At 47.0% G+C, this 72,089-nt stretch overlaps 2 protein-coding genes across 3 annotated transcripts; both read left to right on the forward strand.

Annotated features, from left to right (window-relative positions):
- The first annotated feature begins 3,962 nt into the window (after window positions 1–3,962).
- SRM (spermidine synthase) lies at window positions 3,963–27,097 on the forward strand. The gene is made up of 8 exons (XM_040326341.1): window positions 3,963–4,158; window positions 11,085–11,205; window positions 13,943–14,035; window positions 15,460–15,613; window positions 18,972–19,055; window positions 20,461–20,606; window positions 22,239–22,361; window positions 26,074–27,097. Exons 1-8 carry the CDS (start codon window positions 4,025–4,027, stop codon window positions 26,089–26,091), a joined length of 873 nt encoding a protein of 290 aa, XP_040182275.1. The 5' UTR covers window positions 3,963–4,024; the 3' UTR covers window positions 26,092–27,097.
- Window positions 27,098–36,264: 9,167 nt separating this feature from the next.
- Window positions 36,265–56,023, forward strand: LOC120916118 (somatostatin-2). 2 transcript variants are annotated; one of them, XM_040326936.1, is made up of 2 exons: window positions 36,265–36,551; window positions 55,672–56,023. In XM_040326936.1, the coding sequence occupies exons 1-2, from the start codon at window positions 36,450–36,452 to the stop codon at window positions 55,879–55,881; spliced, it is 312 nt and encodes a 103-aa protein (XP_040182870.1). In that variant the 5' UTR covers window positions 36,265–36,449; the 3' UTR covers window positions 55,882–56,023. The 2 variants fall into 2 exon arrangements, with proteins under 2 accessions (XP_040182870.1, XP_040182869.1); XM_040326935.1 differs by having other exon boundaries at window positions 36,290–36,575.
- The last annotated feature ends 16,066 nt before the right edge of the window (window positions 56,024–72,089 follow it).

Raw genomic sequence — 72,089 nt, forward strand, 5'->3', positions numbered from 1 at the left:
AGCGCCAGAGCCGCAAACCTGGACCAGGCTCTGATATGGGGGCTTCGTTCTCAGGTTTTTTTTTTTTCAATTTTGTGTGGGCTTACTACAGCTTTTAATTCCGCTTTAGAAACCTAGCAATAAATGGTCCAGAATTTTTTTTTTATTTTTTTATTCCCTTATTTGTTCCTTCTCAATACCAAACGGCCATTATGAATGGAACTAGAATAACATAACCAAGTGTTTGCTGGTGGGTAAAGAAGCAGGAACATGACTGTCAAGGGAGTCGGTAAAATGGCATCACACACAAATAACCATTGATCGTTTATTAGCAAGCTCCTTCAGGCTGTGTTTACATCATTTGGGTTGATGTACCATTAAGCTGCACAGATTTGTACCGATCTAATTATTACAGTGCATTCCTAAACTACTCCAACCCCCTTCACTTTTTTCAATGTTATGTTGCAGTTGTTTAAAGTGGTTGTACTGTAAAGTCACAATTTTTTTTTTTTTTTTTTTTTAATTTACCTTTTGTGTATTCTATGTATGTAGGTAAAAAAAACTTTCCATGAGCAGCAGCAGCCCCCCCCCCCCGCCCCATCAATACTTGCCTGAGCCCCATCTTGATCCAGCGATGTGCGTAAGAGCCTCGGCTCTCCAGGTACTCTCCTTTCTCATTGGCTGTCAATCACAGCCAGTGAGCCAATAAGAGGAGAAGGGGCAGGGTCGAGCCACTGCTTTGTGTGAATGGACAAGCAGACCAGTGACTCTGGAACGAGCCTGCTTAAGTGCCCCATTGCAAGCTGCTTGTTCTGGAAGCGGGAGGGAGAGACCGGGTGATGCAAGAAGAAGAGGAGGATTCAGACTGCTCTGTGCAAAACAACTGCAGTGAGCTGGTGAATATAACGAATCAAGAGACAAAAAAAGGGGGGGGGCACTCACATTAGCCACATCTGTAAATTAAGTAGACAAAAAAGGGAACAGTTGCTCAAAAAAAGCAAATGATGGTCGGACTTTGAAGGCAAGGCGGAAGTATATAAAAAAGTATAAAGTTATTACAAAAATATATATTTAACAAACAACAATGGAGATAATAAAGAAAACATATAAATTGATTAATAAATATGGCCAATATCCTCTGTACACCGTCTATGCGTTTCGCCGTTGGGCTTCCTCATGACGAGCAGATGAGATTTAACAATGTAAAGATATATTTCATAATCTATAGCACCATAGTGGATATAGCCATGGAGGTTAATTTGATGGACTGGATCTTTTGTATACAACTCTGCCAACTCTGTGATCTGCCATGGCTGAACTTTTCTTCTTCCACTCAATTTTATTTATCAAATCTGGTGATCCTGCTAGGATGTCCACTGGTTTCCCTGTCTAACCAGAGGACGGTCTTCTGTCCACTCAGCCTTCAGCATACGGTATTGGCTGTTCCATTGAGTGAGCTTCTGTTTATAGCAAAACCAAATCTTAAAGTGGTTGTAAACCTCAGACATGAAAAGGGAACAAAGTGTATTTCTCTATAGCCGTGGTCATCAACCCTGTCCTCAGGGCCCACTAACAGGCCAGGTTTGCAAGATAACTAAAATACATCACAGGTGATATCATTTGCTTCTCAGTGATTGCAGCATTCTAGTCTGCAATCTCCCCAAGGTAATACATACAATCTGGCCTGTTAATGGGTCCTGAGGACAGGGTTTATGACCACTGCTCTATAGTGTGTACTTGTCTCATCTAGGAGCACTAAGTGTCATTGCTGTCTGCTTTGTTCCTCTGCTATCCGTATGAATCGCTTCTGACAGGTTTTTCTGACACCAAGAGAAAAATGGTGACAGGGCGGGGAGCTTCAGCATACAGTTTACGGTTAACAGCCTCAGCTCTGTGTGCTATGTATCAGCTGAGTATCTTTATCTCTCCACCCTTTTTTTTTTTAATGCACCTCCAGACAAGTTTTATAAATTCTGGACTGGATGTAGAGAAGACTGAAGATAAACGGCTACAACTTATGTAGGAAGATTTGTTTCATCTCTGTATCACCTGAGGCCACTCACTTCCTCTGGATTAACTGGATTTTTGCCTTCCTCTAGCCAGGTCATGTAATCTGTCTCACCCACAATGGCCACCCTCCAGCAGGACTTATTTTAGGGAGTAGTTTGACCTCTAGTGTCTGTCAGAGAATATTCATCATGTGTCATATGGAGAAAACTAGGACTTTGTCCTACCAAAAATGGCCACCCCCCAGCAAGACTTTTTTCAGGCAGTATTTTTTAGCTCTAGTGTCTACCAGAGTGTATCCATCATGTGCTTCATCAGGGCTCTCCAACCTTTGTAAAGTAAAAGGCCAGTTTACTGTCCTTCGGATTTAAAGGGGCGGCTGGGCTCTGGCCAGTAGAAGTAGAAAATTCCCCAGCATTAGTGGGCGTGAACAGTTGCTCAGCCTTTGCGGTCAGTAGGAGTGAAAAAAAAAGTGCATGTGGTTAGTAGGAGGAGGGATAATGCCCCATTTTTGGGAGAAATAGTGCCAGTGTCAGTAGAAGAAATGGTGTCAGTAGAAGAAATAGTGCTCCATCCTCATGGGATCTGTACATGTGAAAGGGCCCTTAATCTGACACTTGGGCTCTATTCCCCCACACACTGATTTGGGGGCACTGTTTCTTACTGGCAACAGCAGTGGGGCATAACTTCTGACACCAATGATGGGGCCATAGGCGTGCACAGGGGGTATGCCTGGGTACACCCTAATCGCCCAGTGTGCCAGGGCCAATGATAAGGCAGTATAGCCTACCCTCCTGTAGAGGGCCTATGCCCTATTAGTTTAAAAGAGGGGCCCAGGCACCTGCTGGGCAGGAATATCAGCCATACTGCCTTATTGCAGATATTGATCCCCCCCCCCCCCCCAATTGCCGTGCTACCAGCTTCCCCTCCTCTCTCCGGCTGCACTGTGGGAGATTAGTGCTATCATCTGCACCTTTAACCTGTCCTTAGTCCCCTTTTCAGTTTTAAATGTAAGACATCAGGAGTCTGTTTAGAACCCTGATATTTCACCAAAGCCTCCCAAAAAGGCAGTTAGAAAATGTAAAAAATAAATAATCTAAAATGAGGGGGGGGGGAGGACTTGTTCACATGTGCTTTGCACTTGTTGCTGCCTAGCTACTGCCTGTTTTGGGGTGCACACACATATGGGGGGGGGGTCACCGTCCGTTCCCACTGACAGCGATGACGGGGGTCACCGTCCGTTCCCACTGACAGCGATGACGGGGGTCACCGTCCGTTCCCACTGACAGCGATGACGGGGGTCACCGTCCGGTACTATGCAACTAAATATCACACCTGAGGATTCGTTTACTCTCACTGATGCCAGGCATTGGATATTTTCCACTCCCATTTGCCACTTTCCAGCCCCCTTTAAAGTCTGAGGGACAATAAACTGGCCCTTTGGGAAGTTTGGAGACCCCTGGGTTATATGGAGATAACCAGGACTTTGTCTTACCCAAAATGGTCCCAGTAGGACTTCTTTCACGCAGTAGTTTGACCTCTAATGCTTGCTATGCTGGGAATGCTAGGGTTTTGTCCTACCCAAAATGGCCGCCAGGCGGAGCCTAGGTGTTGATTGCCTGTCACAGGAAAGGGATTCTTACTTTCTTAGTGAGGAATCGGATCAGATTGTGAAGGATGACAGTGACATGTGGTGACGGGGCGGACCGAGGAATGGCGTATATATATTATATACAGAGCTGAATATTACGTCTCACAATTCTGTTTGGCCCAGTACAGTGATTACGAAACCGGTGCTGGCAAATCTCTTTGAAGGGCGGATTAGCAGCAGTTATTACTGCACGGCTCTCAGGCTGCCCCCCCCCTTTTTTTTTGTCTGCCCTTATTAAAAATGGCGGCCGCAGTACCAGAGAGCCTGCGGCTCCCCACGTGGCGAGGCACCCTACGCTGCTAGACGTCCGGCCCCGCCCCTCCCGCCGTCTGATTGGCTGCCCCGGGCACATGTTAGTGTGCGGTGCGCTGCTGCGGGCAGAAGAGAATGGAGGTGCCGGTGCGGGATGGCTGGTTTCGGGAGACGTGCAGCCTGTGGCCCGGGCAGGCCATGTCCCTGCAGGTGGAGGAGGTGCTGCACCACAGCAAGAGCCCCTTCCAGGAGATCCTGGTGTTCAAGAGGTGAGGGGCCCAGCACCACACTGCTCATCCCTATATACCTGTATATGTGTGTGGCTGCTGTCACTGTGTGTTCAGGGGGTGGGGCCTGTCCTGTATGGGGGTGCATATTATATATATATATATATATATATATATAATGTGTGTGTGTGTGTGTGTGTATATATATATATATATATATATATATATATATATATATATATATATATATATATATATATATATATATATATATATATTATGTTTCTCACACACCTAGCATAAGGTCACGTCTACACATACCAGGAACATATACAAAATCGCACTACGCTTTTAGTGGCTACGTGGGGGTGCTGTTCATTCTTAATAGTACCCCCCCAAAAATCGTCATCAGCGCATTCCTAACTGCAACGCTACAGCAGCACTATGTGGGTCGGTGCAGCGCGATCCTACAGGTAGCCATTGAAATGAATGCGACTTCCATACATCCTAACCAGGGGTTGACAAATTTGCTTGGAATCTAGGAGCCAGCTAAAAAAGTTAGGAGCCAGAAAACGCACCCCGTCCCGACGAGCTCGCGCGCAGAAGCGAACACATACGTGAGCAGCGCCCGCATATGTAAACTGTGTTCAAACCACACGTGAGGTATCGCCGCGATCGGTAGAGCGAGAGCAATAATTCTAGCACTAGACCTCCTCTGTAACGCAAAACATGCAACCTGTAGATTTTTTTTAAACGTCGCCTATGAAGATTTTAAAGGGTAAAAGTTTGTCGGCATTCCACGAGCGGACGCAATTTTGAAGCGTGACATGTTGGGTATGAATTTACCCGGCGTAACATTATCTTTCATAATATTAAAAAAAAAATGGGGTAAACTTTACTGTCCTTTTTTTAATTAAAAAAAAGTGTTTTTTTTTCCCAAAAAAGTGCGCTTGTAAGACCACTGCGCAAATACGGCGTGACAAAGTATTGCAACGATCGCCATTTTATTCTCTAGGGTGTTAGGATAAAAAATATATATAATGTTTGGGGGTTCTAATTAGAGGGAAGAAGGTGGCAGTGAAAATAGTGAAAAATGACATCATGATTGCTTTTTTAACTTGTAATGCTTAACTTGTAATACCAACGGCCACCACCAGATGGCGCCAGCTCACATCTGGTGGTAATAACTTGTAATACCAACGGCTCACCACCAGATGGCGCCAGCTCACACAAAAACAATATTTTTTTTTTTTTTTTGCCTACCTTCCAAGCCAAGTCGCCAGGACACTATTTCTAGTTGCCCTGGCGACCGGGATTTGTCGAGCCCTGTGCTAAGACCATCACCTGGTATAAAGGAGAACCCCCCCCCCCAGAATAGTCCAGTACCTGCACCCCCCTGCGGTCACATGCAACTTCCCTACACGTGACGCATGCATACATGTGAACCCAGGCTAAGACCATCACCTGGTAAAAAGGAATTAAAGTATAGGTTGTAACGGTCACCACCGTTTACGATTTCCATTCCGTCAACCACGACAGCTTATCCGACACTCCAACCATCCAACAGACACGATCCATTCCCCCAGAATTAAGACGAGACACAAGCTCTGTTCTTTCTGGTTTCGAATGAATGAATGAACACTTTAATGGTTCCTTAGCTTTCTTATATACAGTACAACATGTTAGTTAATCAAAGGAACAAAGAACTCTCCACCCCACATCCAGACAGACATTCAGGGCTAGATTCATGTAGCATTTACGGCGGCGTATCTCCAGATACGCCGCCGTAATTTCAAATGTGCGCCGGCGTATCGTTACACCGATTCTCAAAGGCAGATACGCTAAAAAAATAGGCTTCCTCTGCCGACGTAACTTGAATACGGCGGCGTAGAATTGTGTGCAATATTACGTTGGCCGCTAGGTGGCGCTTCCGTTGTTTTCGGCGTAGAGTATGCAAATTACCTAGATACGCCGATTCACAAACGTACGTACGGCCGGCGCAATTTATTTACGTCGTTTACGTTGGGCTTTTTCGGCGTAAGGTTGCTCCTGCTATTAGGAGGCGCAGCCAATGTTAAGTATGGACGTCGTTCCCGCTTCGAAATTTGAATTTTTTTACGTCGTTTGGGTAAGTCCTTCGCGAATAGGGCTGGACGTAATTTACGTTCACGTCGAAACCAATACGTCGTTGTGCCGTACTTGGGAGCAATGCACACTGGGATAGGTACACGGACGGCGCATGCAAAACGTCAATCAGGTCATTATAGATTTACATAAAACACGCCCCCTCATCCACATTTGAATTACACGCGCTTACGCCGGCCCCATTTACGCTATGCCGCCGCAACTTACGGAGCAAGTGCTTTGTGAATACTGCACTAGCTCCTGTAAGTTGCGTCAGCGTAGCGTAAATACAATACGCTGCGGCGCCGTAATTATGCGCGCCCCTACCTGAATCTAGCCCTCTGTCTCCGCATTTAGAGGGGGTAATCACTACAGTTAACAAGTCACACTCCACATCTAATCATCAACAGGCTCTTCACACAAACCGTGTCATTAGCATCACACAATGGAATGTCTTTCAGGAGCCGGGCTCAATTAACACCTAAAAGTTAGACATCTGACCTTCACAGACTTAATTAGTACAATGGACATAGAATGTAATCACAGCAAGATACTTTAACATCCCATAATAGCCAGCCAGTCTGACTCTCGGCTTCAATCCACATCACCACAGTAGCAGACTTAGCATCTCAACAGTCTATGTTAAAGCGGTAGTTCACCCTGTTTGACAACTTGTGACCACTAGCACTGTTTTTAAAGAACATAGACCCGGCGAATTTTTTTTTTTTTTTTTATGCGCTCCTTACCTGTTTCCTGGTCGATCGTCCCACCTGTCAATCATGTCCTCCCGCGGGGAATGGGCGTGTCAGTCCATTCTCCCCCGTCCTGCCACTCACATTTCTGTAACTCCTCTGTCGACGCGCTCAGCTGTAATCGCGCGACATCTCCTCGTAATCGCGGAAATCTCCTAATACAACGGGGCGTGAACTTCAGACGCCAGCCGTTGTTATAGCAACCATGCAGTGTTGACGCCGACGCTCGCCGTCAACACTGCACATCCCGGAAGAAGACCCTGTCGGCTTCAGTATGCCCACAGGCAAGATGGAAACGTCCATCGCAGCAAAATCAAACTGATCTTTTTCCGAAAAAGAGCGCATCGGACGGCTGGACGTGTGGGACACCCTGTTAGGGAAGGAGGAAAGGTAAGTGCTGCACATTATTTAAAAAAAAAAAAAAACCCACATCCCGCCGAACTACCGCTTTAAGCATTGAAGGTCTCTTATTGACCTGTTGGGGGTCAGCATGAAATCACCTGTAATATGTCCAGATCTCCTACATTACATGAATTATCATTTCTCAGTCACCCTATGCCCAAAAGGGGCATAGGATGACCCAAGAGTCATTAGCGATGCTGGCACAGCAGTACCCCCCATCCTTCAAAGGTCTCTGGGTGTCACGGGCCATTCCGTTACATAGGTATTGGAATTTCCTTTCAAATTTGGCTGTTGGTGAATGTAACGAATTTATCCTAAAATAACGAATGCCACATCTAAACAAATGGAATGTAAGGAATTTTATTATTATTTGTTCTGTTTGTTAGATGCGGCTTTGGTTCTTTCGGGTGATTCGTAACTTTGGATGAATTTGTATTTGTTACGTTCGCTAACAGACAAATTTGAAAGAAAATTCCAATACCTATAATTTAATAGTTATTATTCGTTGGCTATTCTTTCCGATTTTTCTTTCTTTTTAGCTTTACGAATTGCAATCGGAACAAACGACCCAAAAAACAAACAAATGAAAAACAATTTTTTTTTTCCGGCAGTGCGCATGTTTATCTATTAACTCCCTGCCCATATGAAGTACGGACAGACCACTGTCCTGAGTTTGCAGGAGCTTTACATTACACCCCTTAATTGATCTATCATGGGTGTAATGCAGGGGTTGAGAAATTTGCTTGTAATCTAGGAGCCAGCTAAAAAAGTTAGGAGCCAGAAAACGCGCCCCGTCCCGACGAGCTTGCGCGCAGAAGCGAACACATACGTGAGCAGCGACCGCATATGTAAACGGTGTTCAAACCACACGTGAGGTATTGCTGGGATTGGTAGAGCGAGAGCAATAATTCTAGCCCTAGACCTCCTCTGTAACTCAAAACATGCAACCTGTAGATTTTTTTAAACGTTGCTTATGGAGATTTTAAAGGGTAAAAGTTTGTCGGCATTCCACGAGCGGACGCAATTTTGAAGCGTGACATGTTGGGTATCATTTTACTCGGCGTAAAATTATCTTTCATAATATTAAAAAAATGGGGATAACTTTACTGTTTTTTTTAATTAAAAAGTGTAATTTTTTCCCAAAAAAGTGCGCTTGTAAGACCGCTGCGCAAATACGTTGTGACAAAGTATTGCAACGATCGCCATTTTATTCTCTAGGGTGTTAGGATAAAAAATATATATAATGTTTGGGGGTTCTAATTAGAGGGAAGAAGATGGCAGTGAAAAATGACATTAGAATTGCTGTTTAACTTGTAATGCTTAACTTGTAATACCAACGGCCGCCGCCAGATGGCGCCAGCTCACACATCTGGTGGTAATAACTTGTAATACCAACGGCTCACCACCAGATTTTTTTTTTTTGCCCTCCTTCCAAGCCAAGTTGCCAGGACCCTATTTCTAGTCGCCATGGCGACCTGGCGCCAGGGATTTGTCGAGCCCTGGTAATGCTCTGCAGGCTACTTAGAAAAAATGCTGTGTGTGTTTTTTTTCTTTTTTACTTTTTTTTTTCAAAAGATGAACTTATCCTTATCCAAACTACGGCCCTCCGGTTGTTCATGAACTTCCATTCCCATCATGCCTAGTCATGTCTGTGACTGTCAGAGTTTTACAATGTCTCATGGGATGTGTAGTTCCGCATCAGCTGGAGGGCCGTAGTTTGGAGATCCCTGCTTTTTAAGCCATAGGTGATCAACCTGTGGCCTTCCAGCTGCTGCAGAACTACAAGTCCCATGAGGCATTGCAAGCCACTGACAGTTACAAGCCCAAATCCCAAAGACGGAGGCATTATAGGGCTTGTAGTTCCATAACAGCTTGAGGGCCACAGGTTGAGCACCTTCCCTTTATAGACACTCCTAAACCTTGTGGACGGCCTTCCCAGAAGAGTTGAAGCTGTTATAGCTGCAAAAGGTGGGCCAACTCAATATTAAACCCTACGAACTAAGACTGGGATGCCATTAAAGTTCACGTGGGTGTAAAGGCAGGCGTCCCAATACTTTTGGTAATCTAGTTTATATGCATGCCGGCTAGGGTGCCAATGGGGGAAAAAAAACACACCAGATTCTGCACAGAAACCAGCCCCGCATATGTCAACCCAGCCTTGTGGAGATGGTGAGAATTTTTTATGTGGTCCAGCCTAGGTGACAACCAATGGCTCCCTCTGTAGATGTAGTGCAATGAGTATATAAGCATTCTAGAGCAAGAAGTGTTACTGACGGGATCACTAGGTACAAATAAAGGGGGGGGGGGTGGAAAGCAAAGCCACTACATTTAACCACTTAAGGACCGGACCAATATGCTGCTACATGACCCAAGGGGTTTTTACAATTCGGCACTGCGTCGCTTTAACAGACAATTGCGCGGTCGTGCGACGTGGCTCCCAAACAAAATTGGCGTCCTTTTTTCCCCACAAATAGAGCTTTCTTTTGGTGGTATTTGATCACCTCTGCGGTTTTTATTTTTTGCGCTATAAACAAATAGAGCGACAATTTTGAAAAAAATTCAATATTTTTAACTTTTTGCTATAATAAATATCCCCCAAAAACATATATTAAAAAAAAAATTTCCTCAGTTTAGGCCGATACGTATTCTTCTACCTATTTTTGGTATATAAAAAAACGCAATAAGCGTTTATCGATTGGTTTGCGCAAAATTTATAGCGTTTACAAAATAGGGGATAGTTTTATTGCATTTTTATAAAAAAATTTTTTTTTTGTACTACTGACTGCGACATTATGGCGGACACTTCGGACAATTTTGACACATTTTTGGGACCATTGTCATTTTCACAGCAAAAAATGCATTTAAATTGCATTGTTTATTGTGAAAATGACAGTTGCCGTTTGGGAGTTAACCACAGGGGGCGCTGTAGGAGTTAGTGTTCACCTAGTGTGTGGTTACAACAACTGTAGGGGGGTGTGGCTGTAGGACTGACGTCATCGATCGAGTCTCCCTATATAAGGGATCACTCGATCGATGCAGCCGCCACGGGGAAGCCGTGTTTACACACGGCTCTCCCCGTTCTTCATCTCCGCGGAGCGATCGCGACGGAGCTGCTATAAACGAATAGCCGCGCCGTCGTCCCGGATCGCTCCCTGAGGGGATCCGACCGCCGCATGTAGCGGGGGGGGGGGTCCCGACCCGCGAAAAGGCAGGGACGTACAGGTACGCCAATGTGCCTGTACGTGCCATTCTGCCGACGTGTGTGTATATATACATGCGGCGGTCGGGAAGGGGTTAAGGATTGGAAAGCTGCGATTGAATAGGTTTTTGGGTTTCGATGCGCGTTCATTGGGACTGATAGTGATGTTTTGGATGGTCCCTGGGAGGATAGAGTCCTGCGTTCCCAGCTCTGACATAGTTGTTGTACAGTACACTGTCTCTGTATTCAGCTTGTGCTGGAAGACGCAGCAGGGTATGGAAGGGCCAGAGCAGTGACCTGGTCGGCTCTGGAATCTCGCTTTGGGGTGGACTGTTCCTTTAAATGATGCGATCTGTGTTTGCACCTGTCCTTCTCATAATGGGGGATCTGTTTTCATTCAAGGACTGGGCTCTGTCCTAAGCTGTGATCTTGCACATTGAATGACGGTCTATGGCATGTGCACTGAGTGTATGTAATCTGACTCTCCGCAGTAAGACTTACGGGAATGTGCTGGTTCTGGACGGATTAATTCAATGCACGGAGAGAGACGAGTTTTCCTACCAAGAGATGATCGCCAACCTCCCTCTCTGCAGTCACCCGAATCCACGCAAGGTACAGTACTGCTATCCTGCGCTAGCAACCCCCTTCTGCCTTCACTGGGGCATTAACAAACCTTTCTGTACCATTATACCAACCGTGCAGGTAACTGGCAAGGAGAAGCAGATGGTACTTTCCGTGCCAATTTCTATTTCAGCGTGACGTAGGAACTGGTGTGGGTTCTGCACATAATGAAGGGAATGCAGCAGTTTTCAATGTAGAAAACTGCCACAGATCCCTGACGCGGTGTACAGGGTGTCCCCTGTCTGCTAGTAAACTGGCAGGCGGCTTAAAGCGGAGCTCCACCCTAAGGCTCCATTCACACCTAGGCAGACAAATTTGCGGCGTTTTTTCGGTACAAATAGCGGCGTTTTGTACCGCGATTTGCGGCGACAAAACGCCGCAAATTTGTCTGCCTAGGCGTGCCCCAGATTGACCCCCTCTATGGAGATGATTCCCATCTCCTAGCTGAACGCCGAAAGCCGCCTGAAAAAAAGGTCCGGGACCTTTTTTCAGGCGGCAGGCGTTCGGTGTGGAGATGTGAACCATCTCCATAGAGGGACATGTGTTTTCATCCCTCTGGCGGCAGCGGCGTAGCACTACAGGCGTTAAAACGCCTAGATGTGAATGGGGGCTAAAGTGGAACTCCCGCTGATCGGAACCCTCCTCCCCCTCCCTCCAGTGTCACAATTGACACCTTTTCAGGGGGTAGGGGCTGTCCAAAGACAGGTATTTGCACCCACTTCCGGCCTTCCTAAAGTGAAACTCACGCTGATCGGAACCCTCCCCCCTCCGGTGTCACTTTTGACATCTTTCAGGGGGGGAGGGGGGTGCAGATACCTGTCTAAACACAGGCATTTGCACCCACTTCCGGCCACACAGTTTCGGGAAAACTGTGGGCATGACGTCACCTACCGCCCTCCCCCCGTTGTGTTCTGGGAACACTCGGCTCCCAGAGCACAGCGGGAGCCAATCAGCGGCGCAGTGCAACTCGCGCATGCGCCGTAGGGAACCGGGTAATGAAGCCGTAGTGCTTCACTTCCTGGTTCCCTCACTGAGGATGGCGGAGGAGCAGCAGAGGGACGAGAGATCGCTCATCCTCTGCTGCGGACGGCGCTGGACTCCAGGACAGGTAAGTGTCCTAATATTAAGGCTTCATTTCCACTGGTGTTTTTACAGCCACTGTTAGCCTTTTTTACAGCTTAAAAACGCCTGTCCATGTTTATTTTGTAAAAAAAAAAATTTTTTGTTTGTGAGCTGCAGCTTTAAAAATGCCGCGGTAGCGTTTTTGAGCGGTTTCGTGCGTTTTTGAGCGTTTTTTAACATCTGGCGTTTTTACAGCTCTACTCTGGAGCTTCAGAACGCCCTGGTCCTGCGTTTTTTTACAGCTCAAAAACGCCTATGCCATTTGCAGCTCAAAAACGCCTATGTGGGCATGATGCCATAGAATAACATGGACAGGCGTTTTTAAGCTGTAAAAAACGCTCAGAAAAGTGGCTGTAAAAACGTCAGTGGAAATGAAGCCTAAAAGTCAGCAGCTGCAGTATTTGTAGCTGCTGGCTTTTAAAAAAAAAAAAAAATCATGGCACATCCACTTTAAACTTTTTTTCTATAGCGGACTTTGTACAGATACCTCCCGTTATTGGCTGTAGAATGTATGCAATGGTTCCCCATTATTTGTGCCTCTGCAGTTTCCCTATTCCAACAAGAAATGCACTATGGCCAGCTTTATATTAACCACTACCCGACGGCCGTACGACTTTATAGGGCCGCGGGGTGGTTGTGAATCTCTAACAGGCCGTAAAAACACGGCCTGCGCGTGCATCCAGCGGTGCGCGCTCGCCGCATCGCTGAGATGCCGATGCGAGTGCCTGCCGGCCGCGATGTCCGCCAGGCACTCGGGATCGGCGGCTACAGGGACAAGACGTGGAGCTCTGTGTGTAAACACAGAGATCCATGTCCTGTCAGGGGAGAGAGGAGACCGATCTGTGTCTCTTGTACATAGGGACATAGATCGGTCACCTCCCCTAGTCACCCCCCTTCCCCCACAGTTAGAACACAATTCAGGGTACACATTTAACCCCTTCCTCACCCCCTAGTGTTAACCCCTTCAATGCCAGTCACATTTATACAGTAATTAGTGCATATTTATAGCACTGATCGCTGTATAAATGTGAATGGCGTCAAAAGTGTCCGATGTGTCCGCCATAATGTCGCAGTCACGAAAAAAATGCTGATCGCCGCCATTAGTAGTAAAAAAATAATAATAAAAAATAATAATTCTGTCCCCTATTTTGTAAGCGCAATAACTTTTGCGCAAACCAGATGCTTCTTGCAATTTTTTTTTACCAAAAATATGTAGAATACGTATCGCCTAGACTGAGAAAAAAAATGTTTTTTTAAAAAAATTGGGCTATTACAGCAACAAGTAAAAAATATTGTGTTTTTTTTTAAAAAAATTGTCGCTCTATTTTTGTTTATAGCGCAAAAAATAAAAACCGCAGAGGCGATCAAATACCACCAAAATAAAGCTCTATTTGTGGGGAAAAAAGGACGCCAATTTTGTTTGGGAGCAACGTCGCACAACCGCGCAATTGTCAGTTAAAGTGACGCAGTGCCACAAGCTGAAATTTCACCTGGTCAGGAAGGGGTATATGTGTCCAGTAAGGAAGTGGTTAAATCTGCCTAGGTGGTGGGGGGGGGGGGATTTAATTGCCCTTTCTCATCACTGATTGTCTCTACTCTGTGACAGGTCCTCATCATCGGAGGAGGGGACGGCGGAGTCCTGCGTGAGGTGGTGAAACATCCGTGTGTGGAAACGGTCGTACAGTGCGAGATTGACGAGGTAGCGTGGAATGTAGAGCGTGAAGAGATGTTGGCGTTTTCACAATGCTTAGTGGGCTTTAATGCCGGGAGGTGGGGCAGCTTCTTGATCACCGTGATTGTCTCTCGCAGCAGTCAAATTGGGAGCCTGTTAACATCTGAGCCTATAAATTGTGTGTGTGTGAGAGATTTATAATATTTATATTACCGTATTTATCTCCCTATTACGCGCTCCGGCGTATAGCGCGCACCCCTAATGTAGCCCTGAAATTCCTGAAAAAAAAAAATGTTTTATACTTGGTTTTGGTGTCTTGCAAGGGCATCTATCGGCTGCCTGGTCCGGTTCGGCGTCCTTCTGCGTCCATCGTGGTGTCCTCCCGTGCTGTCTGAGTCGAATTCCCGCGCTGTGTTTGAACCACTCCGCCGACATATACCGAGCGCAGTACACTTGGGTATAGTCGGGCAGGCTCGGCTCCTCTCGCGTAAAGGATGTACAGGACGTGACCGCTAGAGGAGCCGAGCCTGCCCGAGTGTACTGCGCTCGGTATATGTCGGCGCAGTGGTTCAAACACAGCACGTGTATCGCACACCCACGATTTTGCCCTGATTTTAAGGGCAAAAAAGTGCGCGGTATACGCCGATAAATACGGTATATATTTGCACAGAGCAGCACCGGCACTCCTGACTCCTTTCTCGTGCCCCCCCATGGAAAGCCACTTTTTTGGCACTCGTGTGGGCTCTATCCTGAGCCACCCTTTCTGCATCTATTGACACGGGATAGAGCAGCTCGGCTCTGCCCTCTGCTTCCTCATCCCATAATTTGGTTGACAGCCTGAGACGGCCGCAACTTTTATAGCAGGACTGCACAGGCTAGGGCAGGCGTCGGCAATCTCGGCCCTCCAGCTGTTTTTAAACTACAAGTCCCATTAGACATTGCAAGACCCTGACAATCACAGGCATGACTCCTAGAGGCAGAGGCATGATGGGATTTGTAGTTTCACCACAGATGGAGGGCCGAGATTGCCGACGCCTGCCCTAGCCTGTGCTTACTCACTGTGAGGGAGGTGATTTGGCTAGGGAAAGGCAAAGACCTGTGTCCCTGCTTTGCAGGAACAGATTCAATACCTTCCCTTCTGACAGAACGGCAATCTGTCTTGTTTACATAGCCAGATTGCCATTCTGCTTGTGTACTCTATAATCGGCGGACGCCGAGTTTGCGCTACCCGCCGCCAGGCTCCCACTGAGTGTGATTGGAGTGGGTCGCTGGTGGCGCACCCCAGACCAGAAAGTCAGATCACGTGCTAGGTATGTGATCTGGCACAGAGTGGCTCCCGGCAACCCAATCCCCCCTGCAATGTGTACGGTGGGTGGGCAGCCTGTAGGTGTGTGAAGAGAACTTTCCATTGGAGTAACTGCTCCCCCCCCCCCCCTTTTTTATTTTTGCAGGAAGTCATTAATGTCTCCAAGAAGTTCCTCCCAGGGATGGCGGTGGGGTACTCCAGTCCAAAGCTCAAGCTACACGTGGGTGATGGCTTCCAGTTCATGAAACAGAATCAAGATGCTTTTGATGTCATCATCACAGACTCCTCCGACCCTGTAGGTAAGACGCTGAAAGTCCAACTGAAATCTCATTTTCAATCCAATCTATACATGCATGTGCATCAAACAAAAGCTGATCAATGTCTTGCCACAACCCAAGTAGAAAAGCCTGTCCCCTGCCAGCACGCCGCAGAGCAGCTCTTTGTAAAACCGGTGCCGTCTTCATAGGTCTGTCTACCGTCTGACGCATCCCCTGCGCAGTTGGTGCCAGAGCTCTCCAACGAATGGTCAGACCTGAATAGAGACCACTGCTTTTCCTTCTCTGCTTCATTTGGGGCGTCGCATAGTGAAACTTCATTCGTGTCTCTGCACAGCAGTACATACACTGACCGGCCACTTTATTAGGTACACCTGTTCAATCGTTTAACACAAATTACTGATCGGCTAATTGCATGGTGGCAAATGCATTTAGGCATCTAGATGTGGTGAAGACTACTCGCTGAAGTTCAAACTGAGCATCAGAATGGGGAAGAAAGGGGATTTAAGTGACTTTGAACGCGGTATGTTTGTTGGCAGGCTGGTCTATTTCAAAAACTGCTGATCTACTGGGATTTTCACACAACCATCTCTTGGGTTTATAGAGAATGATCCGAAAAAGAGAAAATATCCAGTGGGTGGCGGTTGTATGGCGGAAAATGCCTTTGTGTTAGCAAAATGGGCAGATTGGTTCCAGATGTGGAATGGCAACAGTAACTCCAAGGTATAAAGGTATAGCGCAGTCACACCAGACCTTTATTTTCTTTTTAATACTTTAACCACTTGTCCACCGGGCCTATTTTGGCACTTCTCTCCATGTAAAAATCTAAATTTTTATGCTAGAAAACTAATCGGAACCCCCAAACATTTATATATATATATATAAATGTTTGGGGGTTCTGATTAGCTTTCTAGCAAAAAAAATTTGATTTTTACATGAAGGAGAGAAGTGCCAAAATAGGCCCGGTGGACAAGTGGTTAAAGTATGAAAAAGAAAATAAAGGGATGGAGGTGTTAGCGGGGTCACACCAGATCTATTAGTACACAAAAAGACAAAAGGGGGTAGCCCTGGGACTTTGAATGAGGTGAGAGAGGTTCAGCCAATGTTCACAACCAACATTGAGACAAAATCAATTTATTATCTTCAAAGTGTTATGTAACGAAGTGGCAACAACAATGAGTGCGAGTTACCTGGCATAATAGCCAATGTACACAGCACAAGTGAAAGTAAATAAATAAAGATTTATTACAATTGTTGTAAAACTTGAAAGTTGCCGGGCCAGTGGATGCACATATACATGTAAACAGAAGTGTGTAGACATAATACAGACATCAATAATAACCAGCATGTACAGGCATAAAACAAGCATCGGTAAAGCCCTACTAGTTTCGCGAGACCCTGCTCGCTTCTTCAGGGGCAGATGCATGAATGTTGTCTCCATGGGCTGAAATGAATTGCCAACGCTGGATATCAGGATAGCGGCCGTGTAGTGCATCCAGCTCGGGAGCTGAGGAGACAGAGCAAACAAAAGCCACGGGAGCGGCCTTTCCTGATGCTGTGACCCCGGCGGCAATCCGCGGATTGCCGCCGCGGTCAAAGCATCAGGAAAGGCCGTGGCTTTGGCCTAGCTCCGGAGTCGTGGCACTGCTAGCGGCCATGTTAAAGCGGGGGTTCACCCTATATAAAAAAAAAAATAATAATTTTTTCCCTCTAGCATTAAATCCGGCATAGTAGCGCGAGCTACACTATGCCGGTCTTAATTTTTTTTTCCCCGTACTCACTGTTATAGCGTACATAGAAGATTCCGGGGAATGGGCGTTCCTATGGACAGGGAAGGTGATTGACGGCCGGCCGTGGCACGTCACGCTTCTCCGGAAATAGCCGAAATAGGCTTGGCTCTTCACGGCGCCTGCGCATAGCCTGTGCGCAGGCGCCGTGAAGAGCCGAGACCTACTCCGGCTGTCTTCGGGGAGCGTGACGTGCCAGAGCCGGCCGTCAATCACCCTCCCTCTTGCTAGGAACGCCCATTCCCCGCGGCAGACGGAATCGTCTATGTACGATATAGCCGTGAGTACGGGGATAAAAAAATTAAGACCGGCATAGTGTAGCTCGCGCTACTATGCCGGATTTTAAGCTGCATTGTTGTTAAGGAGGGTGAACCACCGCTTTAAATATCGGCCTAATTTGGATAAAAATTGGCCGATGCCGATTTCTCAAACGACCAAATATCGGCCGATATATCGGTCGACCTCGCGGTTATTACAAGCAGCAGGAGGGTTCTCCTGTTCCAACGGGCGGCCCGGGCAACCACCCGCCAGGACCTGAACAAAGCCGATGCTTCATTCAGGTCTCAGATCTAGTAACCCAGATTGCATGACATCACTTCCGGATTACTGACACCCTAAAGGCGCCAGTTTTAAAAATTAGAACGTATTCAAAAATTCAGATCCTTGAAGGTGTTTATATTTAAAAAAGTTTCAAGTGCAAACGAGAGATTTGAGATCTTGGAGCCCTGATCCCTTCATAAAGAGTACCTGTCACCGCCTATTATGTTTACATTCCTTGTGACGGCAATAACGGTGGTAAAAGGACAGTGTAAAAATAAATTTTAAATGCAAAAATATTGGCAGAGATCATCATCAGCCTGAGAGGTGGCAGAAATATCGGTACCAATGAAATATCTGGCGATTCCCTATAATAAGCCCATTAATGCTGCACTTGGCTGGCGCCCCCTTGTGTTCTTTTTTGTGCTCTTTAAAGATTTGTTCAGGTCTCAGGTGGAGCTGCCTACTGAAGTACAACACCCTTCCTATGGGATTTTTATGAACTCCCTATGCTACACAAGCATATCTTCACAACTATTTAGGGAGGTAGAGGGTAACATATGTGGATAGTGCATTAGCATTGGTTTGCTCCACAATATCATTTATTTTATGCAGGAAAAAAATTGTTATGCTTTGACCCTGTATTTGAGATTGGGCATAAGCGCAGACTTTCCGTGAGGCTCTGCCAGATCTATGGGAAGGGATGCCCACTGTGTGCGCTCCACCCTCCCCCCGCATGCACTGGATCTCCACTGTAGTTGGCTGCACTGAGAGCTGGCAGAGCCCTTGTGGAGGGTGTGTATGTTCTCACAAATCATACATCCCATGTTGTGCCCCAGGGCCTCTGCCAGAGATGTATGCAGGGCGACGTCATTCTGTTCCACTTTAATAAAGGAAACTGGTTCTCTTTTTAAATACACCTGTAAATGTTCTTTACGTTTTTATGTAATTCTAATGTGAGTGTAAAGCGGTTTGGGAAGGACTGTTCTTGTACCTCCTCTATTTCCCGCACTGACCGTTTCCTTCCATCCATAGTGTCCTGTTTTCATTATTGGCAGGTCCTGCCGAGAGTCTCTTCAAAGAGTCTTATTACCAACTGATGAAGACGGCGCTGAGAGACGGCGGGATCCTCTGCTGTCAAGGTAACGGTCGCCACATTTTGGGGAGATGTTATTTTGCATTCACTTTTAATTGTAGCTGTGAGGCTCTCTATACATTTTAATGGGGGGGAGGGGGGGATCCTCTCTTTTAAACTTTTTTGCTTCCATAGATTGTCATACGGTGGCAGCGGTGCAGCCTTTTTTTTTTACTCAGTTTAGGCCGATACGTATTCTTCTACCTATTTTTGGTAAAAAAAAAAAAACAATAAGCGTTTATCGGTTGGTTTGCGCAAAATTTATTGCGTTTACAAAATAGGGGATAGTTTTGCTGCATTTTTATAAAAAAATTTTTTTTTTACTACGAATGGCGGCTATCAACGTGTGTGGTTTTTTTTTTTTGTGACTGCGACATTATGGCGGACACTTTGGACAATTTTTGACACATTTTTGGGACCATTGTCATTTTCACAGCAAAAAATGCATTTAAATTGCATTGTTTATTGTGAAAATGACAGTTGCAGTTTGGGAGTTAACCACAGGGGGCGCTGAAGGGGTTATGTTTCACCTAGTGTGTGTTTACAACTGTAGGGGGGTGTGGCTGTAGGAGTGACGTCATCGATTGTGTCTCCCTATAAAGGGGATGACCCGATCGATGCAGCCGCCACAGTGAAGCACGGGGAAGCCGTATTTACATGCGGCTCTCCCCGTTCTTCAGTTCCGGTGACCGATCGCGGGAAACCCCAGCGGCGATCGGGTTCGTGGGTCTCGCGGTCCCGGAGCTTCAGACCGGTTCGCGGGCCCGCGACCTTGTAGATGTAAACGACGTGCCGGTACGTCGATCTGCCCAGCCGTGCCATTCTGCCGACGTATATCGTTGTGCGGCGGTCGTTAAGTGGTTAAAGTGTTGGTTTACCATTACCACAAAGCTGCCTAGGAGGGGCACCTGTAGATAAAAAAAAGATCCGAGAATGAATAATGCCCTTGGTGTTGGCCATTTCCATACCTTATGAAGCCTGATTAGAAAACTCCCAGGACATTGGTGAAGCCTAATCATCACGGCTTTCCTCCACCATCACCACTCTGAGGTACTTCGTCAGGGGGCTTGGATCGGAGAAGGACCTCTCTTCTGTGGAGGTGAGCAGTGACGACTAGGCCTCACTTGGCAACGTCAGGCCTAAAATGTGCATTTGCAGGCATAAAGTGTTCCTTAATTTATTGTCCCGCTGTACAGAGATTTTCTGAAGTCACTCAAACGGCAAACTGATTTACTGTATATGTAACATAGGATAATGGTTGCCTCATGGGGTCTGTTGCTGGGATTTCCCGAACCAAGACCTTGGCCATTGCTGTGTTTGAGCTGCTGCCCAGCGACATCACCGGACAAATGTAAACCCAGTAGGGGGCGATCTATACCCCCTCCACTCATCCTTATTTCTCCTTCTTCTAGGTGAATGTCAGTGGCTGCACCTGGACCTCATTAAGGACATGCACAAGTTCTGCAAATCTCTCTTCCCGATAGTAGAATATGCTTACTGCACCATCCCAACCTACCCCAGCGGCCAGATCGGCTTCATGCTGTGCAGCAAAAACCCCGTAAGTGTCCGTTTCCTGTCCGCCAACTCCGTCATGCAAATGTGTGTTCCTACCTCTCTGCCTTTTTTAAGGTTCCTTAGAAAAAAATAATTCTCTGGTAACATGGCATTCACCCACCCCATGCATGTTCTTCAAGGTTTCCTTCTCATTGTTGAAATGGACATGCATTTTAATGTATATGTAAACTTGGTAGAGCTGTAGATTAAAAAAAAAAAAAAAATCCCCCTCATTTCCTGTCCCATAGACTAACAGGAAGTGAGAGGAATTCCTTGGGGACCCCCAGGTCACCAGAACTAGTGTCGTCATTTTTTCCCCGCTAGAAACAAAGACCGACAATCTTTAAAAAATAAACCAATTTTTTTACTTTCTGCTATAAAATGTATCCAATTTAAATCTAATTTTCTTAATTTAGGCCAATTTGAATTCTGCTACATATTTTTTTTTTTTGGTTCAAAAAAGTGCGGGGGTTTATTTTTAATTTTTTTTTTTATTAATTTTTTTTTTTTTTTTTTTAAATCTTTTGTGGAACCAGTGACGTTTTAGTACTAAAAATATGCAGTGTTGCTGTACTAACACTGGCAGGGACAGGTTAAAGCGGAGGTTCACCCTAAAAAACATCTATATACCATTACATCAGCATACTTCCGACATCTACAGTATGCTTTTTTATTTATTTATTTTTTCTTCGTACATACCGTTTTATTGACCCCCCCCCTCCCCGGCTTCAGGGTTCAGGCTCCCGCGGGAGTGGGCGTTCCTATTCAGAGGTTAGATGATTGACGTCTGGTGAAAAACTTCCCCTGGAGCAGAAGGGGCGTCACAAGTTTTCCGTAAGTAGCCGAACTATATGGCGCCTGCGCAGTCAGCTCTACACGGTATAGAGCCGACTCGCAGGTTGGCTACTTACGGAAAACTGGTGACGCGTCTTATGCGTCAGGGAAAGTTTTTCACCAGACGTCAATCATCTAACCTCTGAATAGGAACGCCCACTCCCGCGGGAGCCTGAAGCCGGGGGGGGGGGGGGATACCAATAAAACGGTATGTACGGCAAAAAAAAAACAGAATTCTGTAGATGTTGGAAGTATGCTGGATGTAATGGTATATAATTGTTTTAGGGTGAACCTCCACTTTTAGTGTCCTAGGAGGTGCTTGCTAATGGTGTGGGGGATGGACTGACTGGATGTACACAGATCTGTGTTCCTGCTTGGCAGGAACACAGGATCTATCTTTATCCCTGTCAGAAAGGCAATCAGCCTTGTTTACATAGGCAGATTACTGTTCTGCCTCTGGGGAACGCGATCGGCGAGTCACAGGAGACATTGTGTCTGCTGGACCCACTGATTGGCTGTCTATTGCATGAAATAATGTACAGGTATGTTTCACGCAACAAAGCTGACCTGCTGCAGTATATTTACTGTGGCTGGGCGGCAAATGATCGCTAAAATCTCGTGATAAACTCCAATTCATTTTTTACACTTGCCTGATCTGAGAAATGAAATTGCTAGGAAGTGGCTGCAGATGATCATCGGCAATGAATCGTAATGAAGGATAAATGAAAAGGGGGTGTGCTCCTTGTTTTAAGGTGCACAGATCAAACTATGCAAGAAATTCATGTCTGGTGTCTCGTTACAGAATACAAGTTTCCGGGAGCCGGTCCGGCAATTGTCTCAGGAGCAAGTTGATGAAATGAACCTGCGATACTATAACTCCAGTATTCATCGAGCGTCCTTCGTTCTCCCAGAGTTTGCACGAAAAGTAAGGCGCTCCATTTTTGTATTTTCCTGTTGAGAAATCGCATTGTGACGCACACAGATGTGAAGTGTGCAGATTGGGATGGAATTGCATTTGTAGCTTGCTGAGATGTGGTGATAGATATGAGATGTTTTTACTGTCCTCAATCTCTTCGTCCTCATCCTTGTAGCAGTCAGGAAAGGCCAGAGGCATCTTAATGGCACGTTCAGCCATGTGGTTACCTAGAACCCCCCCAGAGCCTGCATTGGTGGCACCTATAGTTCAGAGTCCCTTAAAGAGAATCAGTCAACTTTATCCCTTGGGGACATGGTGACGTTGTCTGTGAAAGGGGTCCCCTGACACACTGATACCTTGTCTATGCTGCTCCATTGCAGCCGCCACCAAATCCCTGCTGTCGCATGCTTAAAGCCGTTGTGACGTTGCCATCCTTGTGTGACAGTGCTTTAGTCTAGTGATTGGCTGCTAGACCTGAACACATGGGAGGGGGTGACATGCACCTCTATACCAAGAAGCACGGGGTATTTTCGCCAGACTAGGGAGCAGAGGGGGAACATTAACAGTAAATTTGATTAGTAAATGGAGGAATTTGACAGAGTTGTTTTAAAAAAAAAAAAAAAGAGTTTATTCCTTAACATGTTTATTTTAACCACTTGCCTATTGAGCACTTTTAGGGCTCTTTCACACTAGCGGACTGTTCGTCCGCTCATTACAAGTCTGTTAACGGACTTGTAATGAATCCCTATGGGAACGCGTCCGTTAGTGGATGGAGCATCCGCTAGCGTCCGCGTCAGTCGGGATCCGCTTTTCCGAACGGAAGAGGATCCCCGCTGAGCTTTGGCGGACACACGGAGCGGACCCAGAAACGGTCCGCTCCGTGTGAAAGAGCCCTTACTCCCTTCCTGCCCAGGCCAATTTTCAGCTCTTATTGCTCACACCTTGAATGACAATCGTGCGGTTTGTACCCATATTACATTTTTTTTTTTTTTTTTATGTTTTGCAAAACACAATTCTTTTGGGGGGGCGATCCTTTTTTCTTCATTTAAAATTTTGCAAACGAGTAACTTTTCTGCACTGATGAGGCTGCACGGGTGGGACCAATGTCCCACCCGTGAACATTGGCCCAGATTCAAGAAGCTATTGCGCCCGCGCAACCGCTGTTTTGCTCCCGCGTAGCAATAGCTGTTTTGCTCCCGCGTAGCGAATGCCCCTGATTCAGGAACATCGCTACGCGGACTGCAGCCTAGGATATGACAGACATAAGCCTCCTTATGCCTTCATATCTCAGGCTGCATTCTTGCGTTGTCCGCTAGGGGGCGCGGCCATTGTGATCGGCGTATAGTATGCAAATTGCATACTACCACCGATTCACAAAAGTTGCGCGGGCCCTGCGCACGCAAGGTACGGAGTTTCCGTACGGCGACTTTAGCGCAAGGTTGCTCCTGCTGTAGCAGGGGCAGCCAATGCTAAAGTATAGCCGCCCTTCCCGCTGGTGAAATTTAAATTTCACGTCGTTTACGTAAGTGATTCGTGAATGGCGCTGGACGCCATTCACGTTCACTTAGAAGCAAATGACGTCCTTGCGACGTCATTTGCCGCAATGCACGTCGGGAAAGTTTCCCGACGGAGCATGCGCTGTTCGCTCGGCGCAGGAGCGTGCCTAATTTAAATGATTCCCGCCCCCGGTGGGATCATTTACATTAGGCAGCCTTACGCCCGGCTATTTAGCATAGCGCCCGCGCAATTTACGGAGCTACTGCTCCGTGAATCGCGGGCATATCAAAATATTTGCGTGGGCGCAGAGCAAAAATCGTTGCCCTTTGCCCACGCAAATATTGCACGGATCTACCTGAATCTGGGCCATTGTGTGTTTTTTTTTTTATTTTATTTTTTCAAAATTGTCTGCCTTCAAACTAGTGGTAATTAAATACCAAAAAGCTCCATTTGTTTAAAATTGAGTCTGGGTACAGTGTTGCATGACTGCGGCATTGTCATTCCAAGTGTGACAACGCTAAAAGCTAAAAATTGTCATGGGCAGGAAGTGGGTGAAAGTGCCGCTAGGCATGTGGTTAAAGTATAAATTCACCTTTTCGTAGAAAAAATAATGTACGTTTTTTGCAGGGGGGGAAAAAGTGTATTTTCCTGCAGGAGCCTGGAAAGCATTCCACCTACGTTCAGTGGATCAGAAGGGGCAATATCGGGTTTCTGCAGACAAGCCCTGCAGCTTTCAGCCTGTAGTAAGTTACGGGATGGTCGGCACTCTGGATGACATCCAAAAAAATAAATGGTATTCCTTTTATTAAAGACATATACAATGCTGCAAAAACAGTCTACGCGTTTTGAAAGTTGGTCCTTGGTCATGACTAATGTCCAAAACTCATAGGCTGTTTTTTACAGCATTGTACTTTTTTTTTTTTTTTTTTTTTTTTTTTTTTATTATTGAAAAGATATTAATTAAGTCCTGAGTGCTGAGCATTCCTTGCCTTACTCTGGTATGTTGAAGCAGGTGTCGGCAGCCTTGAAGTGTGAGCATCGGGGGGAGCTGTTGTTGTATGGGGCGGTTGTAACATCTACATGCCTGTTTTCCCCAGCTTTCAGCATGTACCTCCAAACGGGCTGTAGGGCTTGTGAATGGCATGAACTACAAAATGCGTCATCGGCGACCTTGCAGTTCATTCAGAACTACAAGCAGTCTTCTGCGGGTGGCTGACTGTACCTTTTAGTTCATTCATTAACAAACTAAATGAATGGCATGCCATGTGGGTGATGCCCGACAAAGCTGTGCTGTTTTTAAATTGTGAGTGTGAGAAGATCCCCTGCCCACTGTCATACTGAAGGGGGGGGGGGGGGATTGGGAGGGAGAGGCAGCAGGAGCTTAAACATGTTCCACCCTTAATGCAGTGAACTTATCCTTTAAAGACAAGCTGGCCCAGTGTAAGTTTGAAAAAATGTATCAAACCTGCTGGAGGTTCAGCTTTAATTCGGTCTCCATGTTTGTTTTTGTTTTTTTAGGTTTATTTGGACCAAGCTGGTCCAAACGAATGGTTGCGCTCACTACTAGATGTGCCCGCTGTATGTTGCCTCAACTACATACATACAGTATATAGTGCTGTGTTCCAGCAATCCCGCCCCCAGGGGGGGGGGGGGGGGGATTGAGGCTGAGTGCTAATCGGCCATTCACAGGTAGCTTTATGCTTGATGAAAAAATAGTCCCCTCCTGATTGGCAGAGGCAGGCGGATGAAGTCACTATCTCAGACTCTGCCATTCATAGGAAGCTTTGTATTTATTCATAGAATGCAAAGCCCTCTGTGAATGGCTGAGCAGCACTCAGACGCTTATTTTGTTTCAGGGCCCTGCGCTGCCATAACGGGGTGTAGCTGTGGTAATCTAGTTTTAAACGGTGGCACTTCTAGTAGTGAAGGTAATAGGCCAAAGCTGGTGCGATCAAACTAACAACAAACTGTTTAAACTTCACTAAAACATGGAGATACGTTTTAAACAAAATTTACCTTTTCACTTTTGTAATTTTGTTTGAAATTTGCAGAGATGGGAAACTTTTTTTTTTTTTGCAGTTTTTCCCTCCAGAGAAGGATCTGTCATCGCTTATCTTGCCGCGCGTTTTCTTGGCGAGACCTCCCTGTCACAGGAAATCGGCGGACTGGAAGGCGCGTCTGTATGGCTGCTGATAACCGTTGTCCTTTTTTTTTTCTCCGTCAGGCACTCAGCGATGTGTGATGTTCCCAGCAAGGCTGGCGCTTGTCTCTTCAGAGGCTCCGGACCTTTTAATGGGAGAGAAGGCCAGGCGTCCCGTGAGGATGGGGGAGAGAGCTGGACCTTCCCTCTCCAGGATGATCGTTCTGTACCAGTGCTGGCAACTGTGACCGGTGAACACGTCTCTCTTCTCAGGCCTACAATCTATGGGTACAACACATTACATTCAATGCACGCAACTTATATGCTTCTGTTAACCCTTTCTGCCGCAGGAAACTGACAAGTCAACTGCATCCAGAACTGTTAAAGCCGTGTTTCCCCCCCCCCCAACCTGTCTCCGAGGCCTGTGTAACGTTTTACAAATGGACTTTTCCACGGGTGAAGTTTTTAGGGTCTTGAATATTTGAATGATGGGTTCTGGAAATGGGACCGATCTACTTCACGCTGTTATTTCCATTGCAGGTGGAAACGCCTGCTGGTCTTTTATAGTGTTTGGGAACTCTTTGCATGCTGCTAATCTCCCTAGCCACCTGTTGAGTCCCCTTGTAGGGTGTGACTCTCGCCAGTAGAGGGCGGTATGGCTGAGAGCTCCATCCTTGCTGCTAGAGTCCCCAAAGATTATAAGAAGTTGGCACATACCTCAAAAAAAAAACTTTTTCTTAAAATTGCTTCAGGTGGAGTGACCCCCGTACACAGAAGCCATCGGATTTCCTTGTTCAAAACACCAGTCATTGCCAGCATCATCTGTATCCTGTATATGTTACATATATCTATATATTTAATACCAGGTCACTGACCCACAAGCTGCTAATCCCCCACCTTTTTGTTGCTGGTATTTTGGGTAAGACAGGTGGGTCTGCGTAGTCATCCCCCCCCCCCCCACCACCACCAACAATGGTTCTTACCTAGTTGCTTTGCCATGTGAAGGCCAGTTGACTGGAGTTTAGGGATATAGGGGGTGGTAGACGTTTGGGCTAAAATGCTGTAATCACTGGATATTATCTGTCAATAAACGAAACATTAAAGCCGTGTCTTGTCTTTATCCATCTCTTTCAACCCTGAGATGTCACTGCATTCAAATGTTCTTGCTTAAAAGGCAACTCCACTTTCATAGGGGGGGGATATAGTATATACAATTGCAACACAGGCCATATTGTAATTGAATGTTATTAAAAATTACCTTTCCTTTTGCAGCCGCTGTAATTTTCTGTGAAGTGCAATCTGGACACATTCTGTACACCATTTACAGAAAGCTCCCCAGCTATGTGGGGTGTTTTTTTTTTTTTTTTTTTCTTCTTAACCCCTGGACCATATTGCTGGTCAAAGACCAGAGCATTTTTTGCAATTCGGCACTGGGTCGCTTTAACTGACAATTGCGCGGTCGTGGCTCACAAACAAAATTGGCGTCCTTTTTTTCCCCCCCACAAATAGAGCTTTCTTTTGGTAGTATTTGTATCTGTGTCACGCAGACTGCTGGACTATACCCAGCAACCGTCCGAAGAAGCAATTTAAAATTGAGACAACGTTATCACACCAATAAAATGCTCAGCATCATGTAGACAACATATTTAGCAATGCTTCACAGGTGCATCGTGATTCATCCAGCGTCACAGTAGGTGAGTCTCGGCCAGCCCTGATAGGCCCTTAGGCTGCATATTTACGCAGGACGCTAGGTGGCCGTATTCAGAAAGTACTTGCGCCCTAATTTACGGCGATGTAACGTATCTGAGATATGTTACGCCCGCCGCTAGATACACCAATGTATCTGAATCCGGGCCTTGAAGTCCAATGCTAATGGCCGGATACCGGTTACTTAATTGTGTAAAGTGAGTAGTAAAAAGAGCTGCCCACAGGCTCTCGCCACTCCCAATCTACTCAGGTCTGTGTGTAGTCCATTCAGCCTGTTTCACTAATGTGGAGTAAATAGGTCAGCTACTGGATCCCGTCCGTATGTTTGTGGTAATCCCAAGGAATCACAATCGCCTGTGATGACTGACTCGGTACCGCGCGCAGTGCTGGATAGCCTGTCCCACCTGGACTTTCAGTGGTAGCGTGTCATGTCACAGCTCAGGCTCCGCCCTCACCGCTGCAGCCTACGTTGACACGTTCCGCACGTCATCACATGCTTCGTCAGAAGTTGTCCAGGTCACCTATAACAAGAATACCCTGAACTCGTAGGAGCTCAAAGATCGGGCTAGTATTTTGGTGAATACTCGGTGAGCAGTGGACAAGCTGAACAGCAGGGCCACAAACTAGGGTTGCCACCTGTCCAGGATTGACCAGCACAGTCCAGGTTTTGAATCATGTGTCTGGATTTCAGACCACCTGAAAACCTGGACACATTATTCAGAATGGACTGCAGTTCCCCAAGTAACTGAGTACCACAACTACCAATTACATCATCGGTGTACGCACGGGCCCCACCCCCACACAGGAGAGGAGAGATGACTCAATCTGCTGCTCCTCCTTCCACCCTTACCCCTCTGTCTGCCCACCAACACTCCAATCCCCTGTGTTCTGTGCCTCAGGAAAGGCATGGGCAGGCAAGAAATTTGAAGCCCAGCAGCCGCCAGATACATTGTGGATGAAAGGTGTCGATGTCTGAGCCTCCATCCTCGGGTCAGCTCACCGTCCAATGTCTGTGAGTACATTAAGGTAAAGGGGACTCAGATGTAAGGGGTGCCCTGTGGACTATAAGGGGGGCTTTTGGAACCTTGATTTAAGGGGGAATGCTGGGAAATCTAAAGTAAGTGGGAACTTTGGTGTAAAGGTAAATTTTGATGTAAGAGGGTTACTGCTCACAGCATTCGCCCTTAAAAAAAATTGCCGCGTGGCTAAAGTGTTCGGGTTTGGGATGAAGAAAAGGTGGCAACCCTACTACAAACTGAAAGTGGTGGTCTTCCACCACAATATGCGAGAGCCACGGGTGAGGCTTGAAGATTGGGATATGAATATTAGCATCCTTGATATCCTATGATGCCAGGAAATCTCCCTGCTGACCACACCAATGCCATCCAGAAACTTGGCGAGTCTCCATAAACATTTCACTGCCTGGAAACTAAACAATCACTCCTTGCGATAGTAGATGATCAAAAGTTCATAAAAGAACAGTCTTTTTTGCAGATTCAAAGGAAACATTTAAAAAGTTAAAAACATGGAGGGCAAAGGCTCCTAAATTCTAGCTTGTAACCTTGAGTAAGGATGAGCTGCGGCGTGTTCGCACACTCCACGTGCAGAGCCCACCAGGAAGTCGTCACGGCACTGCGCTAATCACAGGCAGGGAGACATTTCCCGAACTCTGCAGCCGCGCATCGGGACAATGTCTCCCTGCCTGTGATTAGCGCCGTGCCGACTTCCTGGCGGGCTCTGCACGTGGAGTGTGCGAAGACGCCGGAGCTCATCCCTAACCTTGAGCCAGTATGTTGCAAACCCACCCAGTATGTAATGTCCCCCCTCCCAAACATCTGCAAACTTCCCCCTACCCAAGCGTCTGAGGGCACCCCAACATTGTGAGGTGGACTTGTTTTATGGCTTAGAGGACTTGGCAGTCCTTGCAGAACTAGGAGCTCCTGGTTGGTTAAAGAAATGCTTTTTGAAAGTGGGCGTGGCAAGTTTTTGCGCATAGTTGCCTTTTGGATGTAGTCATTTAGCTAGATTCACGTAGGGTTACGCCGGCGTATCAGTAGATACGCCGTCGTAACTCTGAATCTACGCTGTCATACATTTAAGCCTATTCTGGAAACCAGATACGCTTAAATTAGGCTAAGATACGAGCGGCGTGAGTCTCCTACGCCGTCGTATCTTGGGGTGCATATTTACGGTGGCCGATAGGTGGCGCTTCCGTTGAGTTTGGCGTAGAACATGCAAATGACTAGATACGCTGATTCACGAACGTACGTGCGCCTGTCGCAGTAAAGATACACCGGTTCCGTAAGAGGTACGCCGGCGTAAAGATATAGCTGCCCCCTAGGTGGCCTAGCCAATGTTAAGTATGGCCATCGTTCTCGCGTCGAAATTTGAAAACTTTACGTTGTTTGAGTAAGTCGTCCGCGTATGGGGCTGGACGTAATTTACGTTCACTTCGAAACCAATACGTCCTTGCGGCGTACTTTGGAGCAATGCACACTGAGATATGTACACGGACGGCGCATGCGCCGTTCGTAAAAAACGTTAATCACGTCGGGTCACCAATCATTTACATAAAACACGCCCCCCTCATCCTCATTTGAATTAGGCGCGCTTACGCCGGCCCCATTTACGCTACGCCGCCGTAACTTAGGAGGCAAGTGCTTTGTGAATACAGCACTTGCCTCTCTGACTTAAGGCGGCGTAGCGTAAATACGATACGCTTCGCCGCCTGAAAGATGCGCCCATCTACCTGAATCCAGCTAATTCAGCGCTGGAGTGAAAAAATAAAAATGAGGCGCGGGATTGAGGCAATCGTTAGATTAATCTAAATTAGACATGTGCACTGCCGAAAAATTCGTTTTCGTTTCATTCGATTTTTCTTTGCTTTTTTCGAAAATTCTGGAAATTCAAAAAATTTGTTTGTTTTTTTCGTTTTTGTTTCATTCTTTTATTTTTTTGGGAAACTTGAAAAAAAAAATTGTTTTATTCGTTTTTTTTTTTGCTTTTTTTCGGAAATTCGACAAATTCTTTTTTTTTTTTTTTCATTTTTTGTTTCATTCTTTTTTTTTTTTTTTTTTGCTTTTAGTTTTATTTAATTTTTTTGCTTTTTTCGGAAATTCGGAATTCCGAATTTCCAAATGTTCGAATTCCCGAAAAAGCAAAAAACAAAAAAAAAAGAATTTTTCGAATTTCCGGAATTTCCGAAAAAAGCAAAAAACTAATCTTCGGAAATTCTGATGACGTTGGACTGCCTAGGACTGGCGAGGCGGTTTTGTGGGATCGATGATGCAGTGTAGCGGACGCCTGTGGGAATGAGGAGATACTTTTTTCTCCAGACCTAGAAAAATATAAGGGTTTAACCCTTACAGTGTGGCAGGAGTGGGGTGGATAGGATGGGTAGGAAAGTAATACAAGGGTAATGTCTTACCTTAACCTAGAGTTAGGCTTTAACCATAGTATTTACCGTATTTATCGCGGTATAACGCGCTCCCGCGTATACCGCGCACCCCTAAAGATGCCCCGAATCCTGAAGGACGCCGGAGGGTCCGGCGTCCTTCTGCGGCTTCGGGTGTCCTTCTGCGGCGGGTCCGGTGTCCTCTTCGGCGGGTCCGGCGTCCTTCTGCGGTGTCCTCCCCGCTCGTTTCCCGCGCCGAGTTTGAATACTGCGCCGACATATACAGAGCGCAGTACACTCGTGTATTGTCGGCAATGCTCGGCTACCCGCGCTGACGTCCTGAACGTCCAGGACGTGAGCGCGGAAGGAGCCGAGACTGCCCGACTATACCCGAGTGTACTGCGCTCGGTATATGTTGGCGCAGTATTCAAAACTCGGCGCGGGTATCGGCGTATACCGCGCACCCACGATTTTGCCCTGATTTTCAGGGCAAAAAAGTGCGTGGTATACGCCGATAAATACGGTAAGTTTTTTCCTTTGAGTACGACTTATAATGTAATGTTACAAAAATAAAAATGAATTTCTTATGTGTACCCCCAAGAGGAATATATACAAGAATGCATTTTCATTCAAAACAGATCCAATAAAGTCTACGTTGCAAATACATATTTTTTTTATCAACGTAGATTCACATAAATCACTTTGGCTGTCGTCTTTTTTTCTTGGCCCCTGGTAAGCAGAGTTGCGCTATAAACCAAATCTACCGTTTTTCATCAGCCTGAACAAGCCTCACTATGACTAAAAAAAAGCCAAATGCTGACATATATGTAATAAATCTAAATTCAATCTGAGAGCCGCCTCGCTCGCTATCCGTAACGCAAACCACGAAGCGGCGCTTCTGAAATATTCAATGGTCAATTATAAAACATGGTTAACAATGTTCAGGTAGGAGATGAGCACCGTTCCCGTACAATAACCAGCTCTTATCTCCTGAGGATTATTAACCTTCAGCCTGGCAGGAGACGACCCAACTGGATTCAATTACCGATCGCAAATTCTGTATTAAGAAAGGAACAATCCTTCTAAATGTGCCTTCTTCTCTTCTCCGGGATATTCCTGCTGGATGTCACACCGGGTTCGGGTTTATCTGCTGCCTGACCACACTAATAAAAGGACGGGCAGAAGAATCTTCATTCTTATTCTTCTGTCACCACGATCAGCTATGACTAACGGCTAGATCCACAAAGAAATTACGCCGGCGTATCTATTGATACGCGGCGTAATTTCAAAATTCCCGCGTTGTATCTTTGTTTTGAATCCTCAAAACAAGATACAACGGCTTCTGGGTTAGATCCGACAGGTGTACATCTTCGTACGCCTTCGGATCTATGATGCAATACTTTGGCGTCTGCTGGGTGGCGGTTTCTGCGTCGGGTATGCAAATTAGCGATTTACGATGATCTACGAATGTACGCGACGCCGTCGCATTTTCTAACGTCGTCTGTAGTCGGCTTTTTCCGGCGTATAGTTAAAGCTGGTATTTTGCGGCGTATAGATAGAATTGCCATGTTAAGTATGGTCGTCGTTCCCGCGTCGAAATTTGAATTTTTTTTTTTGGCGTAAGTCGTCCGTGAATAGGGATGGACGTAACTCACGTCTGAGTTCAAAAAATGACGTTGTTGCAACGTCATTTCGCGTAAAGCACGGCGGGAAATTTCTGGACGACGCATGCGCATTTCATTCGGCGTGGGGACGTGCTTCATTTAAATGAAACCCGCCCCCAACCCGCCCAATTTGAAATCCGCCGCCAGAAATACACTACGGCGCAAAATCGCTGAGGATTCGAAAATGCGTCAGGTAAGGTACGGCGGCGTAGTGTATCTCCGATACGCTGCGCCGATCAACATGTATGTGGATCTGACCCTAAGCATCTATCAATGATGTGAAACATGTTAGCTTTTTTGTCCCCTATGTCCACTTTCTACCATTGATTGCAGTGTTGGATGAATTTTTGGATGTTATACAGCTTTAGATTTTATCCTTTGTTCATTTTGTTTCAATACATCACCTATCAGAGTGCGGCAGTCCAGGAACATTTCTTTTTTCCTCTGTCACCACGATACTGCCATGTTTTCAATTACCGTATATTCTCGAGTATAAGCCGAGTTTTTCAGCACATTTTTTTGTGCTGAAAATGCCCCCCTCGGCTTATACTCGAGTCATCTTTTTGCGCCTGATCTCCTGGATTTTGGTAACCTGCTACCGGCCGGCCATAGGTCCCCTGGACCCCAAACTTGGCACACCTGTATCCACACTCTTCCCCTACAAGTGTGCCTGGGGAACCTACAGCCCGGGAGCACAGATTTTTTTCAAAGCCGGGGCACCCCTTTCATAGACTCCCATGTTAAACGGTCATTTCTCTGGTGAACCTGGGGACCCGGTACCGACCGGTCGTAAGTCCCCTGGACGCGGAACTTGGCACACATGTAGCCCCATTTCTCCTCTACAAGTGTGAAAAGTTTGTTGTCTGGGGGGACCTACGGCTGGGGACCGCCGATTTTTCAAATCCGGGCACCCCTTCCATAGAGTCCCATGTTAAACATCAGTCTAGTCATGGGCACAGTGAGGCATGCACATGGACACAGTGAGGCATGCAGATGGACACCCTAGGCTTATACTCAAGTCAATAAGTTTTCCCATTTTTTTGTGGTAAAATTAGCTGCCTCAGCTTATATTCGGGTCGGATTATACTCGAGTATATACCAGTGGCGGCTGGTGCTCAAAATTTTTTGGGGGCGCAAACGAAAAAAAAAATTGCAGCCTCACTGTGCCCATCAAATGCAGCCACTGTGCCATCAATTGTCACCACTGTGCCATGCCATCAAACGCAGCCACTGTGCCATCAATTGTCACCACTGTGCCATGCCATCAAACGCAGCCACTGTGCCATGCCATCAAACACAGCCACTGTGCCATCAATTGTCACCGCTGTGCCCTTTAATTGTCCCCACTGTGCCCATTAAAGTGCCCCTTTCCCCGCCCGGCACTTACCTTTACTGGAGTCAGCCATCCACGTCCCTCGATGTCTTCTACCGCCCTCGATGACTGACAGGCATCTCAGGTTAAACTAGCCAGAATAGGCCAACCTGATTGGCTGAGACGCCTGTCAGTCTTATACAAGGAGCGCATCCCTAGAGCGTTCCTTGTATAAGCATCCAGGACCCGAGGGCTGTACTCGGAAAAGCCTATCAGAGCCGTAAAAGGCTTTGATCCAGTCCCCGCAATGTAAACACGGAAGAGACGTCATGACGTCACTTCCGGGTTTCTCGGCTGCCAATGGCGCCGGATTTAAAAAAGTACACAGTATTCAGAATCGCAGTTTTTGGCGATCTGAATACTTTGAAGTGCAAAGGAGGGATCGGGGGTCTTTTAGACCCCCGATCCCTCCATAAAGAGTACCTGTCATTACCTATTACTGTCACAGGGGATGTTTACATTCCTTGTGACAGCAATAAAAGTGATAAAAATGAAAAAAAAAAAAAAACACAATTTAATATTATAAAAATAAATAAGAAAAAAAATGTTTTAAAGCACCCCCCCCGTCCCCGCGAGCTCGCACAACAAAGAAAAAGCATATGAAAGTCGCGCCCGCATATGAAAACGGTGTTCAAATCACACATGTGAGGTATCGCCGCGATCGTCAGAGCGAGAGCAATAATTCTAGCTCTAGACATCCTCTGTAACTCTAACCTGGTAACCGTAAAAAAATAAACTTTTTCCCAAAAAGTTGCGTTTAAAACACTGCCGCACAAATACCGTGTGACATAAAATATTGCAACAATCGCCATTTTATTCTCTAGATTCTCTGCTAATATATATATATATATATATATATATATATATATATATATATATATGTGTGTTTGGGGGTTCTAAGTAATTTTCTAGCAAAAAATATGGATTTTGGTAAACACCAAATGTCAGAAATAGGCTTAGTCATGAAAGGGTTAAATGAACCCTTTGCACAGCCGAGTCATTTTGCCGCGGTATAACTGCAGCAGCTGGTTGACAAGCAGTTACCCTAATACCAACACAATATACCGTAAATGCAACATAAAAGTCCGGATCATAAACCAGATAAAATCACCCACCGGCTGAATAAAAGAAATATAATACTGTGTGGCCCGGGTTAATCACTCACTCACGTTTGCTCGTATGCCATATTTACACCTGGTTTAACCCCTTGATCGCCCCCTAGTGTGAACCCCTTCCCTGCCAGTGACATACAGTAATCAGTGGCAATTTTTAGCTCTGCTCGCTGTATAAATGTCACTGGTCCCAAAAAAGTGACAGAAGTGTGTGTCCAATCTGTCCACTGCAATGTCATAGCCCCGATAAAAATCGCAGATCACCGCCATTACTAGTAAAAAAATAATAATAATAAAAATGGCAGAAATCTATCTCATAGTTTGTAGGCGCTTTTGCGCAAACCAATCAATATATGCTTATTGCGATATGTAGCAGAATACATATCGGCCTAAACTGAGGAAGACATTTATTTTTTTTACATTTTTTGGGAGGATATTTACTATAGCAAAAAGTAAAAAAATATTGTTTTTTTTTTTCAAAATTGTTGTCTTTTTTTGTTTATAACGCAAAAAAAACAAAAACCGCAGAGATGATCAAATACCACCAAAAGAAAGCTCTATTTGTGGAGGGAAAAAAAAAGGACGCCAATTTTGTTTGGGAGCCAAGTCGCACGACCGCGCAATTGTCTGTTAAAGCAACGCAGTGCCGAATCGCAAAAAGTGCTCTGGTCTTTGACCAGCCATATGGTCCGGGGGTTAAGTGGTTAATGACAACCACGATGCAATGGAGTGGTGTAGAGCATACAGTCGTCACACAGGGACCATTACAAAGAATGGGATTCTGTATACTGAGTGTGAAGTCAGGTGTCAGTAAATGACGAAACGCACAATGACAGCGCAAGAACACGCCTCCCCAAACTGATTGATTGCAGGCAGATGGAGACTTTAATTCTGTATTTTATCACCAAACCTTCGGTGCTAGAAAGATATTGTATATAAATATAAAGCAGGCCATGCACATCAATATTGTCTCAGATGTAACCCATATGGCTGCTAAAAGTTTATCTCCGCGGCGAGTCCTGATCCAATCACACGTTCTTCCTCGAGATGCCGAGACCGCCTGACCCCCCGACCCAACAAGTTTTATTATTTGTCCACGGACGTCACATCGGGGACGGTATAAAAGGAGGGTATTCTTCTGCCTGTGCTCATTCTTCCTCCGTCTTCTCACCCCCCCCTCTCTAAGCTGATCTCCGTCAACTTGTATCACAATGCTGGGCTCTGCAGGGTCTCTTCTGCTGCTCCTCCTCGCCTGGGGGGCCAGAGCTTTATCGCAGCCAGACGACAACCGGATAACACTGGGACGCAACCAGGTGAGAGACGCAACCAGCAACCAGGTGAGAGATGCAACCAGCAATCATCATCTTCCTCCCCATCAATTATCATCTTCCTCCCCAGCAATCCACACCTCACCCATGTGCAGGGTACCATCCACCTCCCTGGGAAAGGACGGGGGGACGTTAGCAAGGACGCCTTTTATGTTTTACTAAGGAGTGTACTTGGATAACATTGATATTATTATTATCAGAGCTTTTATTCTCAGAAAATAGGCGCAGGAACTCAACCACGACCCCGTTCAGATTTCACAAACAGTAGAAGGGTCTTAAAAGGGGCATTAAATACCAGGATTGCATTACATACAGAGTTCAGGGGGGTTACACACAGGGTGCAGAGTTCAGGGGGGTTACACACAGGGTGCAGAGTTCAGGGGGTTACACACAGGGTGCAGAGCTGTCACTTGTAAACACAGAAACCAGACTTCTGTGTTTACAAGTGATTGTGGTGAGCAGGCACCAAAGGGTCTGAGCCAGAGGTGGTGGAACTGAGTTCCCCCAAGTTCCCCCTGAAAAAAAGCCCTGATTATTATTATTATTATTATTATTATTATTATACAGGATTTATATATATAACAGTTTGCGCAGCGCTTTTGATATCAACCAAGACACATTGGGGGTTATTTATGAAAGGCAAATTTACTTTGCACTACAAGTGCAAAGTGCACTTAAAATTGCACTTGGAAGTGCAGTCACTGTAAATGTAAAGGGGGTAGATCTGAAATGAGGGGAAGCTCTGCTGACTTTATTATCCAATCTAAAATGCTGTTTTTTTTTCTTCTTTTCCTTGCATGTCCCCCTCGGATCTACAGCAACTGCACTTCCGAGTGTACTTTTAGTGCAATTTCAAGTGCACTTTGCACTCGTAGTTGGCACTAGTAGTGGATTTGCCTTTAGTAAATAACCTCCAAAGTGCACTTGAAATTGCACTGGAATTGCAGTCACCGTGAATCTAAAGGGGTAGATCTGAAATAGAGGGGAAGCTCTGCTGATTTTTTTCATCCAATCATGTGCAAGCTAAAATGCTGTTTTTTATTTTCCTTGCATGTCCCCCTCGGATCTAAAGCAATTGAACTTCCAAGTGTACTTTTAGTGCAATTTCAGGTGCACTTTGCACTTGTAGTTTGCACTTGTAGTGCAAAGTGGATTTGCCTTTCGTAAATAACCCTAAATTACCCGTTTTCCCTTCATTTTCCCCTCATATGATTTATTAAAGGGGTTGTAAAGGTACAATTTTTTCCCCCTAAATAGCTTCCTTTTTAGGAAGTACGCTGCATAAGCATACGTAATAAGTAATCAAGGGGGGGTGTAATGGCGCTTGCTAATAATTAAAAAATAATTATTTAAATAAGCGTGATACCAAATCCTGTGAGTAATATTACTCACAGGATTTGGTATCACGCTTATTTAAATACCGTATTTATTGGGGTATAGCGCGCTCCCGCGTATAGCGCGCACCCCTAAATTTGCCCAGAAATTCCTGTGAAAAAAAGATTTTTGTACTTACAGTTTGGTGTCTTGCACGGCATCCATCGGCGGCCTCGTCGGGTCCGGCGTCCGTCTGCGGCTTCGGGTGTCCCCTTCGTCGGGTCCGGCGTCCTTCTGCGGCATCCTCCTTGCTCGTTTCCCGCTTTCCCTCGCCGAGTTTGAATACTGCGCCGGCATATACCGAGCGCAGTACACTCGCGTATAGTCGGCAATGCTCGCGCTGACGTCCTGGACGTACAGGACGTGAGCGCGAGTGTAGCCGAGACTACCCGACTATACACGAGTGTACTGCGCTCGGTATATGTCGGCGCAGTATTCAAACTCGGCGCGGGAAAGTGGGTATCGGCGTATATCGCGCACCCACGATTTTGCCCTGATTTTCAGGGCAAAATAGTGCGCGGTATACGCCGATAAATACGGTAATTATTTTTTAATTATTAGCAAGCGCCATTACACCCCCCCTTGATTACTTGTTACCAGTGTGTGAGCACTTAATTGTTGTGGCTGCTGCTGAGTTTATTTATTCTTGTTGATTTAATAGTTAGTTTAGTTTTTAGTGCCCTGGGTAGGTTGGTTTTGCGCATTGGTTCCCCACATCAACACGTAATAAGTAATGGCATCCCGTGTTTTGCGAGTGATTCAGAACGCCCAGCTGTGCATGGAGCCTGAATATGAAAAAAAATGTAAAAAGTTCTCCTTGCAACTTAAACGGGTTGTAAAGGTAAAACAATTTTCCCCTAAATAGCTCCCTTTACCTTAGTGCAGTCCTCCTTCACTTACCTCATCCTTCCATTTTGCTTTTAAATGTCCTTATTTCTTCTGAGAAATCCTCACTTCCTGTTCTTCTGTCTGTAACTCCACACAGTAATGCAAGGCTTTCTCCCTGGTGTGGAGTGTCGTGCTCGCCCCCTCCCTTGGACTACAGGAGAGTCAGGACGCTCTCTATGCTGCAGATAAAGAAAGGATCTGTCTGTTAGTGGGCGTCCTGACTCTCCTGTAGTCCAAGGGAGGGGCGAGCACGACACTCCACACCAGGGAGAAAGCCTCGCATTATTGTGTGGAGTTACAGACAGAAGAACAGGAAGTGAGGATTTCTCAAAAGAAATAAGGACATTTAAAAGCAAAATGGAAGGATGAGGTAAGTGAAGGAGGACTGCACTAAGGTAAGGGAAGCTATTTAGGGAAAAATTGTTTTACCTTTGCAACCCGTTTAAGTTGTAAGGAGAACTTTTTACATTATTTTTCATATTCAGGCTCCATGCACAGCTGGGCGTTCCGAATCACTCGCAAAACACGGGATGCCATTACTTATTACGTATGCTTATGCAGCGTACTTTTGCGGCGATTGCCGCGTGATTAATCACACAGCAATTGCAGCAAATCGCAACGCGTGAAGGTTGTCACTCAAAAAAAAAAAGAAGAGCAGGAGCTTCTTTTGGAATGACAGCATTGTGCGTTGTGATTTGCCGCGATTTCAGCTTGGTTAATCGAGTGACAACCGTGACAAAAATCACACCGGGGTGCCGTTAAGAATGTGCATCATACTTTTTTGCGATGCAATCTTTCCTAAATAAAAAAACGTTTGGACGAGATTGATGATCCTTGGTGTGCTGGCGAATATTTACTTATCGCACCGGTTCCAGTATCCAGCTGGCCGTCGCTACAGCATTCAGTACCTTAAAGGGCTCATTCCAGGAACGCAAATTTAGTCTAGAAGCGCTTTTTGAAGCTTCAGTTTCTGGGAACATTTCATCTGCGTTTTTGGGAGTGATTTGCCAGCAGAAAAAAAATCTGAAAGCTCCTAACTGATGCTAACACACTGCTAAAAGCTGGCTAAAAAAAAGATTTTATGGGCGTTTTTCCTCCAGCTTTTTTCTGAATTTAGTTTTAACTTACAGGGGGTTATTTACTAAAGGAAAATCCACTTTGCACTACAAGTGCATTGCAAGTGCACTTGGAAGTGCAGTCGCTGTAGATCCGAGAGGGACATGATAAATAAAAAACAGCATTTTAGCTTGCACATGATTGGATGATAAAATCAGCAGAGCTTCCCCTCATTTCAGATCTACCCTTCAGATTTAGAGACTGCACTGGAAGTGCAACGTGGATTTGCCTTTCGTAAATCAACCTCAGTGTGCATGGATCCTTATAGCCAGATTCAGAGAGAGTTACGCCGGCGTATCAGTAGATACGCCGTCGTAACTCTGAATCTGCGCCGTCGTAAATTTAAGCGTATTCTGGAAACCAGATACGCTTAAATTAGGCTAAGATACGAGCAGCGTAAGTCTCCTACGCCGTCGTATCTTAGGGTGCAATATTTAGGCTGGCCGCTAGGTGGTGCTTCCGTTGAGTTCAGCGTAGAATATGCAAATGACTAGATACGCAGATTCACGAACGTACGCTTGCCCGTCGCAGTAAAGATACGCCGTTTACGTAAGGCGATTCCCGGCGTAAAGTTAGTCGAACAAATAGCTGGCCTAGTCAATGTTAAGTATGGCCGTCGTTCCCGCGTTGAAATTTGAAAATCTTACGTTGTTTGTGTAAGTCGTCCGTGAATGGGGCTGGACGTAATTTACGTTCACGTCGAAACCAATACGTCCTTGCGGCGTACTTTGGAGCAATGCACACTGGGATATGTACATGGATGGCGCATGCGCCATTCGTAAAAAAGCGTCAATCACGTCGGGTCACGAGTAATTAACATAAAACACGCCCCCCCATCCTCATTTGAATTAGGCGCGCTTATGCGGCCACATTTACGCTACGCCGCCGTAACTTAGGAGGCAAGTGCTTTGTGAATACAGCACTTGCCTCTCTAACTTACGGCGGCGTAGCGTATATGCCATACGCTACGCCTGCCTAACGTTGCGTCCGCCTACGTGAATCTAGCTATTAATCATTTGTTAATAGGTTTAACGTTGCAGTCGTGTTGAGAAGGCTCTAATACTTAGACAGTAAAATTGCAGTGTTGCAGAATTTCCTTTGCATTACATTATTTCATTTCTGGTATTTATGTAGCACTGACAATTGACATGCTGTACATTCCTATCAATCCCTGCCCTCAAGGAGCTTACAATCAAAGGTCCCGATCTCATGTACTGATACTGGGGCAGGAGCCAATTAACCTACCAGCATGTCTTTAGAGTGTGTGAAGAAACCTATGCAAGTACAGGCAGCAGTGCCGGTGATCTGCCGATATGGTTCCTCCTATCAGTATGGTTCCCCCCCTTGACTACGCAGGCGCAATCCGAGCCGACGGAAATCACCGAAACCTGATCAGCTGTAGCAACAAGTCCAGGGCGACGTGGAATTCGCTGTAAGTGGACAGTCGACCTCACGTCCTCGCTTCGCTCGCTGCGCTCGCTCGCCCTCCAGGCTCTTTTTTTTAACATCCTCCAAGTCCACGGGGATGTTAAAGCAGAGTTCCACTTAAAAATTGAACTTCCGCTTAACCCACTCCTCGCCCCCTTACATGCCACATTTGGCATGTAATTTTTTTGGGGGGGGGGTGGGGGCTTCAGGAGAAGGGGACTTCCTGTCCCACTTCCTCCTTCCGCCGAGAGGCTGGAAAGGCGATTAGCTTAATCGCCTTATTGCCTTATTGCAGCCCCTCCCTGTAGGCGAGTGCCTGTCCAATCGGACGGCGCCGCTCGCACATGCGCAGTGCCGCTCACGCATGCGCAGTGGGTGCCCAGCCGTGAAGCCGAAAGCTGTCACTGCCGGGTGCCCACACTAGGAATGAAGATGCCGGCCGGCGAGGGGGGGCGAGGAGCAAAGCCCCAGCCGGCGCGTCGCTGGAACCGTGGAGCAGGTAAGTGTCTGTTTATTAAAACCCAGCAGCTACACTTTTTGTAGCTGCTGACTTTTAATAAACGTAAAAAAAAGTCTGGAACACCCCTTTAAGGAATGTGCCTGGATGCCGCGCATGCGCCCTGTACAGCTGATCAAGTTCGGAGATTTTCATGGGTTTCGTCTGTCAAGCAGGGAACCATATCGATAGGGGAACTAGCTTGACAAGACACCGGGACAAGGAGTGGGCAGCAGCTGCCCTGGGCACTGTGGTATCATGTGAGGTGCGAGGGCACCATAAGGAAATTTGTGGGGAGGGGATTTGTGTTGGAAGGGGGAATTGGGGGGGGGGGCGGCAGGTGGTAAGAATTGTTCTAGGAGGGGAAATTTGGGGGTGGTGCAAGGAGTGGCGATTTAAAGGGATCTGTGTTGGGAGGGGGGATGGGGGAAGATAATTTGTGCTAGGAGGGGTAATTTGGGGTGAATTTGTGTTGGATCATATACTGTGGGCTAGATTCAAGTAGATTTGCGCATTTTTTACGGAGGCGCAGGGCAACGTTTTTGCCCTGCGCCCCCACAAAATTACTGCGCTGCCCTTGATTCACGGAGCAGTAGCTCCGTAAATTGCGTGGGCGCGCCGGCAAAATGCCCGGCGTAAGCTCGCGCAGTTTAAATGATCCCGTAGGGGGCGGGAATCATTTAAATTAGGCGCGTTCCCGCGCCGATCGTAGAGCGCATGCTCCGTCGGGAAACTTTCCCGATGTGCATTGCGGCAAATGACGTCGCAAGGACGTCATTTGCTTCAAAGTGAACGTGAATGGCGTCCAGCGCCATTCACGAATCACTTACGCAAACTACGTAAATTTGAAATTTCGCGACGCAGGAACGACGGGTATACGTAACATTGGCTGCCCCTGCTAATAGCAGGGGCAGCCTTACGCGAAAGACGCCGTACGGAAACGACGTAAACTGCGTATGCAGGGCTCGCGCAACGTTGTGAATCGGCGTTAGTATGCAATTTGCATACTATACGCGGAGCACAACGGGAACGCCACCTAGCGGCCATCGCAAGAATGCAGCCTAAGATATGCGGGCATAAGAGCCTTATGCCGCGCATATCTTAGGCTGCAGTCGGCGTAACGAGGTTCCTGAATCAGGAGCATTTGTTACGCCGGGGCAAGTAAGCAATTGCGCCTGTGTAACTATGGTTACACAGGCGCAATTGCTTCTTGAATCCAGCCCTGTATATATATATATATATATATCTTTGAAAAAGGCGAAGATTTCCCCACAGGGCTTTTTAGTTAATTAATAGTTCCACAGCCCTAATATATATATATATATATATATATATATATATATATATATATATATATATATATATATAAACATTGGGGCAGATTCAGGTAGCTTTTATGGCGGCGTATCTCAAGATACGCCGCCGTAATTTGAAATATGCGCGCATAAAACACGCCCCCCTTCCACATTTGAATTACGCGCGCTTACGCCGGCCCCATTTACGCTACGCACCGCCGCAACTTACGGAGCAAGTGCTTTGTGAATACTGCACTTGCTCCTGTAAGTTGCGTCGGCGTAACGTAAATACAATACGCTGCGCCGCCGTAACTAGGCGCGCAGGTACCTGAATCTGCCCCATTATAAATACCTTTTTTCCCCTCTGTTCTCCGATGCATAAGAGCTGGGGGGAAAGAAGAAGCAGCAGCACACCGATCTTTCCAGTGAATGGCTGTGCAGCAGGAACGTGGCAGGACAAGTCTGATCATTGGAGGAGAGCACACTGAGTTCCCATGCTGTGCTCTCCTGCTTAGTGTGGTCAGTTTTTAATAGGAAAGCAGAGGGACTGGCAGGATCACCAGGGATTTCACACAAAGGAAGGCAATACAAAGAGAACAGGATACTTTCCTGTACATGGTACAGCAGACACATTGGGCCAGATTCTCAAAAGAGTTACGCCGGTGTATCTACTGATACACCGGCGTAATTCGAAATTCCCGCCGGCGTATCATTGTTTTGTATTCACAAAACAAGATACGCCGGAATTAGGCTAGGATCTGACTGGTGTAAGTCACTTACACCGTCGGATCCTAAATGCAATACAACGCTGACCGCTAGGTGGCGTTTACATTCAGGTCTCATTTGACTATGCAAATGAGCCTGATACGCCGATTCCCGAACGAATTTGCGTCGCGTACGTCGTTTCCGTAAGCGTAAGGTTACCCCTGCTATATGAGGGGTAACCTTACGCCAGTCCGCCGTATGCCATGTTAAGTATGGCGTCGGGTCCCCATGTTAAGTATGGCGTCGGGTCCGCGTCGGCTTTTTCCGTCGGTTACGTCGTTTTCCTAAGTCGTTCTTGAATACGACTTTACGTCAATGACGCACACGTCGGCGTCATTGACGTTTTCCGTCGTGAGCTGGAGCATGCGCACTGGGCTATTTTTCAGCCCGGCGCATGCGCAGTTCAATCGGCGCGGGGCGCGCTTAATTTGAATACTAGCCGCCCCCTTTGAATTACGCGGGCCATACGCCGGGCCATTTACACTACGCCGCCGCAAATTCCGGAGCAAGTGTTTGGGGAATACGGCACTTGCTCCTGTAAGTTGTGGCGGCGTAGTGTAAATAGCTTACGCGACGCCGCCGCAGGATGTACCAGAATCTGGCCCATTAGGAATATGAAATGTTGAGGTAACAAACGCTTTGAAGCAGACCTTCACTCCAAAATTGAGAGGACCACTTATGCCTTTCCTCCCCTTAACAAGGTTGCACATTTTATTATATACATTTTTGTGACAGGTACCCACTCCCACTTCCTCAGTTCTTGTTTGATGGAGAATTACATGAATGTAACCCCCCAACCTCCGTTGCACAGCCTCCAGGGACACATCATAAATCTCAGGGGGCTGTAGGGGCACCTCATAGCACTGCCATGCCTCGCACATGTGCAGAGGGACCCGTGAGACCCTAGGAAATCGTAATTCCTAAGGTCTCGCAGCCAAGCATAGGAAGTCGTAATTTAATGAAACCCAAGATGTCTGGGATTCCATTCATATAGCAGGTCTGGATACAATTTTAAGGGCTTTGGGAGAAATTAGTTGATTTGATGGCAAAATTAAAATCCAACCTTGAATGGACAGCTTTACAATTCATAACTGGTCAGCACATTGGCTAAGTGGTTAGCATGTCTGCCTAGCAGCACTGGGGTCGATAGCTCAAACCCAAACCAGGGCACTACCTGCCTAGAGTCTGCAGGTTCTCCCTGTGCCTGCGTGGCTTTCCTCCAGGTACTCCGGTTTCCTCCCACACTCCAAAGACATGCTGGTAGGTAAAGTGGCTAGCATGTGTGTGTATGAATGTGAATTACGACTAGGGTTGTCCCCCATACCAGTATCGGATACCAGACCGATACCGAGTATTTGCGGGAGTACTTGTACTCCCGCAAATACCCCCGATGCCTAAATAGAATACTTGCCCACCCAGCCGTCACCGCCGCCGTATAACGCAAATCCGCCGCTGCCGCGTTAATCACTGTGCGGCGAACATTACAGGCACCTTTAGTTTGAATAGCTGTTTTGCCCACCGCGCCGTGTATAGACACTCCCCCTTGGACGGATCTGTCCAATCCCGAGCAAGGGGGAGTGTCCTTTAGATATGTGCATTCCCGTTCGTACGAATGTTATTTTCGTACGAAAATGTTCATTTTCGTACCCGCAGAATAATGTGTACACCACCGAAAAAATTAAAGCACCAAAATACGAAAACGACGGGATTACGAATGAGCCGCATAACGAACAACCGCAAATACGAACGAACGATCCGACGAAACGAAAACGGCAAAAGAACGAAAATGACATCTATAACAAAAAGACTTGCATTCTGTATTTTGTTTGAATCCTTGTTCTGTTTGTATTTTGATTTTCAGTCGTATGTACATATGACATCTAACAAAAGATTTTCATTCTGTATTTTGTTTGAATCCTTTTTCTGTTCGTATGTTCATATGACATCTATAACAAAAGATTTGCATTCTGTATTCTGAATTCCTTTTTTCTGTTCGTAATTTGGTTTCAAAATACAGAATGCAAATCTTTTGTTATAGATGTAATTTTCGTTTTTTTGAATGGGCAGTGAGTGTAGTTAGTTAGTGAAGCAGCTTCTCTTTTGTGCTGAGTACAGTAGTACAGTAAAGCCAAATAAACTTTTCTGTGGATTTTCGATCGTTTTTATGTTTGTTGTTTAAAAAAATCTGACCAAGTGTATGGGGCTTAACAATAGTTAATATGGATGAGCCGCGTGTTGAAAGTGCCGCGAATCCCGCGATATATTTACGAAAGTACAAAATGACGAAAATTCACGAAAATTATTGTCTAACAAGTAACGAACATGAATTAAACAGAATAACGAACCATCCTGCATGTACGAAAATAAAACGATAACCAAAATACGAAACGATCGGAATACAAAAAAATTGCGTCGTACGACAAACGAACGGGAACGAACAGGAAAACGGGCGTCTTACGAAAAACGAACGGAAACGAACCTACGGAACGATACGAAACGGAACAAAAAAAAACTAAAACATTTTCTGTGCACATGTCTAGTGTCCTTTACATGGCATGGCAGGGAAAACAGCTATTCAAACGAAAGCTGCCTGTAATGTTCGCCGCACGGTGATTAACGCGGCGGCGGCGGTGGCATCATCATTGGGTATGGGGGACATGGCTGGATATATGTGGGGGGACATGGCTGAATATATGGGGGACATGGCTGCAATATGTGGGGGGACATGGCTGCAATATGTGGGGGGACATGGCTGCATATATGTGGGGGGACATGGCTGCATATATGTGGGGGGACATGGCTGCATATATGTGGGGGGACATGGCTGCATATATGTGGGGGGACATGGCTGCATATATGTGGGGGGACATGGCTGCATATATGGGGGACATGGCTGCATATATGGGGGGGGACATGGCTGCAATATGTGGGGGGACATGGCTGCAATATGTGGGGGGACATGGCTGCATATATGTGGGGGGACATGGCTGCATATATGTGGGGGGACATGGCTGCATATATGTGGGGGGACATGGCTGCATTTATGTGGGGGGACATGGCTGCAATATGTTTGGGGACATGGCTGGATATATGTGGGGGGACATGGCTGCATATATGTGGGGGGACATGGCTGCATATATGTGGGCGACATGGCTGCATATATGTGGGGGACATGGCTGCATATGTTTGGGGGACATGGCTGCATATATGTGGGCGACATGGCTGCATATATGTGGGGGACATGGCTTCATATGTTTGGGGGACATGGCTGCATATATGTGGGGGACATGGCTGCATATATGTGGGAGACATGGCTTCATATATGTGGGGGACATGGCTGCATATATGTGAGGGACATGGCTGCATATGTTTGGGGACATGGCTGCATTTATGTGGGGGGACATGGCTGCATATATGTGGGGGACATGGCTGCATATATGTGGGGGACATGGCTGCATATGTTTGGGGACATGGCTGCATATGTGGGGTACATGGCTGCATATATGGGGGACATGGCTGCATATGGGAGGGACATGGCTGCATATGGGGGGGACATGGCTGCATTTGTGGGGGGGACATGGCTGCATATGTGGGGGACATGGCTGCATTTGTGGGGGGACATGGCTGCATTTGGGGACACATTTTAAAAAAAGTATCGGTTTTCGGTATCGGCGAGTACATAAAAAAAAGTATCGGTACTTGTACTCGGTCCTAAAAAAGTGGTATCGGGACAACCCTAGTTACGACCATAGATTGTAAGCTCCTTGAGGGCAGGGACGGATGTGAATTTACCATGTATATATGTAAATTGATGTCACTATATAAAGTACCTGTATAAAATACAGTGGAAATTTCGGATTGCGAGTAATGCTGTTAAAGGAACACTAAAGGTTCGTTTTTTATTATTTGATTGCTGTAAGCTAGAGCATTTAAATATCACTTACCTCGTTTTTCCTTTTGACCTCCAAAATACAGTAATCCAGGTTTGAAAATGCCATTTCCTGTCACTCCTCTTCTTGCTTTCCACCAGCATCTGAGCCGTTTTGCATGGTGGAAAGCAGAATGTGCTCACCCCCTCCCTATGACTACAGCCCTGCATGAAGATGCTCTCTTATCCCTCACAGGCATGGAGGCTAAGCCTAATGGGAACTGTAGTTCCCATTAGGCCGTGATGTAGCAAGAATGAATGCGCACTGCAAACCAGGAAGTCAGTGAGAATAACGATTCAGGAGTGCTGGAGGTGAATAAAACAGCTCGATGTCAACAGGAATCAAACTAGTTATAATGCAAAACATTACTTTTTACTTTATCAGCTACTGTCAGACTTTAATTTAAGAGGAAAATATTTTTGTCTTTACAACCCCTTTAACGAGCGTTTCGCAATACGATCACTGTATTTAAAAAAAATCCTGACTCAGTTTGTGAGTGTTGTCTCGCAAAACAAGCAGGATTCAAGCCACAGCGGTGTGCAGTACCACGTTTGGCCTGAAGGTGGGGGGCGCTGGAGCGGAGCGGCACCGTTTGGAAATGCTTGGAAAGACACGGAAATAGTCCGTGTGTTTCTGAGGCTCTCCGGCGCCCCCCACCTCTAATCACATGCGGTATTACATGCCATTAAAGTCAATGCGGAACAAATAAATTGACTTCAATGGGGAAACTCGCTTTGATATGCAAGTACTTTGGATTACAAGCATTCTCCTGGAACGGATTATACTCGTAATCCGAGGTTCCACTGTATATGAATTAAACTGATAGGAATGGGAAGCATGTTAATGTGAATGCAGGACAAGGTGTGGACAGAGGGGGTCGACTGCCCTGGGCACTGTGGTATCATGTATGGTAGGAGGACGCCGCAAGGATACTGGGGGGGGATTTGTGCTGGAATGGGGAATTAGGGGGCCTCAGGGGGTAAGTTTTGTTCTGGAAGGAGAAGTTTGGGGGGGGGGGGGTGATAAGAGTGGGGATTTGGGGGTGATTTGTGCTGTGGGCGGGGGATGTGTACTAATAGGGGAAATTTTAGGGGTAGAGCATTTGTGCTTGGAGGGGTGAATTTTTTTTGCTGGGGGGGGGGCATTTGAGCTGGTGGGATCTAGGGGATGGGGGCAAAGATCTGCATTGAGATGGGGGGGGGGATTCAGCAGGGGGGCATATTTGTACTGGGGGGGGTATGCTTAGGGGGTAAGCATGCAGATTAGTGCTCAGCGTTTTTGTGGAGGGATTTTTTCTGACACATATTGTTCATACATCTTGAAGGGGAGGGAGGGGGGGGGATTTGGCATGTTCACCCAGGGCTCTAGATGATCTCGTCCCAGCGCAGCCTGTATGGTAGGGGATGGCTCTGACCACAACAAAATACAATATATAAACTAGATTGAAATGAGGAAATTCAGTTTTCAAATCAAGGTTGGTTTCTTTGTTCTCTTTAGCCCTGGTTCACACTGGGCTGCGGGAGTTCAGCTGAACTCGCACAATTTCACTCCCGCTGGCAGTCCCGATTTCGGCCGCGATTTAAGAGACCTCTGTGCAGGTTTCTGCACAGATGTCAATGTAAATCGCGGCCCGAAAACGCAAAAAGTAGTACAGGAACTACTTTTTGAAATCGGTGCAGCGCCGCAGATGCGGCGTCGCACCGATTAGGACGGTGTCATTGCCAACAATTGGCGGCAAATGCCGCCGATTTGAGATGCGATTTCACATGTGAAATCGCATCTCAAATCGAAGAAAATCGTGTGAACCTGGGCTAAATCAGATTAATCCCAGGTTCACACTGAAGCCGTGAAGTTCCGCTGAACTCGCACGATTTCACTCCCGCTTGTCAGTCCCGATTTTGGCCGCGATTACAGAGACATCTGTGCAGGTTTCTGGTTTCTGCACAGATGACAATGTAAATCGCAACCCGAAATTGCAAATAGTACACAAACTACTTTTTGAAATTGGTGCAGCGCCGCAAATGCGGTATCACACCGATTTAGGGCGGTGCCATTGCCGCCGATTTGACATGCAATTTCAAATTTGTCAAAACGCACCAGTGTGAACCAGGGCTAAGGCTACATTGACACAAGCGATTAAAGCCAGTGCCAATTGTAGCGGCTTGAATCTTCTGTTTACAGCTGCGGATGAAATCAGCTAGCTGAATCCTCCGGGCCCATTAACTATAATGACAGGTCGCCGCCTGCCGCAGCTATTTATGGCTTGCATACTATGCGTGCGTCCAGCAGCGATCACCGCAAGTAATCGCTGGCTGTGTGGAGAGCTGCATATAGCGGCAGCCACGGGCGACCTGTTATTATACTGAATGGGGCCGGCGGCTACAGCTAGCCGCTAGCCGTTCTCATCCGCAGCTATAAACAGAAGATTCCAGCCGCTATAACTGGCACTGGCTTTAATCGCCGGGGTGAATGGAGCCTTATACATTTGTTGAGAGATTGCCATCACTAGAGAAATTCTGGAAAAGTAATTTAAAGTTTTAAGCCTTACAGCTGGTAGGCAATTACAGTTCTTGTAAAAGTCGCACCTGGCGCCCAACTCATTAATTTTACGATTAATCTTCTCCAGATTCCAGTATTTGTCATCAATTAGAGAGAACAGTGATATTGAGATGGGAGCATTATTAATTATAAACTAAACATAGAAGATGTTTTTATAAATGATAAAGAGAACAGTCATGAACTTATCTAAGAATCTGGACTGTCAGGGTTCAGAGGTCACTGGAAGTCTGGCATTTTGGCGGAAGTGTCAGGGTTCAGAGGTCACTGGAGGTCTGCTATTTTGGCTGGAGTGTCAGGGTTCAGAGGTCACTGGAGGTCTGCCATTTTGGCTGGAGTGTCGGGGTTCAGAGGTCATCTGAGGTCTGGCATTTTGGCTGGATTGTCAGGGTTCAGAGGTCACTGGAAGTCTGGCATTTTGGCTGGAGTGTCAGGGTTCAGAGGTCACTGGAGGTCTGGTATTTTGGCTGGAGTGTCAGGGTTCAGAGGTCACTGGAAGTCTCGCATTTGGCGGAAGTGTCAGGGTTCAGAGGTCACTGAAGGTCTGGCATTTTGGCTGGAATGTCAGGGTTCAGATGTCACTGGAGGTCTTGCATTTTGGCTGGAATGTCAGGGTTCAGATGTCACTGGAGGTCTTGCATTTTGGCTGGAGTGTCAGGGTTCAGAGGTCACTGGAGGTCTGGCATTTTGTCTGGAGTGTCAGGGTTCAGAGGTCACTGGAAGTCTGGCATTTGGCGGAAGTGTCAGGGTTCAGAGGTCACTGGAGGTCTGGCATTTGGCGGAAGTGTCAGGGTTCAGAGGTCACTGGAGGTCTGGCATTTGGCGGAAGTGTCAGGGTTCAGAGGTCACTGGAGGTCTGGCATTTTGTCTGGAGTGTCAGGGTTCAGAGGTCACCTGAAGCCTGACAATAGCCACCTTAACACTCTTCCTTTCAGCTCCAGAGAGTACATAGCAGTTAGGTCCAATGACATGTAGGGTCAGGGGGTGGTAAAAACACACGGTTGAGCCGTAAAAGGATATACATGACATTCATGGCAACATGGGGTGGCAAATTTTATCCCCACTGTTGCATTCAATGGGCAGTACCGCCCATTGAACGCAGCCTATTCAAGTGAAAGGTGCAACACCACAACTGCATGCATTGCATTACAACATGGTGGTGTGGGCTTTTAGGCATTATTATAAGAAAATAGTAAGTTGCGCAAAAAAATAAAAAGTGAATAAATAATCATATTGAATGAGTATTATAACAATACGTGATATAAATGAGTGTACTCCAAAGGGCAAGTACCTCTATAAGCATAAACACACACTAAATATAAAAATATCAAAGTGACTCAAATGTATTCAAGTGAGTGACAATCATTTTATATATATATATATATATATATATATATATATATATATATATATATATGTGTGTGTGTGTGTGTGTGTGTGTGTGAAAAGTCCTAATCAGGACAGCCTTAAAAGTCCAATAAAATTAGATACGCAGATAAAATGAAAAAGTAGCAAACCGTTCAAATATTGAAACAGAAAAGGGGGAGCTTCCGGGGTCAAGCGGGAGCGTGGTGACGTCACTGCATAGCACCGCCCTGACCAGTTTCGACAGAATTGTCGTTTTCAAAGGGCACAGTGAGGACTCATTATTATGCCTCCTCACCACCTGTTTTAACCCTAAAAGGTTGTACCATTGTGCCGCAACTGAATCAGCCCATAACAGTCTGTGGTGTGGGCTTTTGCGTGTTAAGACAGGCAGTAGGGAGGTGAGATAACGCCCCCTCAAGGCCTGTCAAACACCGCATGAAGAGCGATCCACTTCAGACAGCCAACATAAGTGTAAACAGGCCCTTACAAAGCCGAGACTAGACTTACATTGTTTCATGCCATGTAGTGCATATGGTAGCGCATATGTGTAGGTGTAAATAGGCCCTATAGTTTCCCTTTTTCTTTTACAATAAACTGCAGAGCATAGAGTAGAAAGCCGCATACGAAAGAATGGCATTTCCACTGGACATGCATTTTCATCAGGCAAAACGCAAGAGTTGAGGGACACTTCAATGCACGAAAAACTCAATGCGTACGGTTCATGAAACTTTACATAAGGATAAGCATCTTTATTTTCAGCCATGAGTAAATGTTTAACTGTAACTGGACTTGAAAATAACTTTTTTTTAACACAAAGTTCCCTATTGATGTGTTAGCTTTGTGAACTGATCCTGTAATCGTGTGAATGGGCCCTATGGAGTTGGGAACCCCCCTGATGACCACTATGACATGTCAGGCACAGGCACAGTGGGGCTGATTTACTAAAGGACTAAAGACCCTTACTCAAAGAAATCATCTGATCTGGTAATGCTGACACGAGCCCAGTTGATTGTAGGGTATTGGGATGTGTTATATCCAAAGGCACCCACTACATAGAGTAAGGCTTCGTACACACGATCGGTTAACCAGAGGACAACGGTCTGATGGACCGCTTCATCGGTCAAAACCGATCTTGTGTGGGCCCCATAGGTTATTTAACCATCGGTTAAAAAAAGCCAACTTGCTTTAAATTTAACTTATGGATTCCTAACCGATAGGTCAAAACCGATCGTTAGTAGGCACGACCATCGGTTAAAAATCCACGCATGCTCAGAATCAAGTCGACGCATGCTTGGAAGCATTGAACTTCATTTTTTTCAGCACGTTGTTGTGTTTTACTTCACCGCGTTCTGACACGATCGGTTATTTAACCGATGGTGTGTAGGTGCGACGGACCATCAGTCAGCTTCATCGGTTAACCTATGACAACGGTCCTTCAGACTGTTCTCATCGGATGGACTGATTGTGTGTAAGGCCGGGTACTCACGAGCAAACATCGGACCGTTTTCACCGTACATGCCTGCCAGAGGGCTTCTGTACGATGGTTGTACTAACCATCGTACAGAAGTCCGCGCGTAAACACTACGTGGGGCGTGGCCGCGTCGTCGCCGCGACGATGACGCGGCGATGACGCGGCGACGTGGGCGGGCCTGCCATTTAAAGGCTTCCACGCATGTGTCGAAGTCATTCGACGCATGCGAGGGACAGCGGGCGCTCAGACATGTACGGTAGGTCTGTACTGACGACCGTACATGTCCGAGCGGGCAGAATTCCAGCGGACGGTTTTAAAACACGTCCAGGAATATTTGTCTGCTGGGAAAAGGCCCGGCGGGCAAATGTTTGCTGGAATTCGGCCCGCTCGCGCCTACACACGACCGAACATGTATGCTGAAACTGGCCCGCGGACCAGTTTCAGCATACATGTTTGGTCGTGTGTACGGGGCCTAAGAGGCTTAAGGTGACCAGATTTTTTTAATTAAATCCGGGGACATATTTTTTTTACTAGTAATGGCGGCAATCAGCGACTCTCTGCCCGTCGCCGCATACCTCACAGCCTTTCAAGTCTTACTCTTCAGGCCCTGGCTACTACTGGGTGGGGAGCGGAGGAAGATCACTCCGCCAGGGAAGGCAAGGAGATAGGCAGGCGGCTGGAGCGGAACGGGCATGCACCCAAAACTGAAGAAATATTCCCTCCACTCTGACCAGAACATGATCATCAGAAAGGAGCACAGATAATGAAAAAAATACCCCCCCTAAACTAGTAGGAGCGGCGGAGCGGGGGTGTGTAATTCCGTTTTTTTTTTTTTTTTTATTCTGCACTGACTGCCTTTGAAATTGTCCCAGCCCCTGTTCTAATCCAATAGGGGGACAAAACCGGGGACAGACTTGGTGGAGTTTGCGTCGTTTTCCGCGTCGGGTATGCTAATTAGCTGTTTACGGCGATCCACGATGGTACGCGCAGTCATCGCATTCTCTTACGTCGTCGCTAGTCGGCTTTTCCCGGCGTATAGTTACAGCTGCTATTTCTTGGCTTATATTTAGACTTTCCATGTTATAGTATGGGCGTCGTTCCCGCGTCAAATTTTAAATTTTTTTTTTTGCGTAAGTCGTCCGTGAATAGGAAAGGATGTAACGCACGTCGCCGTTCTAAAAATGACATGTCATTTCGCGCAAAGCACGGCGGGAAATTTCAAAACGGAGCATGCGCAGTACGTTCGGCGCGGGAACGCGCCTAATTTAAATGATACACGCCCCATTTGAATTAGGCGGGCGGATTTACGCTACGCCGCCGCAACTTTACAGGCAAGTGCTTTGTGAATCAAGCACTTGCACGTAAAACTTGCGGCGGTGTAACGGAAATGACATACGTTACGCCGCCGGAATTCTACCTGAATCTGGCCCGGAATGTTTTTCCCTGCTGGAGCCAATTTGGTCATGCTTCTTTGTTTTTGTTTTTTGCCTTTCTCTGGATCAACTGTGGGTATAGGATTGTGTATATAGAGGTCTTCTATTTGTGTTTCTTTTTCTATGTTGGTTGGAACTAGACAGACTTGTGTCTTTTTTTTTTTTTTCACCAGATTAACTATGGGCCAGATTCACAGAAAAAGTACGCCGGAGTATCTGCTGATACTCCGGCGTACTTTCAAATTTGCCGCGTCGTATCTTTATTTGTCATTCACAAACAAAGATACGACGGCTTTTGGCTAAGATCGCCTTCGGATCTTAGGTGTAATTCTCCGGCGGCCGCTGGGTGGAGTTTGCGTCGTTTTCCAGCGTCGGGTATGCAAATTAGCTGATTACGGCGATCCACGAAGATACGCGCGTTCGTCGCAATCTCTTACGTCGTCGCTAGTCGGTTGTTCCCGTCGCAAAACTAGGCATGCTTTTTCATGGCTTACATTTAGAACAGCCATGTTAAAGTATGCCGTCGTTCCCGCGTCGATTTTCAAATTAATTTTTTTTGCGTCTGGGAATACGAAATTACGTTACGCACGGCGCCGTAATTTCGCGCAAAGCACGGCGGGAAATTTCCTAACGGAGCATGCGATTAAACCTTTTATTTTTAAATAAGCATACAATATAAACGGAGCATGCGCAGAACGTTCGGCGCGGGAACGCGCCTAATTTAAATGGTACACGCCCCATTTGAATTAGGCGGGCTTGCGCCGGACAGCTTTACGTTACACCGCCGTAAGTTTTACACGCAAGTGCTTGGTGAATCAGGCACTTGCGCTGAAAACTTGCGGTGGTGTAACTTAAAGACGATACGTTACGCCGCCGCAAATATCTGTGAATCTGGCCCTATGTAACTATGTAAACCTGACAAGAGACGCCCAGGATCTGTTGTGAATATGAATGTCCCTAAATCTCGACCTTGTTTCCCTTTTTAGGATCTAAACGCAATACAAGAGGACCTCCTCCTGAAGCTGCTCTCAGGATGGACAGACAGCAGGGAAAGTAATTTAGTGGAGGTCGAAAGAAGCGTCCCCGATCCTCCTGAGCCCAAAATCGCCCAACCGGTCAAATTTCCGCGCCTGTCTCTGCGGGAACGGAAAGCGCCCTGCAAAAACTTCTTCTGGAAGACGTTCACTATGTGCTAGAAATCGCTGTTTGTGTTTTATTCTTTTTTTTTTATTATTATTTATGGATTTGTGACATTGATAAAGTTTGTAAATAACATGACATCACCCTATGGGGGATTTGTTCATTTCCATTAAACTTAAGGCGTCATTCAGCAGTGAAGCAGTTTCTTATTTTCCAAAATGATCGGCTTGTCCACATAAATGTTTCAATGTTTGTTTTTAGTCTTTTTTGTCCTCAAATATCTCTGTAGTGGAGAACTCCGATCCTCCCCATGTAAGAGATGATCTGTGTCTTCCTACTTACCAGTGGTCATTTTGTAGACTAAAAACATTTTCAGTCGACTAAAATACAACTAAAACTAAAACAATTGAGATGACTAAAATAAGACTAAAACTAAAAAACTGAGATGACTAAAATACAACTAAAATTAAAATGGCATTTTAGTCAAAAGACTAAGGGGCAGATCCACAAAAGGATTACGCCGGCGTATCTTTTGATACGCCAGCGTAATTTTAAATTTCCTGCGTCGTATCTTTGTTTGGTATCCACAAAACAAGATACGACGGCATCTGGGATCGATCCGACAGGCGTACGTCTTAGTACGCCTTCGGATCTAAGCTGCAATTTTTCGGCGGCCGCTAGGTGGCGTTCCCGTCGAAATCCGCGTTGAGTATGCAAATTAGCTAGTTACGGCGATCCACGAACGTACGAGCGGCCGTCGCATTCTTTTACGTCGTCTCTAGTCGGCTTTTTCCGGCGTATAGTTAAAGCTGCTATTTGGTGGCGTACGCAATGTTTTTTTAACAACAAGGTTGGTCTTTATTGGGTCAAAATAAAAATAAGGACACATACAAAGCAACGGGTTACAGTGCATACATGACTGGACGGAGAGATTACATGTAGAAAGCAATACAGAGCAAAATGAGATCAAAAGAACTGGATCTAATTGTGGGCTAGGTGTAAGCTACAGGACTGCAGTACTTATCCCAGGCGGGGAGTGGAGGGGGGAGGTGGTGAAAGGGAGGGGGGGGCGGGGAAGGCAATGGGAAAGGGAAGGGGAGAGGGCGGGGGGAGGGGTAGGCAAGGGGAGGGGGGAGAAGCGGAGCAGAGAGGGGGGGGGGAGGGGATGAGGGGGGGAACACAAGGATATTTGAGAACCCACCGACAATCCCAATGGTGCCACCAACTCTATCAAAGGAGGTCAGTCCATGGTCCCCACACCCGTTCAAACTTGGATGGGCAACCCCTGCTCAAATACGTCATTTTATATAGAGGAAGAACAGCGTTGACCGCATCCATCCACATTCCCAGAGTAGGGGGAGCCCTGGATGTCCATTTGATCAAAATAACCTTCTTAGCATAGAAAAACAGCAGGGACAACAGCAACTTAGTAAACCTGGGTCTTTGCTCATCGTCCTGCACCCCCAGCAGAGCAAGCTCTGGGGCAGTGGGAAGACTGAGTTGTAGGCGGACGTTAACTGTCTCAAAGACCGCGGACCAATAGTCCGATAATTTGGGGCAGGACCAGAACATATGCATGTAGGTGCCTTCCGAGGTGCAACACCTCGGGCAATTTGGGGAACGCTGCGGATAGACCCCATGCAGTCTCCGGGGAGTAAAGTAAACCCTATGCAGGAACTTAGTTTGTATCAACTTATCCCTAGAGGAGATCACCAGCTTATAACTGTCTTCAAAACAATCATCCCATGTCTCCCTATCTAAGGACGGAATATCTCCCACCCATTTCCTCCACAGGGAATCCATCTTAGGGGAGTCTTTAGTAAGAAGCGTAAAGTATAAGGAAGACAGGGTCTTCGTCAACGCGCTCTGAGCCAGCAGCTCCTCCACCACATCCGCCTGGAGAACAGGCGGAGCGGGGAATTGTGCCCTGAAGGCATGCCGCAGTTGAAAGTAGCGGAATAGCATCCAGGGCGGCAGGTCAAAGCGCCCCGACATATCCTGAAAGGACAGGAGGGAGCCCCCCGAGACGATATCCCGTAGCACCTTGACGCCCCGTCGGGCCCACAGCTGTGGGTCAGGCACCGAACGGAAGTGAGCGAGCGCAGGATTACCCCACAGCGGGGTAAAGGGAGACCAGCGACCTGGACACAGGAAACGACGCCTGGCCCTGCCCCATACCCGTAGTGTAGTTCTCGTCGGACTCGGCAGCGCGGGGTACGGAGACGGCCCTCTGTAGAGCAGATTACTGAGTTCAGTAAGGGAACCGACTATCGCCGCCTCGAGGCAGACGGCTGCATTAGCTCTGGACTGCTCCAGCCACCATCGCGCCGTAACCAGTACCGCGGCCCAGTAGTAGACCAGCAGGTTGGGCAGGGCCAACCCCCCAAAGCTAACCGGCAATTGGAGGGTGGACCTGGCCAATCGAGGGGTAGAACCCCGCCAGAGAAATGAGCCAATGCAGCCATCCAGATTCTTAAAAAAAGAAGGGGGCACCCACACAGGAGAGTTCCTAAATAAGTAGTTGAATCTAGGGAGGAAGATCATCTTCAATACGTTAATCCTACCAAGGAGGTTAAACGGCAGGTTGCGCCAACGCGTACAGTGGTCCTTCAGGCGTCCAACCACCGGGCTGAGATTAAGCCGGTCGAAGGACTGAAGGTCCCAGGAGACCCTGATCCCCAAATACGTGAACTCATCCACCCACTGCAGCGCCGTCGATGAGGCCATCTCCCTAGCCTTAGCGTCCAACGGGAACAAAGCAGACTTAGACCAGTTGATGCGTATCCCTGAGTACTTTCCGAATTCCTCGAATAGCTCCAAGGCAGCCGCCAAGGAGTCACACGGATCCCGGAGATAGAGAAGAGTGTCATCTGCGTATAACGATATTTTCTCCTCCAGAGGGCCAACCCTAAGACCGACTATGCGGTCCGATTCCCGGACCAACACCGCCAAGGGTTCCAAAGCCAAGGCGAATAAGCTGGGTGACAAGGGGCACCCCTGACGGGTCCCCCTCTGGAGGAGAAAGTAGTCCGACAGAAAGTCATTCACTCGAATCCTAGCTTTAGGGGACTTATATAACATCTCAAGCCACTGCAGAAATTTAGGTCCTACACCGAATCTCCTCAACACTGCCCATAAGTAACCCCACTCCACAGAGTCGAAGGCCTTCTCAGCATCTAGAGAGGCCACGACTCGAGTCCCTGCATTGCTGTGGGCAGTAGATAGGTTAAGGAACAACCGACGGATATTGATGTCGGTACCCTTGCCCGGCATAAAACCCGTCTGATCCACTTGAACCAATGATTCAATCACCGCCCCGAGCCTGATAGCCAAAATTTTTGCAAGGAGTTTAGCGTCCGCATCGATCAGGGAGATAGGCCTGTATGATCCACACTCCTCCGGGTCCTTACCAGGCTTAGGCACCAGCACAACTATCGCCTCTGACATAGATTCCGGGAGGGACGTCACAGAGAAGGAAGCCTGCAGCATAGCGGTGAGTCTAGGAGCAATAAGCCCCTGAAACACAGAGTAGAACTCAACAGGGATCCCATCCGGCCTAGGTGTTTTCCCGGACTGCATGGAGTGCAGGGCAACCTGCACCTCCTCCAGAGTAACATCCGAGTCCAACTGGGCACACTGCGCATCAGTTAAGGACGGAAGTGGTATCCGGTCCAAGTACCGACCCAGATCAGAGACATCATACTGCACCCTAGAGGAGTACAGGGTCCGGTAGAACTCTAGAAACCGGGCCCCGATATCCCTCGGCGGCGTACGCAATGTTAAGTATGGCCGTCGTTCCCGCGTATAATTAAAAAAAAAAAATTTTGTTTGCGTAAGTCGTCTGTGAATCGGGATGGACGTAATTTACGTCCACGTCAAAACAATGACGTCCTTGCGATGTCATTTAGCGCAATGCACGGCGGGAAATTTAGGGATGGCGCATGAGCAGTTCGTTCGGCGCGGGGACGCGCTTCATTTAAATGAAACACGCCCCCTACTCGCCGTTTTGAATTACACGCCATTACGCCGCGAGAGATAGACTACGCCGCCGTAACTTACGGCGCAAATTCTTTCTGGATTCAAAGCAAACAAAAGTAAGTTACGGCGGCGTAGCGTATCTCAGATCCACAAAGATCTGCCCCTAAATGTTAACCACTTAAGCCCCGGACCATTTTGTTTCTAAAGGACCAGGCCCCTTTTTGCGATTCGACACTGCTTTGTTTTAACTGACAATTGCGCGGTCGTGCGACGTGGCCCCCAAACAAAATTGACATCCCTTTTTCCCCACAAATAGAGCTTTCTTTTGGTGGTATTTTATCACCTCTGCGGTTTTTAGTTTTTGCGCTATAAACAAAAATAAAGCAGCAATTTTGAAAAAAATGCAATATTTTTAACTTTTTGCTATAATAAATATCCCCCAAAAATATATATATATTTAAAAAAAAATCCTCAGTTTAGGCCGATACGTATTCTTCTACATATTTTTGGTAATAAAAATCGCAATAAGCGTTTATTGATTGGTTTGCGCAAAAGTTATAGCGTCTACAAAATAGGGGATAGTTTTATGGCATTTTTATTAATATTTTTTTTTTTTACTAGTAATGGCGGCGATTTTTATCATGACTTCGACATTATGGCAGACACATCGGACACTTTTGACACCATTTTGGGACCATTGTCATTTTTACAGAAATCAGTGCTATAATGCACTGATTACTGTGAAAATGACACTGGCAGTGAAGGGGTTAACCTGGTGTTAACTAGGGTGTGCCCTAGTGAGTGATTCTTACTGTGTGGGGGCGTGGCTTGGCATGTGACGTCACTGATCGTCGTTCCCTATGACAGGGAACAGACGGTCAGTGACACTCTCACTAGAAAGAACGGGGAAAGGTTTGTTTACACTTAACTTTTCCCCATTCTTTAGCTCTGTGACCCGATCGTGGGACACTGGCGGCGATCGGGTCCGCGGGCGCGGTCACAGAACTATTGACCGTGTTGCGAGCGTGCCTCATGTGGCGCGCCCGCGACCCACGGCTGGGCTCTTAAAGGGAACGTGGCTATACGTCTGAATGGGCGGCTGCAAAGAGGCTGAGTAAGCGGCCGTGTGCTCCAGGAACAACCCAGCTGGGCGACCGCGAAAAGGCTGGAAGAGCGTTGTGGGCTTTAGGAACATCCCAGGATTCGGTGACCTCTGGCAAATTGTCATTTGACCCCCGAGGGGGTCCCGACCCCCAGGTTGAGAACCACTGGATTAGACTTATTGGCCCCATACAGTTACATAAAGTGTAAAAGAAAAGGTGCACCCAACCTGAGAGCAATAAGTTAGTAAACCATGAATATTTGAAATGAATGATTCGTTGACTGTCAAGAAACTGGTCGGGAAGCGAAGCTTGACCACTCTAAGTGGTCAGCAGTGGAGCTGAGTGGTACTTGTGGTCCACCTTGGATCTGGGTTGGAACCAGGGGTGGACTGACAACTCACGGGGCTCTCAGGCAGTGCCCGAGTCACCGAATGGTCAGTCCGCCCCTGGTTGGAACTGTTTAGTCTACCAAAGAATAAAAGCACTTTAACTTACAATTTGAACTCATACAAATAACTTACCATCATCAAAATACATAAATCAAAAAATATTAAATAATTTTCACATAAATTCGCAGTCAAATCATATACAAGTGTAGTCCAAAAGTCCACATGGGGCTAGATTCACAGAGATCTGCCTATCTATAGGCGGGCGTAGCGTATCTCAGATACACTACGCCGCCGTAAGTTAGAGCGGCAGGTCCTGTATTCACAAAGAAGTTGCGCTCTTACTTACGGCGGCGTAGTGTAACTGGGCCGGCGTAAGCCCGCCTAATTCAAAATAGGCTGGTTGGGGGCGTGTTCTATGCTAAATACTCGTGACCCCACGTATTTGACGTTTCTAACGAACGGCGCCTGCGCTGTCCGTGGACGTATCCCAGTGCGCATGCTCCAAATTACGCCGCAAAGACTCATTGGTTTAGACGTGAACGTAACTTACGCTCAGCCCCATTCACGGACGACTTACGCAAACGACGTAAAACATGAAAAATAAGACGCGGTTCCAACATCCATACTTAACATTGGCTGCGCCATCTTTTTGGTGGTTTATCTTTACACCTGAAAACGCTGTACGTAAACGGCGTATCTTTACTGCGGCGGCCGGGCGTACGTTCGTGAATAGGCGTATCTAGCTGATTTACATATTCTAGGCGTAAATTAGCGTACACGCCCCTATCGGCCAGCGTAAATATGCAGCTAAGATACGATGGCGTAGGAGACTTACGCCGGTCGCATCTTAGCAACATTTAAGCGTATCTCAGTTTGAGAATACGCTTAAATATACGACGGCGGGGATTCAGACTTACGACGGCGTATCTACTGATACGCCCGTCGTAAGTCTTCATGAATCTGGCCCATGGTGTTTAGGTGGGTCTGTAACTCGAATCAAATGGTGTGCAGTTAGGGTGACCACATTTCCAAACTGCCATTCAGGGACACCCCCCCCCATTTTTTTGCAGATTTTTGGGGCAGGGGCGTATGAAATCAGCGGGCCCATGTGCGCGATCAAAAGTGGGCCCTAGGCATCAAGAAAAACAACTGAGTGGTCGGGGCACAGAGTAGTCAGAGGGGCAGTGGGATGGATAGAGGCACACCTCCCAACTTTCTGAGATGGGAATGAAGGACACCTATTAGCAAAAATATGTAGGAGAATTATAAACAAAGAAAAACTGGTTAAACCCACAGGTGCTTTTTTACCACTACTATTCTTTTATATTGGCTCCTTGAGGGACAAACAAGGAGGAAAGAGGAACAGAGGGGCAGAGGGACAATGCTCTAAATGAGGGACAGTTCCTCCAAATCAGGAACAGCACAGGAGGGGGGGGATGAAGAACAGCACAGGTGGGACCAGAGGACAGCACAGGAGGGGGGGACTGATGAACTGCACCGGGTGGGGGACTGGAGAACAGCACAGGTGGGGGACTGGAGAACAGCACAGGTGGGGGACTGGAGAACAGCACAGGTGGGGGACTGGAGAACAGCACAGGTGGGGGACTGGAGAACAGCACAGGTGGGACCAGAGGACAGCACAGGAGGGGGGGACTGATGAACTGCACGGGGTGGGGGACTGGAGAACAGCACAGGTGGGGGACTGGAGAACAGCACAGGTGGGGGACTGGAGAACAGCACAGGTGGGGGACTGAAGAACAGCACAGGTGGGGGACTGGAGAACAGCACAGGTGGGGGACTGGAGAACAGCACAGGTGGGGGACTGGAGAACAGCACAGGTGGGGGACTGGAGAACAGCACAGGTGGGGGACCGGAGGACTGCACAGGTGGGACCAGAGGACAGCACAGGAGGAGGGACTGAAGAACAGCACAGGGTGGGACTGAAGAACAGCACAGGGTGGGAGCAGAGGACAGCACAGGAGGAGGGACTGAAGAACAGCACAGGGTGGGACTGAAGAACAGCACAGGGTGGGAGCAGAGGACAGCACAGGAGGAGGGACTGAAGAACAGCACAGGGTGGGACTGAAGAACAGCACAGGGTGGGAGCAGAGGACAGCACAGGAGGGGGGGGACTGATGAACAGCACAGGAGGAGGGGGGACTGAAGAACAGCACAGGAGGAGGGGGGACTGAAGAACAGCACAGGGTGGGACCAGAGGACAGCACAGGAGGGGGGGACTGAAGAACAGCACAGGGTGGGACCAGAGGACAGCAGGGGGTTGGCGAATGGGGGGTGAGGTGGGAGAGAGCAGAGAAGTTACTGGGGAAGATCAGCCAGGAGAGTGTTGAGGGACCTGTGGGCAGCAGAAGGAAACTGGATAGGAGGAACTGATGCCCCCCATGTTCTTCTTGCAGTCACTGAATGCCCGCTTTTCCTCCTTTACCTCATGCAGGCATTCAGTGGCTGCAAGAAGAACATGGGGGGCATCAGTTCCTCTATATGCCGCCTCTCCTATCCAGGTTTAGAGGGAAGCTGCATGGACCCCCTGGAGTATGAGGCTGGGTTGCAATGGCGCCCCCTGTAGTTACACCGCTGCAGTGGAGTAACTAAAACATTTCTGTCAGGTTGAAGGAGCAATAAATGGAATGCTGGCAGGATTCTGAGGTTGTGATAGTCGCTGATGAGCCACTCCTGAGAGGATTGCTTGGTATACAGAGGGGGTAACAAGACTAGTGGGTGAAGAGGTGGCAGAACATGAAAGGCTGAGGGTGAGGGGGGGCAGTGAGAGGCAAACAAGTAGTGGGAGAGAAGAGACATTGAGCAGCTGGACAGGACTGGGTGTGAGGAGTTATCATGTGTGCAGGAAACATCTTCAGCTCTGAGGGGTTCATGCTGGGACCTGTAGTTCTTCACTTTTGGGGGGGAAGTCACATCCCCAAAAGTGAAGGATTACAAGTCCCAGCATGAACCCTGCCCTGATATCTAAGGATGTTTCCTCCTTCCATCCAGGGTGTCATGTGTAATCTGTTCTCTCCTGCCGACCCTTATCTGCCTTATCTTACTCAGCCTGGAGCAAGCCTCTGAGTGTCCTGTGCAGACACTCCAGCTTCTTACAAGTGCTGAACTCTGACTGCTGAGGGAGAGCCGACAGGATTATAACACGGATGGATCTGCTGGTCAGAGCTTTGCAATGTTACTTGCCTTAGTTTGTACCATCTCTCATCTGTGCCCTGCAGTCTGTCTCACAGTCCGATGTTTCTTCTGACTGCCGGCTGGACTCCAGAACATACAGGAGGAGGTGGGTGGAGCTGAACAGAAGGCGCGGAGGAGGAAGTTAAACTCTCCTCCGCTGTGATAGGTCTCTGCCTCTCTCCTGCTCTGACGTCACTGGTTGCTACACGCCAAGCGGGAGGCAGCCAGGTAGCAACCAGTTTGGGCACTGAGCCAGGGGTAGAAATAAAGTAAAAAGGGGTCTCACTCTCTGTCAGCTAGGGGTCCACCATAGGCTGAGACAGAGATGATGTATACAAAGGCTATTTTAGGGGGCATTAGATCTGCCCAGGCCAATTCCGGGACTCTGTATTGTCCCGTAATGAGTGTGTCCGGGACACGGGACACAAGCATTAATTAAGGGACAGTCCCGGGCAATCCGGGACACGTGGTCACCGTGCAGTGTGTTTAAAGGAAACGTGCAAATCCTCCACCCAGTGCCAGCCCAAGCACTCACCTCCTCTGTAGACCTCTTCTTATAATAATAGGTGGTCTAACAGCACAGGATTGAGGTCCCAGGCAATGTTTTATATTCCTACTTATGTACATCAGCACACTCAGGGTTAAGCAGGAGGAATCTTCATGCAGCAACCAGATTACATGTAATAAACAAACAAAAAACAAAAAAACAGTAGTCTCTTTATTTAAAAAAAAAAAAATAGCCCACGGCGCTTAAAAACACTTACATAATAAAAGACAGAAACTGCTTTAAGAGAAAGTTACATTCACGTAGGCAGGCTGAAATCAGCTGCCTACAATAACATATCATGTTAGTGCGCCAGCTAGTCTGCCCAGGCTAGGAAAGGGTTAATGCTATCTCCGCTGGCTCTCTGGCTTTTTGCAGGGCTCTGTATTGCCTGTATCATATAAAAAGGGGGAAGGCTCTGCCCAGACAAGCCCTGCCACATGGGAGACAGCAAGAGGCACAGAGGAAGATGTAACCAGCAATCACCTGCGTGCAGGGAGAGAGGAGCCTGCATGGGAAGCTGCTGCGGGGGTGCTGTGCCATGTAGTCCCACAAGAGACCGGAGCCCTGCCAAGTATGGACTTCCACCAGTTAATGGATTTTCTCCTTTTTAAAGTTATGCCTGGGCAGCCACTAAACATATGTATGAAGTACACTACACTACACTACACTACTGTGTCAAATGAATGTACCAAGCAAGAGCAAGGTTGTTACTAATGGTAACTCATAGCTAGATTCAGGTAGGCAGGCTTATCCTTGCGGCGGCGTAGTGTATTGTGTTTACACTACGCCGCCGTAAGTTAGCGAGGCAAGTACATGATTCACAAAGTACTTTCCTGCTAAGTTACAGCGGCGTAGCGTAAATGCGGCGGGCGCACGCGCGCCTAATTCAAAATAGGCTGAGGGGGCGTGTTTTATGTTAATTTGGGTTGACCTGACGTGATTGACGTTTTTTTGGAACGGCGCATGCGCCGTCCGTGTACATATCCCAGTGTGCATTGCGACTAATTACGCCGCACGGTCCTATTGGTTTCGACGTGGACGTAAATGACGTAAATCCCTATTTACGGACGACTTACGCAAACGACGTAAAATTTTCGAATTTCGACGTGGGAACGACGGCCATACTTAACATTACTATTCCAGCTATTTGATGGAATAACTTTAGGCCTGATAATGCGTTACGTAAACGGCGTATCTGTACTGCGTCGGTCGGGCGTACGTTCGTAAATAGGCGTATCTAGTGATTTACGTATTATACGCCGACCGCAATGGAAGCGCCACCTAGCGGTCAGCCTAAAAATTACACTTTAGGATACGACGGTGTAAGACACTTATGCCGCTCGTATCTGAGCCTAATTTAAGAGTATCTGGTTACCAGAATACGCTTAAATTAGCGTTGGCGCAGATTCAGACTTAGGCTGGCGTATCTACTGATACGCCAGCCTAAGTCTTTCTGAATCTAGCGAAGCTGCGAAGCAACCAATTGAGGCATGGTACCTGGGGAAGGTTAGGCATGCTCCAACAGTAGTGGCGGTCCTCCCCTTAATCCATGCGTCCGGCCCCTAATCTACATGCTGGACGCATGAATTCCAATGGGGTTTACATTTTTTTTTTTTTTTTTTAGAAGCACATGATTAGAGCCCGAAGCTCTAATTGGCTTAAAAAAAGGTGGGCTCAGGGCACTGCGCCGCTAGCCCACCCAGTTGTGTGGCAATAGCAAATGAATGACTGTGGGTGCATTGTTTGCTGCCCCCCCTCCCCCAAAAACGTTACCACCAGCCGCCGCTGTCCAGTAGTGAGGAGGTCGCTAATTAATCTTCCTCCCTAGTAGTCCATCTTCCATAGCAAACCGTCATGGACCATCGTCATGGAGGCTCTCAGCCTAACTGATGGTACGGAAGAGGAAGGGTTAAATTAGGACATGCATGAGACCTGGGCTGGGACTGAGGAGCTTGCTGTACTAACTATATGATGTTAGTACATCAATCTACCCGGTGTGCTATTTTGTTCTGACAGGGGGGCTGCCTCTCGGCCAGAACACACTGGTCAGCGCTCAAAGTCATTGGTTGCCAATGCTGATTGGATGCCGATTGGCTGCTGGTTTTCCAGCATGCCGGTTTGGCAGATGCCAACCGTTCGTATGGCTTTTGCTGTACAGGCTGATGTACACACTGGCCGAATGTAGTCCTGTGTGTACCAGGCTTTAGTCTTGCTATTAGTCCATCACTATGACAGGGGTACTCATTAACAGTCAGTGTGGCAAAAGAGGGTGAGCAGTGCTGGTTACCAGAATTTGAGAGCGTCTCAGGATTCCCCACATTTTAAAGCTCTTGGGGTGCCCTGCTAAATATCGCCTGTAGGTTAGGGTGACCAGACATCCCCTGTTTCCGGAGACAGTCCCCGAATTGAGGACACTGTCCCCGGACCAAGTCTGTCCCTGGTTTTGTTCCCGGATTGCAGTGGTGTAGTATGGGGGGGGGGGGGTAGCCAGATTATTACTGTGCCCCCAGAAGTGTGATGTGTTGCGCACATGTGCAGCATGCCTCCCTTGGCCCACTACACCTCCGATGAGACATGTCCCAACTCCCAGGCATTGCTCTGCAGCACCTTCCCCCCACCCATGGACTCCTGTGGTCCAGCCTGTCCCACATTATCCTCTGGTGCCAAAAAATGCTCTAGCAAAGCGCGGTGACGTACAACACGTACAACGGCACTATAAAGGGGAAGTTCCATGCAGATGACGCCACCCCAGGGATGTATTTAGGTTTTGTGCTGCCCTAGGCCTGACTGACTAAACTCGTGCACCCCCTAATTTAAATATGACCCACCCCTTCCTGTCAAGGCCACACCCCTTGCGGTTTAAGACCCACCCTGAAATTTTCAAGTGGGGAAACTAGTTCTGATGGCCTGGGGGGGGGGGGGGGGGCAATGGATTCCCGTAATTTGCATAGATTTCCTCTCACTTCCTGTTTGGCTATGGGACAGGAAGTGAAGGAGAATCTCTGCAATGGGACAGGGATGGGACATATTGGAAGCAGTGTGGCCGATTTATGGGGGCGCTACACTAATTTGCCTAACAGTTTAGCGCAAGCCGGCGGGGACACTGTCTGTGCTGCCCCCCTGCAAGGTGCTGCCCTAGGCCTGGGCCTTGTTGGCCTAAGCCAGGATACAGCATTGCGCCACCCTTGGGGCTGCTTTAGCTGATTTTGTGTTAGTAAAAGAGGATTCGCGCTTTTAAGTCTGTTTTTGTGTGATGAATGTGCTATCTCCATTACGAACGCTAGTTTTAACAGAACGAGCGCTCCCGTCTCATAACTTGCTTCGGAGTATGCACGTTTTTTTCACGTCATTAAAGGCTACACACGATCATTTTTTACAACCTTAAAAACGACAACGTTAAAAACGTTGTGAAAAAATAGAGCATGTTTGAAATTTTTAATGCCCATTTTTTTAGATTGTGAAAAATGCTCTGGAGCCCACACACGGTCGTTTTGACATAAAAAAAAAACGTTTTTTAGGACCCAAAAAATTTTTTAGGACCCAAAAAATGGTCGTGTGTACGCGGCATTACAGACCACTTTGACCTACAGGTAAGCCTAGATTAAGGCTTACCTATAGGTGCAACAAATATCTCCTTAACCTACACGGTTAACCACTTGAGGACCGCCTAACGCCAATATACGTCGGCAGAATGGCACGGCTGGGCACAGGCACGTACAGGTACGTTGCCCTTTAAAGCAGAGGTTCACCCATAGCGAACACATTTTCCCCTTAGATTCCTGCTCGTTTTGTCTAGGGGAATCGGCTATTTGTTTTAAAATATGAGCCGTACTTACCGTTTACGAGATGCATCTTCTCCGCCGCTTCCGGGTATGGGCTGCGGGACTGGGCGTTCCTATGTTGATTGACAGTCTTCCGAGAGGCTTCCGACGGTCGCATCCATCACGTCACGATTTTCCGAAAGGAGCTCAACGTCGGTGCGCAGGCGCAGTATAGAGCCGCACCGACGTTCGGCTTCTTTCGGCTACTAGTGACGCGATGGATGCGACCGTCGGAAGCCTCTCGGAAGACTGTCAATCAAGAAGGAACGCCCGCTCCCGAAGACCCATACCCGGAAGCGACGGAGAAGATGCATCTCGAAAACGGTAAGTACGGATCATATTTTAAAACAAATAGCCGATTCCCCTAGACAAAAGGAGCAGGAATCTAAGGGGAAAATAGAAAAAAAAAACGAATTGGGTGAACTCCCGCTTTAAGTGTCCAGCCGTGGGTCGCACGCACACCCAGTCCGAAGCTCCGTGACCGCGCCCGCACCCCTTCACTGCCATTGTCATTTTCACAGTAATAAGTGCATTTTTATAGCACTTTCACTGTGAAAATGACAATGGTCCCAAAAACGTCCCAAAAACGTGTCAAAAGTGTGTCCGCCATAATGACGCAGTCACGAAAAAAAAATCGCTGATCACCACCATTACTAGTAAAAAAAAAAAAATATTAATAAAAATGTCATAAAACTATTTCCCTATTTTGTAAACGCTATAATATTTTGTGCAAACCAATCAATAAATGCTTTTTTTACCAAAAATATGTAGAAGAATACGTATAGGAAAAAAATAAATGTATATTTTTTTTGGGCATATTTATTATAGCAAAAAGTAAAAAATATTGCATTTTTTTGAAAATTGTCACTCTATTTTTGTTTATAGCGCAAAAAATAAAAACCGAGGTGATCAATTAACCACCAAAAGAAAGCTCTATTTGTGGGGAAAAAAGGACGCCAATTTTGTTTGGGAGCCACGTCGCACGACCGCGCAATTGTCAGTTAAAGCAACGCAGTGCCAATTGGCAAAAAGGGGCCAGGTCCTTTACCAGCATAATGGTTCGGGTCTTATGGGGTTAAGGAGATATTTGCAATAAATACGGCACTTGAGAGTGCCGTTAATAAATGAACTCATGCCGTCACTGCCGGTGGCCGCGCGCGTGCACGGGATTGACGTCATCGCGGCTTCTGGCCAGTCACAGCACCGGAGCGGCGATACACCGAAGAGAGATGGCGGCGACGGAGGAGGGGAACGAGGACCGCTGCGGGGGGCTTCGATCTCAGGTAAGTAATTCATAATGAGCTAGTATGCTCATTATGCTTTTGTCTTGCAGGGTGTATTTATTTATTTTTTTACTTCCTCTTTAAGCTCCAGCAACACATTGCCTTCCTTGCTTTTAGGATTGGTAAAATCCCGGGATGTAAACGGTTATAAAAAAATATTACTGACGGCGGGCGCTTTTCGGAAATATGCCAGTTTCTTTTCAACGCTTTCTTTTTCGATGTGTTTTCACCAGAACATCCATGATGTGTCAGTTTTGAGCCGGCTACACATCAGGCGAGATTAGTCTTCGCAGGTCCTTTGCCTCCTGCAGAGAAGAGCCGCTGCTGGTGTCACCTGCCGAGCTGCCGTTCCCTGCCAGAGAGCTGAACCAACAAGCTGTGACTCTGCCGCTCGTCACCGGGAAGGAGAGCTAATCAGTCCTGATAGCCCTTCCAGAAGAGCTGATGAGTCCCGACCCCCACCAGTCAATGCTGTTAATTACCTTTCACAGGCGCGAGATGAAATGTCAGAACAGAACCGCGTTGGTGGCCGGATACGCACTTCCAATCTTTGAAGATGAAGAACAGCTGGAAAACCTAAAGTGCCGCAGATACAAGACAGCAAAACACGGCAAGAAAGAGTCCACAGGTTCTAAAGGGTGCATTTAAAAATAAAAATTAACTCTGGAGTTGCACAGATTAATAATTTTGTGTACAACGTAGTTATCAACAGCAACCAATTTATTTAAAAAAAAATCAGCCAAAACTTTCCAAGAACAAATTTGATTTTCAAATACAGTAAACATCTACTTTTTGCTCATACAGATTTGTATTTGTGCCCCCAAGCAACACATACTTAAAGTGGAGGTTCCATCAAAAAAAAAAATTTGCTTAAAAATGTAGATTACACCTAAAAAAAAAAAATTGAAATGCCTGTTGCTATGCGGTCCCGCGAAATCTGCCTTCCTATCCACCTTGGATCCTGACGTCAACTCCCTCGTCTCTCGTCGCTAATGCTCCTGGGAAATGAAGTCAGATGATGCCGTGCGCCTCCCCTGTGAAACTCAATTGGTTGACGGCGCGGCGCTGCAGGACGGGCGGCGCTTTACTATTCGTCGATCCAGAAATCCAGGAAGTAATTGCTTGTCGGATTCATTATGCCCACAAGCAAAATGACATCCATCAGAACAACAAAATCTAAAGTGTTCTTTGCTGAGGATCTGCGGAATGGGAGGTCATTTAGACATAGTAAGTGACACTATTTATACAGCCACAACGAGTAATGAACGATCGTACTTTTAAAAAATGCAAAATGTAGTGGAAACCCTGCTTTAAAGTGGAGGTTCACCCAAAAACTTAATTTTTAACATTAGATTGAGGCTCATTTTGTCAAGGGGAATCAGGTTTTTTTCTTTAAATCGAAGCAGTACTTACCGTTTTAGCCCAGGTTCACACTGGGTACGATTTGGTACGATTTGAGATGCGATTTCACATGTCAAATCGCATCTCAAATCGGCAGTATTTTACGCCAATTGTCGGCAATGGCATCGTCCTAATCGGTGCGACGCCGCACCTGCGGCGCTGCACCGATTTCAAAAAGTAGTTCCTGTACTAATTTTTGCGATTTCGGGGCGCGATTTACATTGAACCCTGCACAGATGTCTCTTAAATCGCGGTCGAAATCGCGGCAAAACAGGCTTCCGACGGTCGCATCCATCGCGTCATGATTTTCCGAAAGTAGCCGAATCGGCATCTTTCGGCTACTCGTGACACGATGTATGCGACCTTCCTCGAGTTCCTTGTTAGGCTGTCGAGGAAATCGACAAGGCAAGTTTTTCCATTCCCGTCGAGGAAATAGAGAACTTGCTCTCTTTTTGGCTCGTCGAGTTTCTCGACCGGTTTCCTTGGCAAAAAAATATCTCCCAGCAAGTTTCTTGCTGGTTTTTGCCGAAAAAATTGGTCGTGTGTACGA

The sequence above is a fragment of the Rana temporaria genome, chromosome 10, assembly GCF_905171775.1.
Source record: "Rana temporaria chromosome 10, aRanTem1.1, whole genome shotgun sequence".
In the NCBI taxonomy this organism is placed as follows: domain Eukaryota; kingdom Metazoa; phylum Chordata; class Amphibia; order Anura; family Ranidae; genus Rana; species Rana temporaria.

Excerpts from the sequence above, each read along its gene's own strand:
- SRM (XM_040326341.1), top strand. The coding sequence starts at position 4,025 with ATGGAGGTGCCGGTGCGGGATGGCTGGTTTCGGGAGACGTGCAGCCTG. Across the intron at positions 11,206-13,942 it reads GTCACCCGAATCCACGCAAG|GTCCTCATCATCGGAGGAGG; the intron begins GTACAGTACTGC and ends ACTCTGTGACAG. Across the intron at positions 19,056-20,460 it reads CGGGATCCTCTGCTGTCAAG|GTGAATGTCAGTGGCTGCAC; the intron begins GTAACGGTCGCC and ends TCCTTCTTCTAG.
- LOC120916118 (XM_040326935.1), top strand. The coding sequence starts at position 36,450 with ATGCTGGGCTCTGCAGGGTCTCTTCTGCTGCTCCTCCTCGCCTGGGGG. Across the intron at positions 36,576-55,671 it reads GAGACGCAACCAGCAACCAG|GATCTAAACGCAATACAAGA; the intron begins GTGAGAGATGCA and ends TTCCCTTTTTAG.